Here is a 59,426-nt window from a genome sequence, read left to right on the forward strand (position 1 = left end):
TCTTTATCAGATTTAGTTTCCATCCCTCATATGTAAATCATTCACACTTTCTGGCTCTTAGCCACCAATATCATTCACCCAGTTCCTATACCTCGTCACAGTTTGGTTTCCCCTCCCATTTCTAAAGACAGTTATCGGGTTGTAACAATATTGGTGGTGAGCCCAACGTGATTATCGAAAGAATATTACATCACCCCTGGTACTTCTTAGTACTGTTCCTGCCCTTATCCTCTGGGTACCCCTTGGCTCTGCCCCTTTCATGCACCAACTTCTAGGTACCTTTTCGTACCACTCCCTCCATAAATCATTACTCCCTCTATACATCAACCTGTTTTCTTATGGAACATTTATAATTGTTTTTCATAACTCACTTTTGGCCTCTTTGTCCTGTCCTATATGGAATGTTTATAATTGGTTCTCAATTTCCCATGATCACTCTTGGCCTCTTTGCCCTGTCTTACTTGTTATGTTCTCTCTTTATTTGCTATAGAAATTTACCATACTTACATCTAGTTAGTTTATCCAGGGAGGCAGGAGAATGTGGAGAGAACAGCTAGTGATGACCATCAGATGCATTTGAAATTTAATTAACTTGCAACCAAAAAGCTATCAGAAACCACAAAGAGTGCACCCGCCTAAAGTTGAATGAAGTTCTTGAACATATAATAATGAAAGAATCCACGTTGTAGTCGTTTCTCACTTATGAAATCATTCCTAAGGATGAAATAAAATTAATGAATAATAGCCTAAAATAGAACCATCATTGGTCAACCTCAAACAGAAAGGAGTTCATCAAATGGCTACACATTATTGTAAAATGTTTGCAGGTAGGAATGTGTATTTGGTCCCAGATGGCAAATGAAATTGGCTTGAAAAATATGCTATGATTGTCACAATCAATAGTCTATCACATGAAATTATTAGATTAGAAGAAAATAAATAGATTTTTCTAATGAATAGATTATGATGAACTCAGTCATGATATCACATTTATTCACAAATTGACATCTTCATGATATAACGTAGGCTATTGCCCAGCAAGGCCATGAATGAGGACAATTCACCACTATGAAGTACAGTAGGCCAAAGTTATGGCCAACGGAGAACGCCACGTACATGTTTAATGTTGTTAATATTACAGTTTGTCTTGATTGCTTACACCATTTGTATGAAACATTTTCAGCAAATCAGTTAGTAAATTCTCATTGCTTTCACACAAAACAGTTAACTCTCTACGTAAAACGCAAACAACTATTGAGTAAGTGTTGACAAACAAAACTGAATTATTTCCTAACACATACAGTGGCCTGTGTAAGTAATGGAACAGTGAAGCGATTGAAACAGTGATTTTTTTTCTTCTTTCGGCTCTACACTCCAAATGTTTGGATTTTAAATCAAACAATTACTATGAGGTTAAAGTAGAGATTCTCAGTTTTTTTTTGTTGGTATTTGTGTACATATTGGTTTCACCATTCAGTTTAGTATTTGGTGGATAATCCTTTGCATGCAGTCACTGCCTGAAGTCTGTGACCCAAGACCAGACACCGGGTATCTTCTCTGGTGATGCTTTGCCAGGCCTGTACTGCAGCCATCTTCAGTTTGTTTGCCTAAAATCTTATCAGGAAATGAAATACATGTTCAATTAGATTTAAATCTGAAGATTGGCCGGTCAAGGCCTTTCCACTTTTTGGCCCTGAAAACTCCGTAGTTGCTATTGTTTTGGGTCATTGTCTTAATGTATGATGTACAGTAGCGCCATCCAATGAATTTGGAGGCATTTGCGCTCAAGCAGACAGGATGTTTCTGTACACTTCAGAATACATTCTGCTGCTGCCATCAGCAGTTACAATCATCAATTAAGACAAGTTAGCAAGTTCTACTGGCAGCTATACATACCCAACCTAACACCCTGCACCATGTTTCACAGATGAGGTGGTTGGCAGAATTTTAGAGCCGAGCCGCCGGTGTGATGATGTCACGACCGCTCATGATAGCACTGGTGAGATTTTCAGGTCATTCACCTTGTCAAAACAACCACCAGGAGGAATCATTAAGCAATTCTAATGCATATGCTTACAGTGTGTTATAGTGTGTTTACAAACATTGCTGCCTGATGAATTATGTGAAGTGAAGCTTATGAGTTGTTTCAATTTGGATATAATGTTTCTCAGTTGATTCCGCGCATTTCAGCAGTAGGCTGTGATATGGACACAGCGCGCTCACAAAGCAAAGAACACAGTACGTGTCATGAATTTTCTACTCTTATCCATGTTTAGACCAAAATTGAAATTTAGCCTACTGTTGATAGTTGTTCTCAACTGTAGCAAACAGACCTGTGTCATTACAACAGAGATCCGAGCTAAACAAATCTCACTTTTAGTGCGTCATTTGGAAAAAGACTATGGGCCAGGAGCATCGGTAACCTTTGATAAGCCTTTAAAACTTTGTTACAGTACTTGGTTTGAGGTTACTTTGATTAACATTGGCATGCAGTATAATGTGGGCATCATTGATTTCCATTGTTGTGACACTGAATGCCAGTGTCAGCCTGCGATGGCTGTAGCAAAGTAAAGAAGGCTTATTGTAGGTTGCAGTCACTCCTGGCCCATAGACTATTTCCAATATTAGACCAAGATGAAAAAATGACAACATTTGGGTGAACTATCCCTTTAATAGCTGCTTTATATTCCCACAGTTTTTCCTCTCCATGTTTTAGTTTTCTTTCGCTAGCATCTTCCTCATCTGCACATGTTTCATCAGTGTGGAGATCCATTTTCTTCTCATCCCCCTTTTTATCTTTTTTTCGTGTCATCTGTTTGGACACTCTTACTATCATCCCTCATGGTTTATGTCTCTCTGGTGGTCACCTCTCTTTTCTTCATTCCTGTCTTCTCATCCTTTTGGTGTATTTCCTCGCTCATATACTGAAATGTATGCTCTCACTACAATGTAAGTCGCTTTGGATAAAAGCGTCAGCTAAATGGCATATACACTCACCGGCCACTTTATTAGGTACACCTTGCTAGTACCAGGTTGGACCCCCTTTTGCCGTCAGAACTGCCTTAATTCTTTGTGGCATAGATTCAACAAGGTGCTGGAAACATTCCTCAGAGATTTTGGTCCATATTGACATGATAGCATCATGCAGTTGCTGCAGATTTGTCGGCTGCACATCCATGATGCAAATCTCCCGTTCCACCACATCCCAAAGGTGCTCTATTGGATTGAGATCTGGTGACTGTGGAGGCCATTGGAGTACAGTGAACTCATTGTCATGTTCAAGAAACCAGTTTGAGATGATTTGAGCTTTGTGACATGCCGCGTTATCCTGCTGGAAGTAGCCATCAGAAAATGGGTACACTGTGGTCATAAAGGGATGGACATGGTCAGCAACAATACTCAGGTAGACTGTGGCGTTTAAACGATGCTCAATTGGTAATTAGGGGCCCAAAGTGTGCCAAGAAAATATCCACCACACCATTACACCACCACCAGCTTGAACCGTTGATACAAGGCAGGATGGAGCCATGCTTTCATGTTGTTTATGCCAAATTCTGACCCTACCATCTGAATGTCGCAGCAGAAATCCAGACTCATCAGACCAGGCAACGTTTTTCCAATCTTCTATTGTCCAATTTTAAAGCCTGCGCGAGTTGTAGCCTCAGTTTCCTGTTATTAGCTGACAGGAGTGGCACCCGGTGTGGTCTTCTGCTGCTGTAGCCCATCTGCTTCAAGGTTTGATGTGTTGTGCGTTCAGAGATGGTCTTCTGCATACCTTGGTTGTAACGAGTGGTTATTTGAGTTACTGTTGCCTTTCTATCATCTCGAACCAGTCTGGCCATTCTCCTCTGACCTCTGGCATCAACAAGGCATTTTCGCCCAGAGAACTGCCACTCACTGGATATTTTCTCTTTTTTGGACCATTCTCTGTAAACCCTAGAGATGGTTGTGCGTGAAAATCCCAGTAGATCAGCAGTTTCTGAAATGCTCAGAAAAGCCCGCCTGGCACCAACAATCATGCCACGTTCAAAATCACTTAAATCACCTTTCTTCCCCATTCTGATGCTCCCATGTGCTGCCATGTGATTGGCTGATTAGATATTTGCGTTAACGCACAGTTGAACAGGTGTACCTAATAAAGTGGCCGGTGAGTGTATACAACCATGCACTAGGCTGGGCCTGCATAGGCCTTCCATAAAACCACCTACAGTACAATTCCCTCAATAATGCTGACATTTTAGTGGCAAACTAATTGATAGATCTTACCATAAGACAGCCCAAAACAAACAATTATCCCAACTTCAACTGTCTGTTCGCAAACACTTATCCAGCCTTCTCTTTATTCTACCAATGCATTAAAAAGCAAACAATATGTTCATGGTACACTCGGAAGTCTTTTTAGAGATATTTTTGGTAATCATGCTGTGGGGGGACATGCAGCGTTCGGCCTGTAGAGGGAGCTACAGGACCGTGGCCGGGGTTGTGTCGGCGAGACTTTTGTTGCACACCTGCTGCGAATTAAGTCTCGCCGGCGAATGTTTAAGATGTGTGTGCTTCTGCCATTTCAGTAGGAGAGGTGAGCTGGGAACGGAGAGAGAGAGAGAGAGAGAGAGAAAGAACACGAACGAACCTGGGGACGAGGCTGGAAAGCCCCGTAAGAGGTTCACTAAAGACTTTATGAATAAACGGGAGCAATCCCTACACTGCGTCTGCCTCTGTGTATCATCGGACATTGTTACATTGGCGCCCAACGTGGGGCACAGAAGAAGGCAAGATGGACGCGCTAACAGCGGCAATAGCAAGGATAACGCTCGTCCTCGAGCAACAGACGGCCCTGCAGCAGACCCAGCAGGTGACACTGGAGGAGCTGACGGCGGCGAGGGTCGCGGACAGGGCCCTCCGCCAGGACTTCCCCAGGGCCGGCGGGCCGGCGCCGGGGACCGGAGCGGCACCAGGTCCCCCCAAGGTCCAGCTGCAGAAGATGGGGGACCTGGACGACCCAGAGGCGTTCCTCGCGGTGTTCGAGGGGACGGCGAGGATCTCGGGGTGGCCGGACCGAGAGTGGGCCTACCATCTGCTGCCCCTCCTGTCAGGGGAGGCGCAGCTCGCGGCCCACAGTTTGCCGGCGGCCGCCCAACGGGATTACCAGTCCCTGGCCCGGGCGATTCGGGACCGCCTGGGCCTGACACCGGAGGAGCGCCGGTTCCGGGCCATGACCATGGAGGAGGGGTGCCGGCCCTTCGCCTTCGCCTTCGCCCAGCGGCTGGGGGACAGCGCATGGCGGTGGCTGGACCCCGAGAACAACTCGGCGGTGGAGGTCGGGAACCGGGTGGTAATGGAGCAGTTCCTCGCGGGGCTCCCGGCCCGCACCGCCGCCTGGGTCCAGTACCACCGCCCCCAGGACCTAAAGACCGCCGTGGGTCTGGCCGAGGACCATCTCTCCCTCCCACCGCGGGGGCCACAACGACCAACCCCGGCCCCGCGGCAAGGGGGGGGGGGCCAACGCCCAGGAGGAGCCGGGGGAGCAGAAGGAGGGAGGCTGGCGCCCGCCCCGAGAACGAGATGGCAGGAGCACGCCGATCCGGAACCAACCCCGGCCCCGCAGAGAGCACCTCGAGCGACAGGGGGGGGTGTGTTGGCGGTGCGGACGGCCGGGCCACGTGCAGGCCGAGTGTCGGGCGATGGACGTGGGGCAGGTCGTCCGCATCGGCGACATACCGGGCCCTCCCCCCGGACCAGGAGCGGCGTATCGTATTCCGGTAAGGATACAACGTGATACGCACCAGGCGTTCTTGGATTCGGGCTGTATGCAGTCTATGATCCAGGAGCGCCTGGTTCGGCCGGGGGCACTGTTGAAGGCATCGAGGGTGCGGGTGAGGTGTGTGCATGGGGACATTCACGAATATCCGCTGGTCGCTATCGAAATTCATTTTGAGGGGAAAAACCATAGTGTACAGGCGGCGGTTAGCCCACGCCTCACGCATCCCCTGATTCTAGGTGTGGATTGGGAGGGGTTTCCTCAAGCGGTAAAGAGGGCTACCGGGATGCGTGCACGACAGCTAGGGAGGTGTGTGGCGTGTAATGTGCTCTGTGCCGAGCGACACTGCCGGGGAGCCGGAGCCGGCGGGGGCGCCTCACCCCAAGACTTCCTCGCCGAACTATCCGCTGCTAGGCGACTTCCCCCTCGAGCAGTCTCGTGATGAGACCCTCAGATCAGCCTTTGACCAAGTGATAGCAATTGATGGTACTTTGATACGGCCAGACACAGTGCGCGCCCACCCCTATTTTGCGATTATCAGCGACAGGTTATATCGAGTAAGTCGTGACTCACATAGTCAGGAGGAAGTAACCCAGTTGCTGGTTCCCCGCGGCCGCCGCGAAATGGTCTTCCAGGCGGCTCATTTCAACCCCATGGCGGGCCATCTAGGGTATGACAAAACACTGCACCGTATAATGGCTCGATTTTATTGGCCGAGGGCAGAGGTGCGTAGGTGGTGCGCGTCCTGTCGGGAATGTCAGTTAGTAAATCCCCCGGCCATTCCACGGGCCCCCTTGCGGCCCTTACCATTGGTCGAGAACCCATTCCACCGCATTGCGATGGATATTATCGGGCCATTTGAGCGGAGCACACAGGGTTATCGATTTGTGTTGGTCTTGATAGATTACGCCACCCGATACCCCGAGGCAATACCTCTGCGCAATATCTCTGCCAGGAGTGTAGCGCAAGCATTGTTTCAAGTCATCTCCCGCGTGGGAATCCCGAAAGAGATTCTCACCGATCAGGGCACTAATTTTATGTCACGCACCCTCAAGGAACTGTATGGCTTGTTGAACATCAAGGCGATTCGAACCAGTGTTTACCACCCGGCCACTGACGGCCTTTGTGAGCGGTTCAATCGGACCTTGAAGTCAATGATCCGGAAGTTTGTCCACGAGGATAGTCGGAATTGGCATAAATGGCTAGATCCCCTGTTGTTTGCGGTGCGGGAAGTTCCCCAAGCTTCCACCGGGTTTTCCCCGTTTGAATTACTCTACGGGCGGAAGCCCCGGGGTGTCCTAGACCTGTTTAAAGAAAATTGGGAGGAAGGGTCTAGCGACAGTAAGAGTGAGATCCAGTACGTCCTCGACTTGCGCACAAAGCTCCACGCCCTAGGGGCTATCTCACGTGAGCATTTGCTGCAAGCCCAGGAGCGTCAGAAACGCCTGTATGACAGGGGGTCTACCCTACGAGAGTTTACACCGGGAGACAAGGTGCTCGTACTGTTACCCACCTCCAGCACGAAATTACTCGCGAAGTGGCAAGGGCCGTTTGTGGTCACACGTCGCATGGGGGACGTGGATTATGAGGTTATACGCTCGGACCGGGGGGATAGCTTGCAGGTGTATCACGTCAATCTCCTAAAAAAATGGAACGACGTGGTCACTGTTGCTCTGGCTACGATAGTTCCAGAGAGAGAGGAGTTCGGTCCGGAAGTCCCAAAATCGAAAGGTAGCACTCCGGTCGATATTGATAACCATCTCTCTGCTAGCCAGGCCGCGGACGTTGCAGATTTGCAGCTTAAGTTCGCCGACGTGTTCTCTCCCCTGCCCGGTCGGACTACGCTCATCGACCACCATATAGAAACGCAGCCGGGTTTAACGGTGCGCACGCGTCCCTATAGGTTGCCGGTGCACAAACGAGACGTTGTGTGCCGGGAGTTGGAAGCCATGCTGGAGCTGGGTGTGGTCGAGGAGTCCCGCAGTGATTGGTGTAGCCCCATCGTGCTTGTCAACAAGCCAGATGGGACTATACGGTTCTGCGTGGATTATAGACGGGTTAATGCGGTCTCCAAGTTCGATGCATATCCGATGCCCCGGGTCGACGAGCTCTTGGACCGGCTTGGTACGGCCAGGTACTTCACGACATTGGATTGCACGATGGGATACTGGCAGATTCCACTCTCGCCGGTGTCCCGGGAGAAAACGGCATTCTCCACTCCGCTCGGGTTATTCCAGTTCACCGTGCTCCCTTTCGGGTTGTTCGGAGCCCCAGCCACTTTTCAGCGCCTCATGGACCGTATTCTGCAGCCGCACGCCGCCTATGCTGCGGCCTACCTAGACGACATTGTCATCCACAGTGACACCTGGCCGCAGCATGTGCGGAGTGTGGCTGCTGTTCTGCGGTCCCTGAGGCAGGCGGGGCTAACGGCCAACCCGAAAAAGTGCGTGATCGGGCGGAGGGAGATCCGGTATCTGGGGTACCACTTGGGACGGGGGGAGGTGCGACCGCAGATTGAAAAGACTGCGGCCATCGCCGCCTCTCCCCGGCACAAGACAAAGAAGGAGGTGAGGGCCTTCCTGGGGCTGGCGGGATATTACCGCCAGTTCGTACCTGGGTTTTCAGAGCTGGCCAGTCCCTTGACGGACCTCACCCGGAAGGGTGCCCCGGATCCGGTCCAATGGTCGGGCCAGTGCCAGGGGTCGTTCGAGGCCCTTAAGGGGGCTCTTTGTGGAGAAACGGTCCTGTATGCGCCTGATTTTAACCTCCCTTTCTCCCTACAGACGGACGCGTCGGATAGAGGGCTGGGAGCAGTGCTGACCCAGCGCGTGGAGGGGGCCGACCGGCCGGTGCTGTACCTGAGCCGCAAGCTGTCGGAGAGGGAGGGCCGGTACAGCACCGTGGAGAAGGAGTGCCTGGCCATCAAGTGGGCGGTCGGCACCCTCCGCTACTACCTGCTGGGTCGCGCCTTCACCCTCTACTCCGACCATGCCCCCCTCCAGTGGCTCCACCGCATGAAGGACGTAAACGCGAGGATCACCCGGTGGTACCTCGCGTTGCAGCCCTTCAACTTTTCCGTCGTGCACAGACCGGGGGCGCAGATGGTCGTGGCAGACTTCCTCTCCCGTGCAGGGGGGGGGGAGTAGGTCGTCGGCCGTCGGGTCCCCGGCCTGTGTCGGGCGGTGGGGGTATGTGGGGGGACATGCAGCGTTCGGCCTGTAGAGGGAGCTACAGGTTGTGTCGGCGAGACTTTTGTTGCACACCTGCTGCGAATTAAGTCTCGCCGGCGAATGTTTAAGATGTGTGTGCTTCTGCCATTTCAGTAGGAGAGGTGAGCTGGGAACGGCGAGAGAGAGAGAGAGAGAGAGAGAGAGAGAGAGAGAGAGAGAAAGAAAGAAAGAGAAAGAACACGAACGAACCTGGGGACGAGGCTGGAAAGCCCCGTAAGAGGTTCACTAAAGACTTTATGAATAAACGGGAGCAATCCCTAATCCCTACACTGCGTCTGCCTCTGTGTATCATCGAACATTGTTACACATGCATAATACCAAACAAATTCCAGATTGCATCAAATCTAACATGAGAAATACATGTTGCTTACCAATGAATTGGTTCTTAAAATGTAAATTCACACCAATATTTTCTGTGCACAGAATTGACAATTTTGGTACAGAGAATTTACCAATGCTCAGTCTTTCTGACAGTCTACCTGACTCCCAGAATGTTCACATACCAAGACTCTATCCCCATGGCAATCCCTGTATGATGTCATCGTTTGCAACATCACATTGTGACATCACATCAAACTATACTTCTGCCTGTAAAGATTTTTGGACATCTCTAGGTACTGTAACTGTATTAATCCATTGAGTTTGGTGGAGCTCACATTGCAGTATTTACACACATTTTTCACGTTTCCAAATTAAATCAGAGAGTTGTTTGGAGTACTGTAGAAACCTTTTACCAATGCCATTAGACTCCCCTCACAGGTTGATGATTTCAGTTCTCATAATTTGTACAAGTGGTATATACACCAAGGAAATACACCACTCATAAAATATACCACTCTGATTTAGTTTCTCAAAATAAAATGTGTTAAACCTTTCTTTGCTTTTGACTGAATTGGTAGGATAGAGAAGGTTGGATAACACTAGTGCGTCTTTTTAAAAAATGTTGTTTTGTTTTCAAATTCATGCATATTTACCCTAACCTAAAAACACATAGATACAAATAAATCTAGTAATGCTAGTAATGATTTGTAATAACAATAGACCACAATAGCCATAGCGGTGGACAGTATATATAGCAATGAATCACAATGATTTGTCACAATGATTATGATGGATGCTGTGTTTGCACCTGCTTAATGCAACACATCCTTAATATCATATACATATACAGTACACTTCTGTACAACCATGTGATGATGCATACTTGCACTCCAATATTTCTACTCTGTCATATTCATGGATAACATTTACTCGTACAATAGGTCTCTTATCATAGAAATGAAGCCACCAAGTGCATTCCCAGCATCTGCTAAATAACTTAAATGTAAATGTAGAATGAGTGTTTCAGATATTGGCAGTTGCATGTGAGCAAGGACCCTAGGGGCATCGTCGAACTGGTTTGGATTTTATTGGACTCCAAGCTGCTTTACTGATTGGATTTATTGACAGTTGTTTTACTTTATCCATGACTCTGACATTGATTCCCACATACTCACATCTGGTATATTTTGGAGACAAGGAGTTAGGGTGCTACTTGCCTGTAGGGGATCACAGTTGGTGGACGTGTTGGGGTTAAAGGATTGTGATAAAGTATAAAAGGTCATAATATTGTTGCTGGAGCCTGTGTATTAAGTAACCCTGAGGTGGTCAAGTGAAGTGAGATAGTTGTTCATTGTGTCTTGTTTGTATTGTTTTTGTTCAGTGAGATCTCACCAAGGTTTGTTTCTTGACTTTTCCTGATGGATGAAATGGATTTCCACATGTACTGATCAAGGGCTTGGGTGATTGATTAGACCTGTTATTCTGATTTGGCTTGGCAAAATGTTCTGAAGTTCTGTTGAGTTAAACTGTGAAGGTCCATGTTCAGAAACATGCCACTAGAGGGAGAATAATTGAGGGTTAGGGGTGTGGTAGAGAGGTGTTCTGACAGTCAGGATGATATATGGGGAAAGGTGAGGTACTACGGTATCTCAGAGTGCTGAGGGAGAGTGCCAGAGAGAATGAGAAACAGGCAAGGGTGAGGCCAGCAGACAAACTCCCAAAGATAGGATCATGGGTGATAGTAAAGAAGCCAGTTAGAGAATCCTTAGAAGTGAGATGGCAGGTATATGTGTTGCTGACCACGGACACGGCAGTATTCGTCAAGGATGCAGTGGGGGAGCCACAATGGTGACATTGGTCTCGGGGCAAATTGGTCAAAGGACAAAGGGGGAAGAACGGTGATGATTCCTTCCTCGGTACAGAGGAGGGGCGTGAATAATAACTTTTGTTGTCTTGCAGGTACCGGACAATTCTACACAGTTTGAAATTACTTCTTATACATATTATGGTCTCTCTTGAGGGGTATTTTGAAAACACAGTATAAGTGGCATAATGTCACCATCATAGATGAAGGTATTTCAGGGAAATATTAAGACACAAATGGTCCTCACCTATGTTGCCACAGAACGTATTTTACCATGAGTTTTTGACGTTAGTATAACGTGATCATGCAATTGGATAAATGCCATGTAACAATGCATTGGTTGTGTTTAGTCAGGACTTGACTCATTAGAACCACATTTACACATTTTGTGTTTTAAAGGGCTTACATATTGAATTTACCATATTGATGGGCATAGTTTGCGTGACTGCACATAGAGTAGAAAAAATATCAAAATAAATATATACGCTTTTGGCAGGAGTGAACATATCCAATTAGAGGTGACCAAGCCAAGGGAAAAATGGGGGACTGAAGGGAAGTTCATTGTGTAACATGTAAAATGTGACACATCATTTTTCTTGTGTAAACATACAAAATAAATAAAAATCACTTTGACATTATGGGGTATTTTGTGTCAATCTTGTGTGACAAAAAATCTATTTTAAAGTCTGGTGCTAACACAAAAAAAATTGGAAAAAGTCCAGGGGGGTGAATATGTATTGCAGAGTCAAATCAACAAGCCATGACAAGATAAGTATTCCTGCAACAGTATTTTGCAGATAAGTATTGCTGCAACATTATTTTGTAGAAATATAATTTAATGTCTGAGAAATAAGCTAATTGATTGTACCCAAATTGGCCATTTCAATTTTCTAGGAATTCATATAATATCCAATAGAATTCAAACCCCAAATCTGATCATGCACAATGATTAAGGCATGAGGAATCCAAACAACCCTCATTTTATCTGCCAATATGCAATATCAGTTCTCTATGTCTGCAAAGTAATACTAATGTGACTGGGGGACTGCCCTGTCCAAATAAATTAGTAATTGAAGCTGTGTAATGTTCCATTATACAGTGCGATAGTATCCGATTATGTCCACTAGATGGCGCTGTCCCTGCTACAGGGTGAAACATTTTGAAAAGCTATTAATTGTTCTCAGTGTTAATTCACAACATTTTATTCATGTCACTCTTCAATGCAACATCTGAAAAATATACATAAAGGACTAGTAAATGAGTCATGGAACATGATTATCATAATTATTACAAAACACCATTTCCTTTGTAAAATTAGTCAAACATAAATGTAACATTTAACCCCCTGAATGTCCCGTGGAGGTGGTGAAACCCAAGGAGTACCACACACATGCTGAGGCCTTCATGTCATTGTTTCTCTGCTTCCTTTCTTCAGGGTGTTTTCTATTAACGTGATGTCGCTACCTCCCAAATAATACTGGCGACCAGCTGCAGTGGTTTGTGCATTGATGGTACAGATGATGCAAGTTTAAGGTATATAACAAGTGTCTCTTCTGGGACAAAAAAAAACTGTGCTGGATAATTTGGGTGCATACATTTGACCTTCACGTCAATGTTTTCAGCAACCACAGCATTAGTAAGTCCTATTCAAAGCTCACTGTCATAGCAGCAAACAAGGTAATCAGATGCATGACAATTAACCACTGTATGCTCAGCTGTGTTGACCCAGGACCAAGTCAAATGTGATGGCATATTCAGTGTCACTGGAAACTATCTTTGCACCTATGAGGCTTTCAGAGACTTGTGTTCGCATACAGTGGCTTCAGGAAGTATTCAGACCCCTTCACTTTTTCCACATTTTGTTTTGTTATAGACTCAATTTAAAAAGGATTAAAAAACGCCATCAATCCACACACAATACCCCATAATGACAAAGTGAAAACACGTTTTTAGAAATGTTTGCAAATTTATTAAAATTGAAATACATAAATACCTCATTTACATAAGTATTCAGACCCTTTGCTATGACACTCTTAAAATGTGGTGAAATGCAAAAATGTCTTCAACACGTCACTCAAGTTGAATTGAGTCCTTCTGAATGCAAAGATAATTGTTCATGTGATTTCGGAATGAATATCTTTTGTTTTTATAGTCTCTGGTTTGCATGTGAATCAATTAATCACAAACTTTTACAGTGATGGGACAGTGAAGCATTTTTTCTTCTTATGGCTCTACACTCTAAAAGTTCAGATTTTAAATCCAACAATTACTGAGATGTTTTCTCTAAAACCAAACTGTAGTAGGCACACAGTATTCAGCTTCCAAAGGAAAAAAAACACCCTCATTGATTTAACACTAGCGCCAGTGCGTGTGAAAGCCATGTCACCCTCCTTCCTTTACTCAATAATGTATTTTTTCCTTCACATTTTTGTGTTTTCACACTTGGAAAAAAATTACAGTTTTAACGCTTTGGCCGCCGTCCCGGTTTACCTAACCTCGTTATTGAAGTATAAGTTCATAAGTTACCAAACTTGTTCTCAGGGTTGATTAACTATTGAGGTTCCTCTGGTCTCCACCGAATTGGGTAAATTTGCTTTTAGTTTTGGTGCACCTCACTGCTGGAACAACAGTACATTACAGTTGGTTGTTCTGGTGCCGCTTGGGCAATTTAAAACTTTGATCAAGAACCTCTTTGTTGAAAAATGTGATTGTTTTTCCTGATTGTGTGTATGCACGGCTCCCTTGTAAAAGAGACCTTGGCCTCAATGGGACTCCCTACCCAAATAAAGGTTAAATAAATAAAATATAGCGTGATATGGCTCGCGTCTGCTCTTGTGTGTGTGCGTAAAGGCGCATAGCCTATTGGGAAGAAGCACAATATTGTGTGCAATAAAATCAACAAATGACTTGTGTGTATAGACTTGATTGTACAGTGCCTATAGAAAGTCATCATACCCCTTTGAAATAGTTACTATATTTGTCGTACAGCCTGAAATCAAAACCCATTAAAAAATGTTTGACTTTATGTACAAATTTAGCCATACAACATCAAACTAATGGAAAAGTCATCAGTCCCCTGATTTAATACTTTGTAGAGCCACCTTTTGCTGCAATTACAGCCATCAATCTGTTTGGATATGTCTCTACTAGCTTTGCTAGATTGGAGAATATTTGCCCATTCTTCCTTGCAGAATTGTTCGAGTTCAGTCAAATTCCGTGGTGAGCGGCGATGGACTGCTCTCTTCAAGTCCATCCACAGATTTCCTATCGGATTTAAGTCAGGGCTCTGACTTGGCCACTCAAGGACATTCACCTTCCTATCCTTAAGCCACTGCGTTGTTCTTTTGGCGGTATGTTTAGGATCGTTGTCGTGTTGGAAGGTGAATGACCTGCCCATCTTCAGCTGTCTAGCAGAGGGACGCAGGTTGTCCTCAAGAATTTGGGTGTACTTGGCAGCATCCATTTTCCCTTCAATCCTGACCAATTGCCCAGTCCCCGCTGAAGAGAAACATCCCCACAACATAACGTTGCAACCACCATGCTTCACAGTAGGTATTGTGTGTTTTGGGTGGTGTGCTGTGTTTGGTTTTCGCCAAACATAGCGCTTGGAGTTCAGTCCAAAAAGTTCAATCTTAGTCTCGTCTGACCATAAAACCTTTTTCCACGCAACAGAATCTTCCAGGTGCGTTTTTGCATAGCACAAACGAGACTGACTGTGGCACTTTTTCAGAAAAGGCTTCTTTCTTGCTACCCTGCCATACAGGCCAGCTTTGTGTAAAGCTTGTGAGATTGTTGTCACATGCACAGACAGACCAGTCCCAGCCATAAAGACTTGTAAGTCCTTCAAAGTTGCCTTTGGCCTCTTGGTAGCTTCTCTGATCAATGTCCTCCTGGCTCGGTCATCCAGTTTGGACGGACAGCCTGATCGAGGCATGGTGTTGGTGGTGCCATACGCCCTAATTACTTTTTTATAATTGTCCAGAATTTTAAAAATGTTTATTTTCACTTTGATGATGAGGGTTATAATGTGTACATACAGCTCAAAAAAGTTAGATTTGATTTATTTTAATTTTCAGGGTGTAATGTGACAAAAGGTAAAGATTTCACAGGGTATGATGACTTTCTATAGGCACTGTATATACTGTATTTACAATTCTATTCGATTACAAGTGTAATCGGTATGAGGTTAGGACCCGGAAGGCAGGTGCCAATCAGGGCAGATTGAGCCTCGGATGTGTTTTTGTCCAGCTCTGTTCAAAAATTGCATGTCCTGCGTGACCGGCAATACAAAACCAAAAGGTCTTGTAACGAACAATGGGGTAGAGTAGCTTGCCCGACGCGGGTATCGATTTCACGACCTTCCGCTTACAAACCAGCCGCACTAGCGACAGCACCAAGAGAATTAACTCCCTTGGTTGAGATGCTAACAGGGTCGTTACACTATCGCCTCCATGCAGTAGAGCGTACCCTCACTATACCAAGTCCCTCACGTAGACACGTCTCTTTGATAGCCTTTAGTTGCATCGCACCGCTAACACCAATGTAGCGAACGGCAGGGTAGAGTGGCTTGCCCTAAGCGGGTATCAAACGTATGGCCTTCCGCTTACAAATTGACCGCACTAGCCACAACACCGAACGGGCCTTAAACAGGGTCCTTACAGTATGTTTTCAAATCTCATAGTGATTGCAGTTAAAATGCTTATTGGTATTTAACTAAATGAATGTTTGCACTGTTACACTTACACTAAAACTGACGGTAAAATACGTTATTTGGTGGCATTGGTTCATGCAGAGGGCTTGACGCTGGTAGTGTTAATACAACATAGTTGAACTCACTAAAATGTCTCATAGTTAGTGTTAGGGTGGCTTTTTTTAATATGATTGTTCAGATGTGTGCGGCGTGTGTAAGTCTTTTTGCAGTGTGGACAAGAAAAGGGCTTCAGCCCTAAGTGAGTGGCCAGATGTTCCTTTAGGCATTGTTTCCGTACAAAACCCCTCCCACAGTCATTACATATGTGGGGCCGATCTCCCTTATGGGAACGCATATGGTCATGTAAATGGCTTGACGTAAAAAAGGATCTGTCACAAATTTTGCATTGGTAGGGTTTGTCCCCAGTGTGAAAGCGCTGGTGTACCTGCAGGTCCCCTCCTGAAGGAAAAGCCTTCCCACATGTTTGGCAGACGAAGGGTCTCTCCCCTGTGTGTTGCCTTGTGTGTACAGTGAGATTACCTTTAAGGGAGAAACATTTCCCACAATAGGTGCAGCAGAAGGGACGATGGTCTGTATGACAGACCATGTGTTGGTTGAGGCCACTGGATGAACTAAAGCCTTTCCCACATTGGTGGCAGAGGTGTGCTGTCTGAGCATGTGCAGCCTCAGCTGTGCAGGTGTGCCGCCGTGGCTTCGGTGCCGGTTTTAGCGCCTGCCTGTTATGCTCTTCGACGTGGTGCACAAGGCTGGGCAAGTCATTGAAGGACATGCCACATTTATGACAGTCAAGCGTTTGCTTGATTTGATGAGTTTTATGGTGGGAGTGTAACTCATCCGATCCATAAAAGCTCAATAAACAGTGACTACATTGGTATGAAGGTCCCTGATCACAAGTTTCCCTTTGATCTCTCAGTTGCTGTGATGTTTTGAATGCTTTTGCACTCTGTGGACAGTTGAACTGGGCTGGATTGTCATGTGAACACTGGTGTCTTAACTTTTCACGTAAGGATCCAAAATCTCTGCCACACTTCAGGCAGTTATACGCAGCGCTCACACAATGCGTCCTCCTATGATTTGACAGACTTGTGGAGAATTTGAAGCTCTTCCCACATTGGGAACACTTGAACTGAGTCTGCCCACGGTGCATTTGCTGGTGCATTACAAGTTGATACTGACACACAAAACACTTCCCACAATGAGAACACCTGTGGGCAACGCGGCCTTGAGTGTGTAATGTGCTGGAATGAGATGGGCCGCACTCTGTAAATCTGGCAGTCAGGCCAACCAACTCCTGAGGGGACACCACTGCAACTATGTCTGTGGGGTTGAAGGAAAACGGAATGAAAAAATATTGCAATCAAATGTATTTTCACATTTTCTAGCTAACATTTTCCATAAAGTATCATTGCTAGGGATTAGCACCCGTTTTAAGGTAATTTTGCTTATGTTAGCTCACTCTTTGACTTGGTCAAGTATTGCAGGTAGGCATTCTCAAGTTACTAATTCAATTTTGAATTTCTTCATGCAATGAAATTGTGTGTTGGATGTTCGATAAGAATTATGAAAGCCCAACAATGCATTCGCTGCTTCACCTGTATCACTGCCTTTTATGGTTTTGGCTGGAGAGGAACTTGTCAAACAACCAGACTCAACACTATGGACAGAACAAAGTTTATTATTCTATTAATTATCTATAAAAATGCAGATGTAACCTAATATGAAAGTTTCACACAAATTTAAGACATGCTTACATTTTCTGGGATGACTCGGGCAGAGAATTTGTGGGGTTTGACTGACTCCTTGCTGCTGACCCCTTCCATTGGCAATCTCTGCTGTCCCTCACAACCCCAGCACTGGTGTCCAAATGGATCGGGTTTAAACAGGGGTCAGGTAAGGGATCTGTTCCATTGTCAGATACAGCATGGAGAGGAAAAGCAGACTCATCTGCTGAAGAGGAAACTGCATAGACAGAGGAAAGAAGACAGGTGCTATTTCACCTATTTGGAAAATCTCTTCAACAGAATTCAACAGAGCAACTGCAGTTGACAATGGTGCAGACTGACATGTTCTATCCTATGTTTCCAAGGTACTTTTTGCACATTTTACAGAGCCATGTCAAAGCATTCCAAGCAGTGGCATTTTTTAACCCCTACATTTTTAACCCCTACATTTTGGTGGGGCCACTCTGTCAAAAACACTCAGGATTACCAGAGTATATTTTAAGATTAACAAGTAATTTGAACTTTCTTGTGGATGCAATCATGCATCAGAAAATAATGATTATACTTCTATTTATTGTACAGCTATTTATCGTTCCATGGTAAGGTACATACTGTATAATACATACACATATACAGTACATATAGACATATCATTTCCCATCACTGCCTCTATTGGATTTATAAGTGAATCGGATAATCAGGTAACACCTCTCCCAGTATACTACCATTTTACTATTTCCTTTTGCAATACATCCTTCTTTTACCTAAGAGTATATTTATATTTCCCAATGAATGGGTTTGGTTTTTCAGATCTCCTAACAATATATATTGCAGTGTATCTGCACACTTGACGACCATTCCTGGACCCCACTACAAAAGTGAGCCACCGATGGGCAGTACCAAAATAGTTCATCTATTGATTCTGTTTCCTTGTGGCAGAAGACTGGCTTGTTCAATGCTCCAAATATTGAGCATTCTTTTTGTAGAAAGAATTGTATATAAGAGTGTGCTGGATAAATTGACGTGCTTTTGTTTGTTAATTTGTTCGGCAGCAGGCCTGAGAACTCTCTGTGGTCAACAGACAAGGCTTTACCACTGTGCTGGCCCCACGTGTCATTCTTCTAGATTGGAAGGGGACAAAATCTCAGAAGGGTAAAAGAGGTTCATTTAAAATCAGAGAAGATTAAGTTCATTTTGAAAGGAACCAGTTTAAACAACCTTGGAAGCCCTTTGAACTGTATTACGACATCTTGACTAGGAATCCTAATCCCTTTTTGTGAGAGTGTGTAAAATGTATACATATTATGATGAGAGTATATACGATACATTTGCTGAGTTTTTTTGTTGTTGATATATTGATATACACTCACCGAACACTTTATTAGAAACACCTGTACACCTTCTCATGGTGGAGGTGGTGTAATGGTGTGGGGAATGTTTTCTTGGCACACTTTGGGCCCATTAATATCAACCAATCATCGCTTGAATGCCACAGCCTATTTGAGTATTGTTGCTGACCATGTGCATCTCTTCATGGCCACAATTTACCCATCTTCTAATGGCTACTTCCAGCATGATGCACCATGTTACAAAGCAAAAGTCATCTCAAACTGGTTTCATGAACATGACAATGACTTCAGTGTTCTTCAGTGGCCTTCCCAGTCACCGGATCTCAATCCAATCGAACACCTTTGGGATGTGGTAAAGATTCACAGCTTGGAAGTGCATCTGAAAAATCTGCAGGACCAGAATCTCAAAGGAATGTTTCCAACATCTTGTGGAATCAATGCCACAAAGAATTGAGGCTGTTTTGAGAGCAAAGGGAGGCCCTACCCAGGATTAGTATAGTGTTCCTAATAAAGTGTTCAGTGAGTGTATGTCTGTGAGATTATTGAAAAATGTAATAGAAAGAAAAAAACCCTGCAAAGTATGCCGTTTAAAAAAAATAGCAACATGATCACCACATTTTCTGCATTTGATGTCACAGCACTGTTCAATGCCTTACCGTTTGTATACAATTTTCTCCAATCATTGTGGCTTCGGAGCAGCAATGTCAGATCTTCTGAGTCAGAGACAGACTGCAGACAATCATCCAGGTCCGAGGGATCAGCACTCAGCAAAGACGCAGCCTACAGGACAGACACAAAACAAATAGAATGCCAAAAAAACATTCTTGGCCGGTCTCCCCGCCTCCACCATCAGGCCTCTGCAGCTCATCCAGAACGCTGCCGCCCGTCTGGTGTTCAATCTCCCCAAATTCTCCCATGTCACTCCCCTCCTCCGCACCCTTCACTGGCTCCCAGTAGCAGCTTGCATCAGATTGAAGACCCTGGTGCTTGCCTACCGGGCAGTAAAGGGAACAGCCCCTCCCTACTTGCAAGCAATGGTCAGCCCCCAAACCCCTGCCCGATCACTCCGCTCTTGCGCCTCGGCTGGCCACCTGGCACCGCCGCCTGTACGTGGATAGAGCAGACGCACTATTCGGTCGCGGCTTTTCACTGTCCTGGCACCCCGCTGGTGGAATGAGCTTCCCACTGCTGTCATGACTGCAGAGTCATTACCAATCTTCCGCCGTAGATTGAAGACCCATCTCTTCAGGCTACATCTTAACGGTCCCTCCTAAAGACCTCTTCACCCCCACTATCCCCCTGTACAAGTTTCTCTCCTGTTAATTAAAAAAACTGCCTATGGCCCCTGGTCTGAGCATTGATTACTTTATCTTATGATGACTGATGGATAGATGATTCACTTATTTAAACAAATGTATTTGTTGTAAGTCGCTTTCGACTTACAACAATGTAAATGAGATCATTGGTTGGTAGATTAAGCCAATGGCTATGCATCATCGCTAGCCAGCTTCTGTTTGCCAAAAATGTAGTCTTCTCAAATCACCTGTTTAAAGTCTGGTACTGGAAACAGCTTCTCTAGTCGAGAGATGAAGTCACCGACCAGTGCCTGCAGTGCTACATCAAAGTCAGGGCTGAATTCTGAAGGGAACACTTCCTGAGAAGAGGACGAAGAGTGAGAGACAGTGAAAGGAGAAGAAAGACACTGTGAACACATTGCAAATGGAGGCGATTGGTTGATTGAATCTGGCCAAAAACTCAAATCAGCTGATTTGGTGAAGTCAAACAAATAATATACTCAAATTTAGCATGCTCAATTCCTTCGTCACCTGAGCAACATCTCACCTGAAAGAAGCTCTCCCTCTCAACTGGGTCTGTTAGCAAGCTTTGGGTGAGGTTGTTGAAGTTAGTTTCAGGTGCTTTCATATCTGCATCACTGCACTGTAAAACAAGACAGACAATGATCTCTAGCCTAGTTCCCAAAACCAATGGTCAAAATCTTGAACCACATCTCTGAATTAGTGTCAATAGTGACAAAAAACGTTATACTATTTCAAAGAGTCTGGAGACCCCAGTTAATTATTTTGTAATTGTATCCCTTTAAATGCCATATTTTAAAGAAATTAACAGTTCCACAAATGACTAGCAATTGTTATGAGAATCAAGTGTGGAATATGGCAAAAGACATTTTCACTTTCCCTGTGTATTTCCAAATTTGTCTCAAATAGAATGCATCATTTCACATGGAAAGTCCCATTATAACATGGATTCACCAACCTCTGCCATTTGAGAGGACCTTATTTTCTGTAGGAAGGTTTGGAAGCTAATTGGATGTTGTGCAGAAAATCGATCCCATGTTATCTGTAATAAAAATGAGAGAATGAGTACATTATACCGTATGGCAATCTTGCACAATGGGCCTATTTTTCAAACCAGATCCTGGGGACTTGCAGGCTTTTGATCTAGCCCAGTACTAAAACTGTTTAGTTGCTTCAACTTGCTGATTAATTGAATTAGGTGATAGTTCTGAACACAACTGAATCAAAAGCCTGCACACCATGTGGGTCTCCAAGACCAGGATTGACAAACATTTTACGTTTCACTCTGTAAATCTTGAATAGTATAATAGCTATAATTTTCAATACTGACCCTTGCTCTCAGACCCAAAACTAGAAGAGTCCTTTGTCTGTCAGTCATAAGTTCTGGGATGGTTTGTGCTACCACAGACACAAAGTCTTGAAGTTTCCCATAGTGCTTTATGGATCTCTGTTGTGCTACCTGCCACATGAATGCTGACATCAGCCGCAAAGGTGGAACCAAAAGGCGCAGTGAGGAGAGAGGTAATGGGGAACCTATGGAATAAAAAGTAGAGTAAATACTATAATATATATATATATATGTATATAATATAATAAGATAGCTAGAATCAATTCAACCATTATCTGTATTCTGTATAATTGATACTTGTGACTGAGAAACGCTTATAACTACTAATAATTGCAATCAGGCTCATCTGACTTGTCTGACAAAACATTGTTAGAAAGAAATCAGGGCTAGAGTGTTGACATAATAACATTATCATCATAATGTGCGAATGTTCACATTTCAGCTTTACAAAGACAAAGACTGTTTATTGGCCATGCAATCAATTCTCACCAATTGTTGGAATGTGATCATTTTTGCACACACCCCCCCTGGCACACCTCAGCCATATTCCTGCACTCCTGGAGCAGTTAGGGGTTAAGTGCAAGCACAACGGCAGTGGTAGGCTCCTGGATATGATGCCAGTAACCCTCCAGTCACCAGCTCACATCCGGCTCCCTCCTGGAGCGGGGATCGAACCAGCAACCTTCCGATTGCTAGCCAGCCTCTCTAATCTCCAGGCTACCTGCCGCCCCACTTTATGGTCCCCATTAAAATTCCTATGCAAATCAGACACTATAAAAACAAAGATATTCATTCCGAAATCATCCTTATATCATTGGGTTGATGGACTCAATTCAATTTATTGAGTGACTTGTTGAAGACATTTTTGCATGTAGGCTAATTTTCATACCAAAGGGGTTGAATACTTATTGACTCAAGACATTTCAGCTTTTCATTTGTAATTAATTAGTAACAAATCCCCCCCCCCCCAAAATAAATAAATAAATAAAAAATCTCTTTGATATTATGGGTTATTTTGTGTAGATCAGTGACAACAATTATCATTTAAATCTATTTTAAAGTCAGGTTGTGACATCAACATGTGGAAAGAGTCCAGTGGGGTGAAACAGTGCCTTCAGTAAGTTGTTGTGTGTGTGAATGTCAGTGAATTAACATGATGAAGACTGTTTGAAGCGTCAAAACGTTTTATTGTTTAGTAAAGTATTAAAGCACTGAGGAGAGTTGGTCAGGCAGGCTTTTTCTTTCTCAAGCTTGTCAACTTTAAGAAAGAGTTTGGGATTTATTTTATTGAAATGCATGTTGTCACTCTTATAAAGAAAAATATTTTTAATGGCAAATTTACTTTGATGTTGTTCCATAAAATGTAGACAATTGATTCAGAGACGGGCTAAAACAAATACAAGCATATTATTTCTTTGACTAGGCCTAATAAAAAGTACCAGTGTCAGTAATACATAAAACAGCTAACCTACCTACACACAGCGCCAGTATATAAAAACGCACATAGCCTATATCAAGGTAATTGTTAGTGTATTACAATAATCTATTTAACTTTTGGTCTAGCCAAATATAAAACATAAATGGGGCTGAATTCATGAATAATCGCAAAACCTTTGTCTGTCATTGAGTCATATAGCATACATCAATCACCCACACTGACATAGGCAAAGTTGTCATCAGTGTAGGACTTCCAAAGGTAACGTGTTTGTGGGACCAATTGCTTCTATGGAGATGGGAACGGCTGCCTCCAAACCCTTACAAGAGCACATATGATCTTCAAGCATAGCGTAAAACAACAGGCTATCTACATAAAGTTGGTAAATGTACATGATTGTAGCCCTAGTACAGAACAACAGATTTAGTAGAATAAATACATATAGTTGCTTTTCCGGACCTGACCGTTCAGGTAGCTTTTTGCCGCACCTTCATGAAATCATCCGACACCTGCACACCATCTATGAATGCCCGGCGTGGGTCAACAAATAGCGCTCAGTGAGATTCAGGTGTGTGATTTGGCATTACAAGTTGTAATGCTGTTTGTGTTCGCACCAACCCTTACGCGACCACAACACTACGTTAACAAAGGGTAGTAATTAGATTACGTTGGCACTGTTGGGGTCCAGAAAAAGGAGACTAGACGATAGGCGTATCTAACTTTTTCAGAGCAGAACACAGTTTTATCGACTTTGTCCTTGGTGCAAACCATATGTTGTTTTGGGTGATAGGCAATGAATTTACAACAGGCTAGGTGTATGTTTAGACGAAACAAGACCATGTTTGGAGGCCATTTGGGGACTCAGTCATGACCCAGAGAAATGTTTATAGGAGACCCAAGGCACACTCAGAGCAGTTACAATTTATTCTTAACAGCACCAACAATGGCTAATTGCACCATTTACACCCTGTATCATGTGCATAAGATAAATAAACGTTGATTTGATTTGATTTTAGAATGCAGCTCATCTTTGAGGTCATTTGGTAGAAAAAAACTGGGTTTCGTGTTTAGCCAATGATAATGTAATGGGCAGGCTTAACATCATTGGCCCCGCACCATATTGTGATATTGAAATACGAAAGTAACATTGGTTTTCCCGTTCACCGTTATTTGATTCCACCAATAAGAAACAAAACACAGAAAACGAACCGTTTTCTCGTTGTCCGATATCCGATTCGCAAACTGCGGACGAGAAACTATGCGTTTTTCCTGTTCTCATAACTGTGTTAATGAGCCAATTATCAACTAACGGTATGTATACTGACCATTGCACCACTATCAAAAGTAGAAACTAGAAATAACACACATACCCATGTGGAAGTTAGCCATGTCAGAATAGTTTCCTGTGGACTGGACGAATGTTCTGTGAACCACAATTGTGGAACTCCGCCTACCTACCTCGGCTGTATGTAAATGAGGATTTCTTCAAAATAAAAGCGCCGACGATAACATTTGTTTAAGTATTTAGAAATACTAAATATGGATAAAGGAACCACACATTATATGTAACTATATCTGGAAATAAACACTTAATTCTCTCAATGCATTATGTGTTTTTAAGGGTTTGTAATTCTTCTAATATCATAATAACCCTGATGAAAAACTGTTGCACTGCATAGATGACACATCATGGACTGTACACAATTATATTATTTTCCAAGGCTAAACATGATGTTTACTACCACTCTATTCAGCAGCACTTCTAGAATATGAATTAAATGAGTTTCAACCATGAGGGGAGTCATACAGAGTGTTGTTGGCCCTTTACTGTGGCCCAACAGTTCAAAGTGCCTCATCTAGACTGCATAGGAGACACTTAATGGACTGTACACAAAATAATGTTCGATGGCTTAACATGCTTTTTACTACCACTCCACTCAGCAGCACTTCTAGTACACATCAAGTGAGTTTCATCCATAGGGGGTGTAATACAGAGTGTTGGTGGCCCTTTACCGTGGCCCTTGACAACAATTGTCAGAGGATAGAGGCTAAAGTAGGTACAGATCTGGGACCTAGCTACTACCAAAGATCTGGAAAGAGGGGATACAGTGACAAACATTGCTGTTCAAGAAAGATCAGAGTAAAAAGCACAGAACTTAAGATTACCTGAATGAAATCAACTCAGTAACCACAGAGTATTGTAACATTTAATTAGAGGAACAACAAAAACAGCCCCCTCTGCCACCCTCGAAATGCCTAAATCCTCCAATTTTTTCAGCTTGATTTTTTCAGCTTGATCAAATGAAATAAAATCACCTTTCATAGATGCAACGCAGTGCACTTCAGAAAATAAGAAATAAATTAAAGGCAATAACATTAAAAAGACAAGACAAAACATCAGAGGATGAAAATATAGCGCCCATGGAGGTTCAAACTGTAAAAAGTGTGGGTGCGTGGTAAACTAAGACTTCAAATGAGGAAAATGTACCAGGAAAACGTTAAATAAAATAGGAAAAAAATCCAAAGGATAAAATCCAAAGACTAAATGACTATATAACACCCTAAATAAATGCAAGGTTAAAAAGGCTCTCTTAAAAATGCCCCCAGTTTCAGGTTCTCTGGTAGGTTGTTCCAGAGGCTGGGGGCATGAAACCTGAAAACTGCCTCCATGTGACACTTGGTCCTGGGCTTTGGAACTGTTAAAAGGCCAGTGCCAGAGGACCTTAGGGATATACTGGGTATATACTGTATATACCTTTAAAACATGTCTAACATGTAGTGGGGTGCATGACCATAGTGATTTATAAACAAATAAAATAATCTTAAAAATTATACAAGGTAACCAGTGCAGAAACATTAAAACACACAAACACACACACACACACACACACACACACACATACACACACATATACACACACACACACACACACACACACACACACAACATTAACACTCAGCATTAACACTCAGCATTAACACTCAGCATTAACACTCAGCATTAACACTCAGCATTGGTGTTGAGCTCAGCAGTGACACATTTGACCTCATTTCCACTTACTTGGATTGTTGTAGACTCATACAGACACCCTTTTCGGTCATATTTCCATTCTTGAGCTTTCTTTGGCTAGCTCTGGATCTTGCATTTGGCCATACCAGTGTACATGAATGGGATCACCTGTCTGCTATACTTATAACTACTTAAAAACATCTCCACAAGTAATTCTACAGCCATCTCATATCATTGGGTTGAATTAGCTCGTCCATTCCATTCAAAGGCACAATGACAGATATATTTTTCAACGGAACCCCCAATAAGTAAACCATGTTTTACATTTTGTGGGGAGATGTTTTGAAAGCGTTTTTCTGTGCTTTTGATAGCATACAGGTGATAGTCAAAAATGTGTCACAGATAATCTTCCTGTGTCCTACTAACTACTATCTGAAAACAGCTATACAAATTAGGGTTTATGGCTTTAAGTCATTACATTCTTAGTCCAAGGGTACCAAACATACATTATCTAAATAACAAATCTACATTCCCAAATTTAAGCTTGTGGGCAGTGACAGGTATGCCATCTAACTAATGAGATTCTTTGCTCACTAACTAACGGCAGCTTGTACGCACGGCATAGGTCAAGCCATCTAGGATGGAATTAAATCGTTATTGACAGCCATGGTAAATAGATTTCACTCTAAGGGCTCCAGTTTGCTTGAGCTGAGCAGAGCAAACATACCTAACAACTCAGAATACTCTACAGCATGATTTTATTTACCCTTTCTTTAACATTGTTTTAGACAAAACATTGATTATTCAACTACCATTTTACTAAACAGTCTGAAACTGCTTTGCATATTATGTAAATTCTATTTTCACTATTCAAAACACCCATCGGAATGTCTCATTGCGTCAGTATTATGGTTAAGATAGTCTACTTTGCTCACATTTTTTGCACTTTTTTTGCTCATGCAAATTGGAACCTGTTACTCTTTCACTCACCATGGAGAACTGAAGCTTAATGGTTAACCCGAAATAAAAAAGCACTTGGATGTACAGTGCCTTCCGTAATTCTTCACCCCCCTGGACTTTTTCAACATTTTGTTGTGTATAGATTTGTTTTGTCACTGATCTACACACAATACCCCATAATGTCAAAGTGAAAATATTTCTTTTGAAATTTGTACGAATTAATAAAAAATGAAAAGCTGAAATGTCTTGAGTCAACGAGTATTCATCCTCTTTGCTATGACACTTCTAAAGTTATCTCAAATGCAAAAAATTCTTGAGCAAGTCAAAATAAAGTTGAATTGAGTCCATCTGAGTGCAAGGATAATAGTTAATGTGATTTTGGAATGCACAAATCTGAACAAATCTTGGAAAAATGACTAAACAGGGGGTGAGGAATGGGGATAAAGTGGAATTTGCAAATTTGGAAACAGCTGGACTACAGTATTATCTCCTCCTTGCATTGGGCCGAACCGCTGCATAGTTCTTGATGACCTGCGAGAAGCGGATGATTTTGACCTCGTTTGTTTTGGCCTTGAAGTCCTGCCAAAGGTACTCTGGCGAGAGAATCTTTGTAGGCTTGTTGTAGATCAGATATTTATTGAGGTGGCTTTCCTCCTGCCAAGCTGCCTCGATGGAGTTGGCGGCGTCTGCCTCCAGTTGCTTGCGGCAGAACTTGGCAAGCTTGTGCACATCCTCCACATACCCGGCGATAGTGGCGCCTCCATAGTAATAATCTCCCTCCCCATGGGGGATGTAGGCCTGTGAGGCCGGGCGACGCTCGTACGGGTAATGCTCGTGGGTCTGCTCATAGTAGCCTGGGTGAAGCACGGCCACCAGCCGACTGAGGGTCTCCGCACCCCAGCGGCCGTAGAACTTGGTGTCCACATCCAAGCAAAAGATGTAGTCGGCCTCCTTACGGATCTGCTGCTCGATGGTGATCTGGATCATCTCCATCCTCCGGGAGGAGATCTCCTGCCAGCGATTAGAGCTAGGAACGGGGATGATGGTAAGCTGTCTGCCAGGAGCGCGGGCCACCTCTGGGACGTCATCCTTGCGGTCGGTGAAGATGTAATAGTGCACATTGAAGTCTACCAGGAAGTGCTTCTCCGCTGTCTCCAGGAAGTCTTTCAGAAAAATCACATACCTAAAAGAGAGGAGAACCACAGCAATAGAGGATTGAAATACCCACTAAACCTGAAAAACAGATGTAGCAGGGACAAAGATGCACTTAGAGATGCCTAGCTGTAAAAAGAAGCTTTGTGGGGCAAAAATGCTCGTCTCGATACTCACAAAACAACTGTCATTGTTCTGTATGATAAAGAGCAGACATTTTTCAACTCTTTAGGTAGTAGCCTCCCTTAACAGATTGCTTGAAAAACAGATTTTCCTTACGTTGGTTAGGTTTGGCATAATTGAATAGGTCCATTCTGTATAGCTCCCTGCCTGAAGTTGAAACAGCATAACATACAAAATAACATGAGCAGTGAGCCCATAACTTTCAACCCCCCAAGGTAGGTGAATTCAGAGTGACCGAGCGGGTAGAGGCTGGGGGGGTTGGCAGGACACCAACAAGTGAACTCTCATGGCCAGTGGAGTTACACTGTGCTACAATGTATTTTCCTGAGTGACACTTGGAATTAGGTTTACCACAAGGGGTACCAGACCACAAGATCTCTGTTGATAACATGTCAGACTCACTGGCGCCAAGCCTAACTGAGATGAGCCTTAAGAGAATATAGTATTCACCTTCTGTCAAAAGGTGATGACGTCACATGAATTTAATCATCAAAAATAATACTTGAAAATTATAAGTAAGAGAGGAGAACCACAGCAATAGAGGATTGAAATACCCACTAAACCTAATGTGGTGGGTGTTGATGCTTGCACAATGAGACGTGGGTGAGAGGCCAAGGTGTTCTGCTGATTGTGAAATTAGATGTAGGAACTTGACAGTTTTATGGGGTGGGTGTTGTTGTTTGCCCAATGAGACGTTGGTGAGAGGCCAAGGTGTTCTGCTGATTGTGAAATTAGATGTAGGAACTTGACAGTTTTATGGGGTGGGTGTTGTTGTTTGCCCAATGAGATGTGGGTGTTGATGCTTGCACAATGAGACGTGGGTGAGAGGCCAAGGTGTTCTGCTGATTGTGAAATTAGATGTAGGAACTTGACAGTTTTATGGGGTGGGTGTTGTTGTTTGCCCAATGAGACGTTGGTGAGAGGCCAAGGTGTTCTGCTGATTGTGAAATTAGATGTAGGAACTTGACAGTTTTATGGGGTGGGTGTTGTTGTTTGCCCAATGAGATGTGGGTGTTGATGCTTGCACAATGAGACGTGGGTGAGAGGCCAAGGTGTTCTGCTGATTGTGAAATTAGATGTAGGAACTTGACAGTTTTATGGGGTGGGTGTTGTTGTTTGCCCAATGAGACGTTGGTGAGAGGCCAAGGTGTTCTGCTGATTGTGAAATTAGATGTAGGAACTTGACAGTTTTATGGGGTGGGTGTTGTTGTTTGCCCAATGAGATGTTGGTGAGAGGCCAAGGTGTTCTGCTGTTTGTGAAATTAGTTTTAGCAACTTGACAGTTTTTTGAGGATGTGGTCACCCCCCATAGGATATAGAACCGTGAGAATGGTTGGATTAGGGGGACCTTTTCTCTTTCTAGGAACCCAGGGGCCCTGAACTGTCTGAAGACCAACCGAGGTCCAGCTAAAGTTTGTCACTGATAAGGGCTGTGTGATGTGTTGTGATGACTTTATGCTGCATACATACATCTATGTCAAAATTGCATATGAGGCTTAAAATAAAAGCTCAATACTGAGGGTTAAAATGTGCAATTAAAAAAAGGCAATTAAAAAATGGTTAGGCTGCTACTCTAGTGGTAGTAATGTGTTCAATAATGAAGGGTTAGGGTTAATAAAATGGGGAATTAAAAAATGGTTAAATTTTTAAAAATGTTTAGTTTCAAACAAGGGTATGACCCATGTCGCGGGGGTGTCACTGATAAGATCATGTGTTTCCCTGGCAAAAAGGTGTATATATATGACTCTGAGAGCTGGTCACAACTGATCAAAGACTTGTGACAGCTGCATCAGATCGATCTCTCTCCACCATGGAGGTGCAATTGTGTGGAAATGGCTGTGTGTTCTACCTCTTGTTACCTGTTCAAGTGTTATGGTAACATCACACTGCTGGTCATTTCCTCATAATTACACGTGATATATCTATCTGATAGGCATCGCTTGAGTCTTGCATTGAGGTTCAACGTTTTTCAACGTTTGCCATGTGGGACAGTGAACCTGCATTCTGTAATCCTAGTTTTTGTAAGCTATCCTGAAGCATGTTCTAAATGTTTTTTCAAGAAAAAAGTGGCTTGAAAGTCTTGGGATCTTTAGCAATGAGCTGTAAGACCAAATTGTTAGGAAAGTATTTGTTGGTCGTACAAAGCTTTTGGCTTTTTCCTTTTTTTCTACATGCCAATGGAACAGCATTTTTAGCACCTTTTTTTTATTTGAGATGGATATGGGAAGTTTAGAAACCAATGCTGGATAACAATACAATCTGACTTAAAGAAGCATATTGCATATCTTTGAATATAGACATGTTGCATATGTAGGTATGTTCGCAAGTAACATGTCAGTAAAGAAAAGGGTAATGAAAGTCATAGCAGCTCACCACCAAAAATCTGAATTTGACTATGGGTATTGTCTCTTATTTTAACCCTTGGCTTGACATTTTAAATGTACAACATGTACCGCTATATTCCCATAGACACATATAGAGTTCATGAAAAGTATCACTAATTTGGATCGTTATCTCACAATTTGTTATTTAGGTCGATTTTTAGGATAGAACTTGAGTTGATGGTATTATTGTGGGAACTCAAATCAGTCACTCAGCTTTTTCTATAGGCTACCCTCATCAATGCAGAATATGTGCTTGTCCAATGAAATGTGAATGTTCTCGTTTCAGTACGCTGAACGCTTCATCTTTCACTCCACCGTTTCCTAAATCATTTTACCTCATATCCTTTGTTCATCCTAAATTTGTTTCTAATACTGCTTATTCATGTTTTAAGTTACCTATTTATACCAGCACCTTAGATTACCAGACCTGTACAACATTTGATAACAATGTTATTTTTGCACTAAAATAAAATGACTTTTGGAGCTATTGCTTGAGTTGAGTCTAGTGTGTTTCAGATGGTTGGACGTTCAGATTGTTCTGTTTTAGAGAGGAGAGGTGATGAGGGCAGGTGGATGTTCATCATGAAGCTTACTTTGTTTAATACCAGGCTAGTTTGTCGGGTGAGACCACACCAACTCATTGCATAGCTTGTTAACCAACTGGTCCCGGATACATGTACGTGCACTACTAATTCAGAAATTCATTTTTACACCCATTGGTCGAGAGGGATATTAACTAGCCAACTAGCATGCAGTGGGTGATATTACAGAGAATAATGCCTTTAATGTTTTATTACAGAAATAACTGCCAATAGGTTGTCATTGAATCTCCCCCCATAAAATGTTGCTGTTCATTAGTTATGATCTCAGTTTTGAGCTATGGTGAAGCGTAACAGTGCATATGCAAAACATTGTGAAACTGACATTTATTTTGACTTTTGTTGGACATTCAATATGTAGGCTAGGCTATATCTTACTGGTTGTTTGTAGTCTGTCTGTCTATCTCTAGTGTGTGGAAAGTATCCAGCAAATTGGTTCTTCGATGAATATGTGTAGGCCTAGTACTTGTTTCTGTGGTCACCGAAACTACAGCATTTATAGAGAAGTCAAGCTGCAAAAATGCATCATGGAATGTTGCCACTGGCCATGCAGGTAGAACTAGTTACATATCAGGATGTAGTTGAATTATCTGTCAACCTGTTGATCATTTAATTATCTGATTCAGGAAACATTTATCTTATCTCTTATACCTACTCTGGTATTTCCTCCCTAGCCTGGTACTATTACACTATAGCTATTTGTGTAAGCGTGTGTTGCAACATCTTTCTTGATGACCTGGCTTAACCTCTCCATGTATTAATCCAACGTACCACGGGACTAATGCTTGATTCATCTCTCATTTATCAACAGGCCATCACATTAGCAAATTTAGCACACTGGAGCAATGTATTTTTATTATAGCAAAAATAAACTGTTTATATAAAAATAATTTCTAACACTTCTTAATCAAGAGTTAATGATTATCAAAGATAAATGTTTCTTGAATCAGATAATTAAAAAACATTAATTCAATTGATTTGCACATGGAATATCAAATACAATTATCAACAACTTCTCAATCAAAAGTTAATGATTACCAAAGATAAATGTTTCCTGAATCAGATAATTAAAAAACATTAATTCAATTGATTTGCACATGGAATATCAAATACAATTATCAACAACTTCTCAATCAAAAGTTAATGATTACCAAAGATAAATGTTTCCTGAATCAGATAATTAAAAAACATTAATTCAATTGATTTGCACATGGAATATCAAATACAATTATCAACAACTTCTCAATAAAGAACTGAGTAGCTTTATTTATTTGTCTGTTATTGAGCATTATGATGCAACTGTTTTCATAAAAATAATTTCTAACACTATATGGCATTGGTTCGGTTTGGGGAAGCTCTACGAAGGTTCTCCGATTTCTTTTGCAACCGTACTTTCTCAGGATAGAGTCGCTGCGAGTCGATGGATGGATGGAGCCAAGCTCTGCGTGACGACGATCATAGTTCTCCAAATGAACGCAACCAAAAAAGACCCGATAAAATAAACTAAAATGTTGACTACTCAAAACAGAGTGAGATATGAGACCATCATACTGTAGCAGGGCCTGCAGAAGCCATCATACATATTTTTGGGGAATAAAAGAGCAACATCTAGACATAAGCTAAACAAACAAAAATACAAGAGAAGTCAACTCATAAACCATAACGGACAACGGTACGAGAAGCATCATTGTTATGGTGCCATTACGCGTATTAAAGGTTGTAGGGGGGTTTAACGATAACCTTAACATTTTCAGGCATTCCGCAAAAGGTGACAAACATTAATTGTTTCTGATGGTTACTTGAGGAAAAAACTGTCGTCTGATGGGAATATGAATAGTAAAAGCTGAAGCCAAAATTAAACATACAATAAGATCACACGCCACCGCAACTATGGTAACAGCTCCTCTATTACAGCACCTCAACAGGCAATACAAAGTGGGACCAATCTTCGCACCAGCTCAAATTCAAGATTTCTAGTAGATGCCTATTCAACGACTAACATGACTAATGTTCCATCAGTCTCATTCTTAGGGTCAATTTTTGCCAGAGAACAGACATCAGAAAACAAAGACAACTTCGACTTCTTACTATCCCAATTTGAGGGGTCAATAAGTTCAAGTTAATGAACATGCATAATACGCATATTACAGGTGGATACGTCATTTCTTAAAGTATATCAACACTCTGGCTTTCAGCACATTCAGTGTTACCTATTGTTACCTTTGAATTAAGAAAATAAGTTATACTCTACTATAAGGGGAGGTTAGCTCTTCAGGGGAAGATAGGAGAAAGGCAAAGAGAGGCATTACTGTGCCTATATATCTGACATTATACTTTTAGGAGATGTTTAGATGGTCAGCAGTAGGCTATAGGCCTACAATAGTGCAAACCCAGATTCACGTTTCATTTTGTTATTAACATTGTTTGCTTGAATGTCCTTCTGCAACACAGAGAAATATGGGTCATATGGAAAAGGCATCCATCTATACTATTCTTAGCCCCATTTTGAATGGAGATTGACAACTGAACTGAGACATCCATGTGGGGACCAGTTGAAGAAGTCATACAAACCAACAAAGGGTAAAGCCGAGCAATGACGACGTTAAACAATCTCTAAAACACTCCCAACAACTCGATTAAGCATGATGAAAAAAGATCAACAGACAATCCAATTGAATCCAATTCAATTGTTGCATTCAAGCAACAGAGGCACGTGAAATGTGCCTACTGGTGAGCTGAATTGGTCTATGATATCCATGATGATATGCCATTTAGTTAAACAAAACAGAACCCTCATAACCATACTCTTTCGCAATTAAATGTGCCTTTTCCCTAAAAACTGTCAAGATCTGATCAGAGGGCACCCTTAAGCCTAGTTTTTATGCAAGTACTAGACTAGAAATGGTGCATGTATGATTTAAATGTGATTTCATTATTTACATCCTGGGCTTGCTATTGTTCAGGTCACTCTCAAATTAAGCACTTATCCCTCATTGGAATGACAACACACACACCCATGAACATATCCATTCACTGGAAATAGATTAGCTTCAGATAAACTGTGTCCCCTAACGACGAAAAATCAACAGGTTGACAGATAATTCAACTACATCCTGATATGTAACTAGTTCTACCTGCATGGCCAGTGGCAACATTCCATGATGCATTTTTGCAGCTTGACTTCTCTATAAATGCTGTAGTTTCGGTGACCACAGAAACAAGTACTAGGCCTACACATATTCATCGAAGAACCAATTTGCTGGATACTTTCCACACACTAGAGATAGACAGACAGACTACAAACAACCAGTAAGATATAGCCTAGCCTACATATTGAATGTCCAACAAAAGTCAAAATAAATGTCAGTTTCACAATGTTTTGCATATGCACTGTTACGCTTCACCATAGCTCAAAACTGAGATCATAACTAATGAACAGCAACATTTTATGGGGGGAGATTCAATGACAACCTATTGGCAGTTATTTCTGTAATAAAACATTAAAGGCATTATTCTCTGTAATATCACCCACTGCATGCTAGTTGGCTAGTTAATATCCCTCTCGACCAATGGGTGTAAAAATGAATTTCTGAATTAGTAGTGCACGTACATGTATCCGGGACCAGTTGGTTAACAAGCTATGCAATGAGTTGGTGTGGTCTCACCCGACAAACTAGCCTGGTATTAAACAAAGTAAGCTTCATGATGAACATCCACCTGCCCTCATCACCTCTCCTCTCTAAAACAGAACAATCTGAACGTCCAACCATCTGAAACACACTAGACTCAACTCAAGCAATAGCTCCAAAAGTCATTTTATTTTAGTGCAAAAATAACATTGTTATCAAATGTTGTACAGGTCTGGTAATCTAAGGTGCTGGTATAAATAGGTAACTTAAAACATGAATAAGCAGTATTAGAAACAAATTTAGGATGAACAAAGGATATGAGGTAAAATGATTTAGGAAACGGTGGAGTGAAAGATGAAGCGTTCAGCGTACTGAAACGAGAACATTCACATTTCATTGGACAAGCACATATTCTGCATTGATGAGGGTAGCCTATAGAAAAAGCTGAGTGACTGATTTGAGTTCCCACAATAATACCATCAACTCAAGTTCTATCCTAAAAATCGACCTAAATAACAAATTGTGAGATAACGATCCAAATTAGTGATACTTTTCATGAACTCTATATGTGTCTATGGGAATATAGCGGTACATGTTGTACATTTAAAATGTCAAGCCAAGGGTTAAAATAAGAGACAATACCCATAGTCAAATTCAGATTTTTGGTGGTGAGCTGCTATGACTTTCATTACCCTTTTCTTTACTGACATGTTACTTGCGAACATACCTACATATGCAACATGTCTATATTCAAAGATATGCAATATGCTTCTTTAAGTCAGATTGTATTGTTATCCAGCATTGGTTTCTAAACTTCCCATATCCATCTCAAATAAAAAAAAGGTGCTAAAAATGCTGTTCCATTGGCATGTAGAAAAAAAGGAAAAAGCCAAAAGCTTTGTACGACCAACAAATACTTTCCTAACAATTTGGTCTTACAGCTCAATGCTAAAGATCCCAAGACTTTCAAGCCACTTTTTTCTTGAAAAAACATTTAGAACATGCTTCAGGATAGCTTACAAAAACTAGGATTACAGAATGCAGGTTCACTGTCCCACATGGCAAACGTTGAAAAACGTTGAACCTCAATGCAAGACTCAAGCGATGCCTATCAGATAGATATATCACGTGTAATTATGAGGAAATGACCAGCAGTGTGATGTTACCATAACACTTGAACAGGTAACAAGAGGTAGAACACACAGCCATTTCCACACAATTGCACCTCCATGGTGGAGAGAGATCGATCTGATGCAGCTGTCACAAGTCTTTGATCAGTTGTGACCAGCTCTCAGAGTCATATATATACACCTTTTTGCCAGGGAAACACATGATCTTATCAGTGACACCCCCGCGACATGGGTCATACCCTTGTTTGAAACTAAACATTTTTAAAAATTTAACCATTTTTTAATTCCCCATTTTATTAACCCTAACCCTTAATTATTGAACACATTACTACCACTAGAGTAGCAGCCTAACCATTTTTTAATTGCCTTTTTTTAATTGCACATTTTAACCCTCAGTATTGAGCTTTTATTTTAAGCCTCATATGCAATTTTGACATAGATGTATGTATGCAGCATAAAGTCATCACAACACATCACACAGCCCTTATCAGTGACAAACTTTAGCTGGACCTCGGTTGGTCTTCAGACAGTTCAGGGCCCCTGGGTTCCTAGAAAGAGAAAAGGTCCCCCTAATCCAACCATTCTCACGGTTCTATATCCTATGGGGGGTGACCACATCCTCAAAAAACTGTCAAGTTGCTAAAACTAATTTCACAAACAGCAGAACACCTTGGCCTCTCACCAACATCTCATTGGGCAAACAACAACACCCACCCCATAAAACTGTCAAGTTCCTACATCTAATTTCACAATCAGCAGAACACCTTGGCCTCTCACCAATGTCTCATTGGGCAAACAACAACACCCACCCCATAAAACTGTCAAGTTCCTACATCTAATTTCACAATCAGCAGAACACCTTGGCCTCTCACCCACGTCTCATTGTGCAAGCATCAACACCCACATCTCATTGGGCAAACAACAACACCCACCCCATAAAACTGTCAAGTTCCTACATCTAATTTCACAATCAGCAGAACACCTTGGCCTCTCACCAACGTCTCATTGGGCAAACAACAACACCCACCCCATAAAACTGTCAAGTTCCTACATCTAATTTCACAATCAGCAGAACACCTTGGCCTCTCACCCACGTCTCATTGTGCAAGCATCAACACCCACCACATCCGCCCCAAAGGGGCGGGACTTATAATTTTCAAGTATTATTTTTGATGATTAAATTCATGTGACGTCATCACCTTTTGACAGAAGGTGAATACTATATTCTCTGCCTTATGCCCTGGTTTCATGTTCATTACCTACTATAAAACTGACTGCAAACTTTGTAGTTGCCACTTCCCTGCTGACCATTCTCTTGGACAGTAGTTTGGTGTCCCAAGTCGACTTGACTAATAAATTGTCTTTATTCAACATTCAATTTGAGTATCTACCTTCTTCCACGAACCATTGGATATTTTTTTTCAATATCAGAAATATCATCATTACACGCTGTTTAACCATGGTGGCGGCTGTACTGTTCAACTTAAAGTGTCCCATCTGAACTCACGTAAACTTTGTTTGTCAAAGAGGCGCTCGGAGATGACTAGCTGTAAAAAAAACGTACCGAAAGTTTGTGGGGCAAAAATACTTGATGTGATGAATGCTCGATACTCACAATATCCATCCATGGCCATATTGTGCAGACAAATTCAGTATATCAAATACAGTGTGTATACCTGTGTAAGTAATGGGACAGTGAAGCATTTTTTCCGCTTTTGGCTCTACACTCCAAATGTTTGGATTTTAAATCAAACAATTACTATGATGTTGAAGTAGAGATTCTCAGCTTTTTGATGATATTCGAGTACATATTGGTTTCACCATTCAGAAATTACAATACGTTTTATACATCGTCCCCATATTTTAGGCTACCCAAAAGTAATGGGATCATTGGCTTGACACGTGTTTCTGGTAAGTCAAGTGTGTTCTATTACATCATTTGTGCAGGCATAAGAGAGCTGTCAATGTATAGTATTGATTCTAGACTTTGCATTTGCCTTTGAAGTTTGTTATTGGTGTCTGTGAACATGAGGACCAAAAAGGTGTCAATGAAAGTCAAGGAAGCCATTATGAGAAAGAAAAATCGATAAGAAAAATGGTCAGAGACAACCTTAGGCTTGCCAAAACAGTTTGGAACATCATAAAAAACTAAAAATAAAACACTGAGCTAAGCAACCGCAAACAAGCTGGTAGGCCAAGGAAGACTTCCACAGTGGATGACCGAAGAATGCTCACCATAATTTAGAAAAACGGCAAAACAACTTACCCACAAATCAGGAAAACTCTCCAGGTGGTAGGCGAGAATGTGTCAGACTACCATCTACAGAATACAAGTACCGTTTTTTTCCATGATCTTTATTGGTTGAATCTTTCCCTTATCAGCTGCATACCTAACCCTGATTTGGCTCTAGAACTTTTCTCATCTATATTTACAATGGCTTCAGAAAGTATTCGGACCCCTTCACCTTTTCCACATTTTGTTGTGTTATAGACTCCATTTAAAATGGATAAAATGTATTTTTCAATGCACACACACAATATCCCATAATGACAAGGTGAAAACACTTTTTGAAAACATATTTTTTAGAAATGTCTGCAAATTTATTACAATTGAAATTCAGAAATACCTAATTTACATAAGTATTCAGACCATTTGCTATGACACTCTTAAAATCAGCTCAAATGCAATTTCTCAATAAGTTGAATTGAGTCCATCTTCATGCAAGGATCATAGTTCATGTGATTTTGGAATTAATACATTTGTTTTTATATGGTCTCTGATTTGCATAGGAATCAATTACACACTGTGTGGATCAGGTTGTCATTACAAACTGAGCAAATGGAGAGGAACAAATCTGGCCAGGAATGCTACCCTGAGGCCTGGGGAGAATTACAAAAATTGCTGAATGGCAGAGAGGAAAAAGCAATGGGACAGTCAATGGGACAACATCAGCTGAGTCACTCTACAAAATTGGTCTATAACCAACTGAAATCAGATAAATTATTATTATTACATGAACATTTACTTATGTAAATTAGGTATTTCTGTATTTAAATTGTAATACATTTGCAAACATTTCTAAAAATGTATTTGTCATTATGGAGTATTGTGTGTGAATTGATGGCAAAAACATAAATGTAATCCATTTTAAATTGAATCTTTAACACAACAAAATGTGGAAAAAGTGAAGGGGTCTGAATACTTTCCAAAGCCACTGTATATTTCTGGCCCCCTTTAACCACCTTAGAATTAAGAATAGAACTTTTGAAGTTTTTGAAGGAATTGCTCCAGTGGAAGTTTCTGAGTGACAACCAACACATTTACTATACCTTCACTCCCCACTGTGAATCCTTCAGCTTCTTGTCAGAAAACAGACGCTGATTTTTACAGTAATGGTAAAAATGTCAAGTATTCATTTTAATATATTTAATGTTTCACATGTGTATGTATAATGTACACTCACTGAGCACTTTATTAGGAACACTATATTAAAACTGGGTAGGGCCTCCTTTTGTTCTCAAAACAGCCTCAATTCTTCAGCCTCAATTTATCATGCTGGAAGTAGCCATTAGAAGATGGGTAAATTGTGGCCATGAAGGGATGCACACGGTCAGCAACAATACTCAAATAGGCTGTGGCATTCAAGCGATGATTGATTGGTATTAACTGGCCCAAAGTGTGCCAAGAAAACATTCCCCACACCATTACACCACCTCCACCATGAGAAGGTGTACAGGTATTCCTAATAAAGTGTTTGGTGAGTGTATATGATGTATTGATTTCTGTATTTAACTGTGTTGTATTTGTATTTTGGATGTGTTGTTTTGTAATTGTATAGATATTGTGGACAGAGTGCTCCTGCAAAAGAGGTCTCAGTGTTTTCCCCTCTATAAATAAAGTTTAGAGAAAAAAGGATCTGCCCAAGATTTACAGCATACCACCTCATCTCATAGTGCAGGTAGTGCTAGGTTTGGGCATGTATAGCTGCCACTAGAACTTGCTAACTTGTCTTAACCCTTGTGTGGTCTTCGGGTCAAATTGACCCGTTTTAAATTTTTACTTGAAGAAAAAATATACAAGGAAACATTTTTTCAACCTGAAACTCCATGGCCTTGGCTTATTTACTGTGAAGAACATGTCAAAGAAAAAAAATCATTGAGTGCACATGCTATACACCCCCTACACATTTATGTCCTTCACAAGGTCTTCGGGTCAATTTGACCCGCATATACACAGAGACACACAGACTCACAGAAACATGCACACAAACACTCACTCACACACATACAAACACACACACAAACACAGAATCTGCACAATGTTGTTACAAAACATTCTGGGAAGCCAGAGGGAGGAGACCCTGAGAGACACCAGGGGACACGGGTGGTACTGGATATGTCACAGGGCCTCAGTGGCCACAACATCACTTGGGATAATTTTTTCACATCGTACAGCCCGGGACAGGAACTTCTCAAAAGAAAGCTGACAATGGGTGGAACAGTCAGAAAAAATAAGACAGAGCTCCCACCTCAGCTTCTAACTGTAACGAACAGGCCAGTCCATTCCTCCCACTTTGTGTTTACGGCCAACATGGCCCTGGTATCCTACATACCCAAAAAGGGCAAAAATGTGATGCTTATGAGCACTGGTGACACCGCACATACAGAGGAGACAACATGTGCCCAGGAACCCAGCTTCTCTAGCCATAGTGAGGAGGGTGGAGGAGGCTCCTGCTGTCCCACCTGCACGACCCACACAACCACAACCTCCAGTGCCTGAAGTAAGTGTCCTGTTGTTGTTGTTGTTTATGTGTGCGTGTGTGTGTGTGTGTGTGTATGTTTCTGAGTATCTCTGTATGTATGTGGGTCAAATTGAAATTGACTATTAGAAGATGTGGTGGGAAAAAAATCCTGAACTAATAAAGTATTTTCATTATTCTAGATTGCAGCTGGTGGCAACAAGAGGAAGCACAGCGAGGTGTGTGAACCCTCAAAGGACTCAAAGACACAAACCACATGCAGAAACTGCTAAAAGTACATCTGTAGGACACATACTCTCAAATTGTATGTATCCAATATTATTTCAGAATTGTTTGAAAGATGTATTTTTCAGTGTACTGTATTTCATTGACAGTGAATAAAGCAGTGTACATTTCGTTCATGTTTTGTGTTTCTATTTATTGTAAATCATCTCAAATTATTTTTGAGACATTTTTGAGAGATGTATTTCATATCCAGTGACTAAATCGATCTAAGTTTGGTTCTTGTGTTTCTATTGTCGTTCATCACCTGTATTTGCTTTTCACAGCTTTGATTATAATAAGATAAAGATGAAAATCAAATGAGAATATCTCCTCAAAAATAATAAACATCAATGAAAACATTGTTTCATTTCAACTTTTCAGAGATAAGCATTCCACCCAAGTCCTTATTATAGCAGATTTTTTACATCAATTATAACTTTATCACAAAAAACGAATTACACTTCCACTGTTAAATATGATCTAGCAGAGATTAATTGCAAATATTAATCATACATGTTATCTATATTGTTTGGAATTGAGATAAAGACAATATATGTTAAAGAGTTTTGAATGGAAATTTGTATTTTTGTATTGCTTTTAAAGCCCCAATAATGTCCCGGGTCAATTTGACCCGAAGACTTCCAAAGGGTCCAAAAAGTGAAGACAATACGAGGGTTAATTGATGAATATAACTGCTGACGGCAGCTGAAGAATGTATTCTGAAGTGTACAGAAACATCTTGTCTGCTTGAGTGCAAGAAAATGCCTCCAAATTCATTGGATGGCGCTTCATCATACAGTAAGACAATGACCCCAAAACATACTGAAAGGTCTTGACTGGCCAACTCAATCTTCAGATTTAAATCCAATTGAACATGCATTTCATTTTAGGCAAAAAGACCTCAAAACAAACACCAACTGAAGATGGCTGCAGTACAAGCCTCACCAGAGAAGATACCCAGCGCCTGGTGGGGTCAATGTGTCGCAGGTTTCAGGCAGTTGTTGCATGAAAGGATTGTCAATCAAATACTAAACATGAGTGCTTAATTTGGACATAAATCTGTCCCATTACTTTTGGGTACCCTGAAATAGGGTGCATAAAAAGTGTTGTAATTTCTTAATGGTGAAACTTGTCGCAGAGGGCGAGATTAGTATGGCCTTTTCCCGGCCTAAACACCATTCCCAACGTTACCCAGTTAAGCACAGCAGGATTGGCCCGAGATTTGAGAGCAACCTTGGTGAATCACCATGACACTGCTAGAAAGAGAAAAAGCTTAGCAGCTGGGGGCCCAACCTGACGAGTGACACCGCGGCTGCGGATGTTCCTGAAACACATTTTATCTTTGGTCTATCCTTCAAATAGGTGCAACTGCATAACTGCTTATGAATGATAAGTTGATTCGAATGTGTGTAACTGATTAATGATAAGTTGATTCGAATGTGTGTAACTGATTAATGATAAGTTGATTCAAATGTGTGTAACTGGTAAATGAGTTCAAATATGTGCAAAAGGCAAAACTGAATAAGAGAAATTATAAAGGTAGTGTATTACTCCGGGTCAACATATCTGGTTGGACCTCGTAGTGATAATGGTTTAACTGATACTGAAGTAGGCAACCAAATGCATTAATGTTTGACTGTATAATTCTTACTCAGAAATGATTTCTGAGGTAGGCCACCATATTAATGTTTGACTGTATAATTCCTACTCAGAGATGATTGCTGAAGTAGGCCACCATACTAATGTTTTACTGTATAATTCATGTGTGCTAAAGATAATTGTATACCATAGGTACTAAATGTTAACTTTGAGAAAGGCCTAGATTATTATGTTACGAAAATAGAATAGAATTGCAGAAGTCCACAATAAGAAGTGGCCTTGAGTCCAGTTTGAGCAGGAGAGTGATAAGTATGTCTAGTAGACATAACAACAGGTGCCCTTAGGCCCATGACTAAGCATGAATGCGAACTCAGGGTGATGTAATGAATTAGATAGAATTCTATGCTTGACTGAGAACTAGATCGAATTCAATGCCTGACGTAATGAATTAGATAAGAAAGGGTAAAGGAAAGCCCCATTGCAAACTATAAAAAGAGCTCCCTGGAGCAGTACAACAGACTTTCCCCGCTGCAGAGCGTAACACCTGAAGGACCGGAGCAGGAGTGAGTGTGTTGAAGATTACCCCTGAGTGGAAACTGGAGATTTTCATACTCTAGCAACCGAGCAGGTTGCTAGAGTATTATTATTATTTATTTTTTTATATTTTTAGTCATTCCATCCCTCATAAGCCTTTTACCTCCTCCTGGTAACATAAAATATTATAGATTGCTATGCATAATACATCTTAGGATCTGAAGGGTTATATCTGACCTCTTATTACCTCCTTTGGGTAAATTATCCTTACCGATAAACCCTTTATCCGCAACCACACCAACTGGCACTCATATCAGATTAGAGCGGTCGTTAACCATAGAGACTACCCACTTCGGTGTACAGTTTTTAGGTTTGGGGAGATTTTTCAGTTCAGCTGAGGTGGGTAGAGGAAGATATGGGAGGAACTATGGGATGTAGACCGTTAACAGCGGAGTGAATCTAATCGACGCCAACCTACATAGGACCAGTCAGCATCTGACAGGGTAAGACCCCTCAGGCTGAGGATCCATAACAAGATCTGAGGTTGGTCGGGGGTTCTGTACTGAGCCTAAATTCCCGGGAGACAAACTATGTACACAAATACCATCAAATAAAAGGTGAGAATCTCTACTTTATACCTCATAGTACTTTATACCTCATAGTACTAAATCCAAGTTCACTTTTGGAGTGAAGAACCAAAAGAAAAAATTATTCACTGTCCCATTACTTAGGCAGGGCTCTGTATATTGCAAAAACTCATTATATTACTCATTGCTACTTCTTCATGCCACCTCTGGTGAGAATACGCTACAGGTTCTGTATGTTTATGAGGAGGGAGGACATTAGGTATGTCTGTATCCATTTGAACTAGAAAATGTGTTTCCTTCTTATTAACTTATTAACTAAACTGGTGCAAACACGTAGTAAATCTGCCCCGAGCAAGGTATACCAAAGTAAGTTTTGTTTCGCTAAACTTAGTGTTTCCAATTCCTTACATTAAGACCCATACATTGACCATCTGTTAATATTTAACATTTACACAGGTCAACAGTATTACACCCTTTTTCATCATGCTTGCAATGTTTATGTTTGGTGATAACAACTGGCAGAAAGGTGCGGCAGTCCATTGTGTTGAATCAACAATCCACAGTTTGTTTACCTGTATTCATGAGATGTCACTGAAAGTAACTTACTTGCCAACTGCGAAAACGGTTGTGGCGATGTTGAGGTTCATTGGCTTGTAAATGGCATCAATAACTAAGGGATCGAAAGTGCCTTCCCACACAATGGGTGCTAGCCAAGGGGTGACTGCTACCACATCTGTGCGGCTGAAACAGAGAAAAGGGCAACAAGGTTTGTGAACACTCAGACATGCACTGTGTAGACTCCTCCACAGCAACAATATTTGGTGACATGGTTTTGTGAATCTCTTCCATTGTGTCACCATGGAGCTTACATATGCACCTACATCTAATTACAATAATCATGTTAATAACAATGATGGCAACTTACCCCTTTAACACGCTGGGCTGCTTATACTGGAGGCTGAAAAGAGTGTTATCAATTACATTGCAGCACACTGCTTTCATAATGGGTGCAGTTCGTAAATATTAGCAAAAGGTGAGATACTAGAGTAGTTTCAAGTTCATTCTCACCCTTGTGGTTGCAGCATGTCACGGGTCCTACAACTACAGTTCCCCAGCCCAGAACTGACATTCACCTGTTGACACAACCTTCAGAGGGGAAGACACATTTATCCTTTATTTATACAGAGGAGATCTTACTGAGACCTGAGTCTCTTTTACAGAAGAGTCCTGTAAGCAATGGCATTTTTAACCCCAACATTTTGGTGGGGCCACTGTCAAAAACGTTCAGATACACGCCAGTGGAACCACAGTCAAATAAAACACATCACCCCTCATGAACACAGTTGGAAATAGCGTCCAGGTATTTTGTCTTTCTCTGACTGTAAAAATAAGAATCATTGTCCAGTCTCTATGTCATTCTCTTACCAAAAACCTACATATATTGCCTTGAGTAAATATTCACCCTCCTGGACTTCCCCACAAGTCCCCTGTACAAGTTCTCTCCTGTTAATAAATAATAAAAAAAAAAAAAAATCCTTCTGGCACTACGACTGCCAATGGCCCCTGGTATTTGTTGTAAGTCACTTTGGATAAAGGCGTCTGCTAAATGACACTCCTAAAATGTGCTCAAATGCAAAAATGTCTTCCACAAGTCACTCAATAAGTTGAATGGAGTCCATCTGAGTGTAAGGATAATAGTTCATGTGATTTAGAAATTAATATATTTGTGTTTATAGTGTCTCTGATTTGCATAAGAATCAATTACACACTGTGTGGATTAGGCTGTCACTACCAACTCAGCAAATTTCAGAATTTTCTCTTGATCCTGACAAACTCCCCAGTCCCTGCCAGTACCCATAAGCGTGCATGTGTTGGATATGCACTAAACGTAATGCTTTGTAGTAAAAACGAATAAACACATTTGCAGCCACTTTCTTTGCTATATCACTTGAATTCATTGTAAACACAGTTGTGGATGTGTATAGATTTTCTTGATGGGTTCACTCGGTTGTATTGACCAATTTTGTAGAGTGTCTGGGATTATGTTTTTCCCAATGTAAATCTGTCCAGGCCTCAGGGTAGCATTCCTGTGCAGTTTTGTTCCTCTCCATTTGACCCAACAAAAAAACAAAGATATTCATTACGAGGCCTACTCGTATTTCATTTTTTGCTCCCAAAAGTATTGAAACTGTTGTTGAAGAGACAATGATACACCGGCCACAGCAGTTGCACGGCAAGTATGTCCCACCTAAAAAGAGTGGCTCGCACTGTTGTTTGCTGCCTCCGTTTTTTTGCTTCTGTTGCAGCATACTAAAAACAATGCTCACAGAAGCAATACAGTATACTTCCAGTGTATGTCTAGGGATCCAGGCTGGGATGTCTAGGGATGTCTAGGCTGTAGTCTCGGGGTAAGGGGATCTACAAAAAGATGCTTAACATTCTCTATTATTTCACTTTAATGTCTACAATACTTGGTATGAAGTATGCAAATGTGAATTTACTTTTATGTATGACACACTACAATGCAATACCTTCTTAACATACAGTCTTGGAATGCAATAATACAGCTGTTGCTCTCATGATACATACTGTGCAGTACTCTAATGTATATTTTTTACATACTTATTTGTCGAGTGTCTCCAAGTGATTTCACTCATAGCTTTTCAAAGCATACAGTATCCATAATTCAAGACCAAAGTAAAGCAAATAGGATCTTCTTACCCCAACATATTGTAACTCCTGTACTGGTCATATTTCCTCTCACTGCTGGAGGTAAAGGGGAAAACATTTGGTATTTTACTTCACGAATGTCAAATAAAACAGAAAACAAGTGCCTTATATGTATCTCTTCAAATGTGTTGTTCTAAATTATCCTTTATACCTTAAGAAATTGTTTACAGATATGGAGTTACCCTCTACAACAATCAGAACAATTCAAAGTACATCATGAAATTGGAATGAGCTCATTCAGCTATAAAGGTCCCACCGATTTGAACAATTTATGCTGCAATCACAAGGAGCATTAAAGGAGTAGAGTGTAACTTTGTTGGAAATCTGCCACGTCTAGCCACCGCAGCGAAATTTAGTTGTCTCAGAAAATTTACTCTGGCATTTTTACTCTCTCATATCTTATGAGCATTTTGCATCCATTGAATTTCAGAAACTCACTCACTTTTGACCATGTACAAGACTCTTTCAGGGGAGGAGAATTTCTGTGTTTATAGACTTGTGATTTCCGTAATTTTTCAGGGAATGGTGCTAAAAAACTGTTGCTAATGGTGCTAAAGTGTTTATTAGGATCTATTGTTCAAGACAATACTTTCCTTTTGTGAATTGATCGCATACAGACATTTTACCAGGTGTTTAAAGACTGTTGCCTATCAGGTGTTGCCCATTTGTGGAGGTGTTTTGTAAATACTTATACATGTGCTTTGTTATGTTGTTACTGTTACTGGAGTGCCTACTGAAGTGGCTGAATTTAGCTAAGTAACATTAGCTCTTTGGACTGCAGTCAATTAGCACGGTTTCTAACTAAAAGGATGTTGGCTGAACAAGATAGTTATTCGGCATAAGGAGTTACACAGTAAGATATTATTTACCAATCATTTATTTCACTAGTTAACATGGCTAGCTTGTAACGTTCTAGCTAATGTTCTAGCTAACTTTTGTCACAAGCTCGGGTGTGTAGTTTGGGTGTGTAATTCCAATCAAGCATATGAGTATGGACTGCAAGACGCAGGTTTGTTTACTCTTGTGAAGAGAACGGACGTTACCACTTTGATCAAGTTCATCTTGGGCTGGTGGAGGGCTGGAGTCAGTGGTTGACAACCAGAGGGGTATTCTAACAGTATGTTTTAAGAACGCTCTTCACAGTGCATTTTTGTATGTTTTTGTAAATGAAATATAACAGCGTATAACAACAAAAATATAGTGGATGATCAAACTGTGTCACAACAAGTTAGATTGAACAGCAAATCACTGATATAAATATGGAGTGCACTGAACATGTGAATGTCTTATTTAGTACAAATAATTGTGCATGTGAAATAAATGTTGCTCTATTTATCAGTGGAGATAATTTCAGGTCATTATTGATATAGATGTTTGCCTAATTAGCATTAAGAGCATATTTTCCCATTGTTTTCTTATGAAAATGCTAAAAAGGAATTCAGTACAAATAGATATCTGTGAATTTCGCACATAAATCAATTAAGAAATCGGCATTGGTATCAGAACCAAAAATTCATTATCAGTCAGGATCTAATCATCTTCCCCCAAAACAGTACAAATCTGGCAATCTTAATTTGTCCACTCACTGGTAGAGGTAAAAGGGGACATTTTAGGAATTCACAAATCTGAAAAAAAACTTGGTTGGTTTGTCAGATGTGGTTATTTCCTCATTTGCTATACCTGTTTATACAGGACATCACAACCAAGAGCAATTGTAATATCACCTGTAAGATGGCATGGTGTCCTTGTGACTTTATATAGAGTTGAGATTATTGTATCTTCAAAATTACAAAAAGATACTGAACACAGAAAAACAACAACTTCTTACCTAAGTGGTGAGTATCGCAGATAGAAACACAAGGCCCTAAAGAAAAAAAGGCAATATGCAATATTATAACAGTATTAGGGCAGTGTTTTTTCCTGGCTAGGTCATGTAGTCTGGTGAGTGAGGGAGAGACCTCTGCCGCCTGTTTGAAAATACATCCTGTAATGATTTGATGGTTTAAGGTCCAAGGCCTGTTTATGGTCTTTAAAGGGGTAGGAGAAGGAAGGAAGGATGGTAGCCAGAGTGTGAATTAAAGTGCCAGAGAAGCAGCACAACTTTTGGTCCAAGCACTTGTAATCTCTCGCCTTGACTACTGTAATGCACTCTTGGCCGGACTCCCCGCCTCCTCCATCAGGCCTCTGCAGCTCATCCAGAACGCTGCCGCTCGTCTGGTGTTCAATCTCCCCAAATTCTCCCATGTCACGCCCCTCCTCCGCACCCTCCACTGGCTCCCGGTACCAGCTCGCATCAAATTCAAGACCCTGGTGCTTGCCTACCGGGCAGCAAAGGGAACAGCCCCTCCCTACTTGCAAGCAATGGTTAGCCCCCAAACCCCTGCAAGATCACTCCGCTCCTCCACCTCGGCTGCCCGCCTGGCACTGCTGCCTCTACATGGATGCAGTGGCCGCGCTACTTGGTCACGGCTTTTCACTGTCCTGGCGCCCCGCTGGTGGAATGAGCTTCCCACAACGGTCAGGACTGCAGAGTCACTTCCAATCTTCCGCCATAGATTGAAAACCCATCTCTTCAAGCTACATCTTAACAGTCCCTCCTAAAGACCGCTTCACCCTCACTACCCCCCCTATACTAACCCTAACCCCAAGAGCTCTTCTCCCCTGCTACCCCCCTGTACATGTTCTCTCCTGCTAATAAAATATATATATATAAAAAAGGAAAAATAAAAAATAAAATAAAAAAAACGACTTTGTCTTATGATGACTGTTGGATAGATGATTCACTTACTTAAACAAATGTATTTGTTGTACGTTGCTTTGGATAAAGGCGTCTGCTAAATGCCATAAATGTAATGTAAAATGGGTGGGCCCACATTGGAAGCTAGTACCGCCCTTCACAAATAGCAAATACAAAAACAGAATAAAGTCTATTTCAAATTTCAGAAAGTCTTTCTATTACAGTTATTTGATTTTCCAAAACTGAACAAAATAAAGAAAAACAAGCCATTCTTCGTTTTCAGATTGAAAACATGAAAACTACCTGTGTTTCTCTTTTTGTCCACAACTGTTATTTGATTTCCCAATATAGGCAGAAATCGGAAAATGAGCCAATTCTCGTTTTCTGTTTTCTAGCTCCACAAACGAAAAACCATTTCCGCTTTAAACACGCAAATCGAATTGCCGTGAGGTACACGGACCTAAAGTACATGGAACTAAACAGCAACATTTGACAAAGTAAATTAAATATGAAAGGAAGTGAATGAGAACAGCAGAAAACGTTCTCCCATGTAAAAAAAGAAAGAAAAAAGAATACACCTGTGTTAATCATGTCTTCATCTACATGTTCTACACCAGAGCATGTTCTTAGAGATTTACAAACCAGGAAATAACGGTGCGCACATTTAACCAGCATCTACACTATAAAGTAATTAATCAAAAAACAGCATCGAAACTAGTCATGCAGCCCCGATTGCCCTAAACGTTCATCACGCGCCACATGATGTTAAAACTCTTTGTTTTACTTAGGAATAACGTTTCTCTTACTGTTTCTCATTTGATATGTTTGATATTGATAAAAACAACGTACCCGATAAGTGAGACTCCAACTGCAAGCAGACAGACATGAGATCGAATCACGGCAAGGCGCATCTTTGCTCCCACCGAAATCCACAGTCATCCAACTGTAATGAACAACACTGCATTCAATAATATTCTGACTCGAACGCAGGACTTCGACCTCACTGTATGCGCGATTTACAGTACAAATGTGTCTCAAACATCAACGTGGGTGTGACCATATCTGTAAGCTTAGGCGGGTCCGTGTACTTCGCGGCTATCCGATTCGATAGAAACAAGGATCATTTTCATATTTTCAATCTGCCCCAAAAAAAACAAAAACGTTTTTTTTGTTGTTCAGATTGCAAAATCAAATAACAGTAATAGAAAGACAATAAAATAGACTTTATTCTGTTCGTATTTCCTATTTCTATGCTTGTGAAGGGCACTTTCATTGGCCAAATGCAAAGCTAGCTTGTCCAACCCTCCCTTTTCCGCAAGCTTCAATCAAGTGCAAGCCATGCTGTCACGTAGCCTACAGTTACGAAAGTATTAAGTCAATGTGCCTGTGTGCCTGATTGCAGTGAATAAGTTATAGCCTACAGACATGAGATTGTGGCACCTAATGATTGCAGTGGTTGAGCACCATTGGCCTACACAGAGCGTATAGCGATATCGCACTTTAGATTAGTGATCATTACAATTACGCACAGGTTCTTCATTACCACTACCTGCTTTCACACGTTGTGACAATGTCCGTGTAGGATGGGGTATAAACCTACCTAGCCTAATGTTGCCTATTATTGAATACAAGTGTTACATTTCATGTTCCGCCTGATTCTGTTTTATCTTTATATGCTTGTACAGATACAATGAATCAAGACACATACAATGCAACAATGTGTAGGTGAGAGATCTGACTACTTAGATACAAACTTTTAGAAATATCAGAACTGGCATTTTTAATCTTGATATTAATTTTTGAGTCTCTAAAATGAATCTTTGTCTTGTCTATTTAAAAGTTATTATAGACATGGGCTATCTATCATACAGTATAATCCTCGAAGAGCAAGGGGAGTGCAAGAGGCAGCTTATCTCCCACAGTTCTGGATTTAGGCTCAAACTAACCGGACTGCCTGTGAGCATTGAATCGTCTACGTTAGAATTTACTCTGTTACTTAGTTGTGTTTATTTAGAGATAAACATAGGATAGGATAGGCTACAGTCCAGGGGTCTCAAACTCAATTTACCTACGCTGGAGGTAGAGTCTGGGTGAGGCTGGGCCGCATCAAGTTAATAAAAAAACTACTATCAATGCTTTGGCTTTTGCCTACCATACACTTTTACAGCGCTTTGGGCACCCTTAAGGCGGGCTTTCCATTGTGATATGATTGTGATTACATGTTTTTATCCCAATACCTGAGTATTTGGGATCTTATTTAGTATGCTCTTTCTATATATTCTGAGAGGGATTTGAAAACTTTATCATTGTTCATAGCTTCTTTGAGCACTTCATTTTTCTTATCATTATTAAATGTATTAATCGTGTTCTCTCTCAGGTGTTTATACCTTTCACATTCATAAATAAAGTGATCTAGATTTTCTTCTTTTTGTTTACATCCTACACATCCTTCTGCTCTACCAAATCTCTCTGGATACCATTGAGCTAACTCTGGTGTCCATGTTACTCCACCTGTCTTAATTCTTAAGAATCAAGTGCATTGTCTCATGTTTTATGTCTTTTAATTTCTTGCTTTTTTTTATTAAGTTGTTCTTGGTAAATTCGTTTTCTTTTGCGATCGCACATATCTGTCCTTTTCCCTTTTCTTTATTTCTCTTGTAATAATAATCTATAACTTCTTCTTTATAATATTCAGGTTCTAACCACCATTTAGCTTTTGTTCATGCCGCCCATCTCATGCTATTTGCTATCCATGTAATTCTTTTCCCTTTCCTATTGCAACACTCCGCTGATTACTCTTGTCGAGTCCGCCCACTTCCTAAGTCCTCTGTACCTTGCACTGGGTGACAGGATATATTTTCCTTCCACTTGGTGTCACTCCGGAATCACTTTTCAACCAAGTGACTAACGTTGCTAATTCGCGTTGGCTAACTTGTCAACAAACACCACCGGAAGCTGTCACGAGCCTGAGCTATGGTAGCCCATAAGTGATAAAAAGTTATAAAACGCCCAGGGCAACGACTCGGCAAAAAGGTGCGTGTGAGAAAAACGCGCGGGCCGCACTAACACTAAACTTTGATGTCAAGTTAGGGGGCCACAAAATATCGTCCCGCGGGCCGCGAGTTTGAGACCCCTGGGCTACACCAACAGCACCTTCTTATGTATTGGGAAAATACATTTGGCTGACAAAAAATAAAACTCTTCTGGGTCTTTCTTTTCTATATCTACAAATGCTTTATCAAAGGGGGATTATTTCACTAAAAGGGCAATTTTACAATGACATTCAAAGTCAAAGTCAAAGTGGCTTTATTGTCAATTCTTCACATGTCAAGACATACAAAGGAATCGAGAGGACGTTTCTCACTCTCCCACAGTGAGACAGATAAAGTGCCCAGGCACAACAGATAAGACATACTAAAAGTAAAACATTCAATAAAAATAATTTAAACAGTACAAAAAGAACAGTCAGTAAAGACAGTAAATAGCAGCCAAATACTGTGTATTCTGTGTACAAATAATAGTGCAATAGTAGATTATAACAATAGAATAGTGGATTGTCCAGAGTCCATAGTGTTTTTTTTTTGGGGGGGGGGGGGGGGGGGGGCTGAAGGGTTGGGAGGGGGGAGGGGTGGTTTCAGCTTCCTGGCAGCTTGGAGGAAGTGGCTGGGGGAAGTGAAGGGAGAGAATTTAGCTTCCTGACAGCTTGGGGTATGAAGCTTTTCGTGAGTCTGGTGGTGTGGGCACGGAGGCTCCTATACCTTCTTCCAGAAGGCAGGAGGCTGAACAGACTGTGTGCGGGGTGGCTTGCGTCGCTCACAATCGAGGTAGCTTTGCGGGTGAGGCGGGTGGAGTAAGTCTCTTGCACGGAAGGGAGTGGGGCACCAATGATCTTAGCAGCTGTGTTCACTATGCGTTGCAGTGCTTTCCTGCTGTGTTCGGTGCAGCTACCGCCCCACACAGTGATGCAGCTGGACAGGATGCTTTCAATGGTGCCTCGGTAGAATGTTGTCAGGATTGGTGTGGGAGCTTTCGCTCGCTTCAGCTTGCGGAGGAAGTAGAGGCGCCGCTGGGCTGTCTTCGCCAGTGATGCAGTGTTGGTGGTCCAGGAGAGGTCCTCGCTGATGTGCACCCCCAGGAATTTGGTGCTGCTCACTCTCTCCACAGCAGCACCATCGATGGTCAGTGGTGGGTGTTCGGTGTGGCCTCTCCGGAAGTCGACCACAATCTCCTTTGTTTTGCTGACATTCAGCAGGAGGTTGTTGTCTCTGCACCACGTGGTCAGAAGGTTGACCTCCTTCCTGTAGTGGGTCTCGTCGTTCTTGGAGATGAGACCCACCAGAGTTGTGTCGTCCGCAAACTTCACCATGTGATTGGTGCTGTAGGTTGGTGTGCAGTCGTGAGTCAGCAGGGTGAAGAGCAGGGGACTGAATCATTTGGGCTGAGCATTGTAAACAGTGGTAGTGGTAATGAACAGGCAGTGGCAATGAACAACCTGTTCGTAATTGTAATTATCATGAATCCAAAGTGTGCTATCGCTATACGCTCTGTGTAGGCCTATTGTGCTCAACCACTGTAATCAGGTGCCAAAATGTCACATCTGCATTTATTTATTTATTGCATTCATAAATAAATAAATTCATTTATTCACTGCAATTTATTTTCAGATAGCTTCCCTTTATGAATATAAATAACGGTACACTCTCGTTTAGATGTTGGTGTTTCGGTGTTCGACTCTGGTTTAGACTCTGGAATGAAACATTGGATAGGTTTAAGCACAATGTGTCTACACTTTGCTACCAGATAGGAGGGAATACAATTTTTCATTCACGTAGTCTATGGGGTATGGTCCATCCACTGACCTTGTTAATTATGGTTTGTTGTGTACAGTATATAACTTTCTGAATCATTTGGGCTTAGAGATGTGCGATGCTTAATCTATTATGAAGTGAAATATTTGCTCTATAAGATGTATTACTAATATAACTAACTACTATATAACTAATTAAACTGTAACTAATTAAACTAATTAACTTTAACTCATTAAATTAATTAAACCAAGCTCAAACAATTCTGAAATGCATAAGATAAGTGTCTTTCCAGAGTCCAACTCTGAAACACCTGAACGGGAGAGTACTGTTATAGCTCAGAGTACTGTTATAGCTATACAGTGCTGCACCAAGAGCAAGACAAGATGCGCTGCCACAAACAAAAGGGAAGCTATCTAAAAATAAGTTGCAGTGAGATGTGAGCCTAGAGATGTGACATTTTGGCAATAACTTAACTAACTGCAATCAGGCACATAGGAAGGGGGGCTACGGTGGTGTTTAAAAAAAAAAAAAAAAAAAAAAGATTATTAATTAACAAAGATTTCAAGCTAAATATTTCAATATTGTTTCAGAATGTAGGCTGAATCAACATTCCACCATGTAAAAAAAATAGTTTTTGAGTTACAAAAATGAAATTAATAATTTAAGAAGTATAATGACTTCGAAAAATATAAATGTAAGCTGCTCAAGTAAGACCTCTCTGCACGTTTTAAAGTTGGATTGGTGTGAATAGCTTAAAAGCTGTAGGAGGAGTAACATGCTGAAAAATCGGAAGAATTTGAATAATAAGAACTTCTAATAGATAGATAGACAGACAGACAGACAGACAGACAGACAGACAGACAGACAGATAGATAGATACTTTATTGGGATCAATAAAGGTAATTAAGGTGTTCAGCAGAGTCTTGCACATGCCAAAGGACCTGAGCCTCCTCAGGAAATAAAGCCGGCTCTGGCCCCTCTTGTACAGGACATCTGTGTTACCAGTCCAGTCCAGTTTATTGTCCAGGTGCACCCCCAGGTACTTGTAACTCTGGACCACCTCCACGTCCTCTCCCTGGAGGGAAACAGGAGACAGGGGGACCACCACCATCTCCTTTGTCTTGCTAATGTTGAGTAGTAGGTGGTTCTGCTCATACCACTCAACAAAACTGTCCACCAGTCCTCTGTACTCGGTCTCCTGGCCTCCACTGACACATCCCACAATAGCAGAATTGTCCGAGAACTACCTGCAGATGGCAGGTATTGAGGGTGAAGAGGAAGGGAGCCAGAACTGTCCCCTGGGGGGCGCCAGTGCTGCTCACCACCCAGTCCGACACACATCCCTGCAGCCGTACAAACTGTGGCCTGTTGGTCATGTGGTTCGTAATCAAGGAAACAATGGGGGAGTCCACCTGCATCCTCAGCAGCTTATCCGCAAGTAGTAAGAGCTGTATGGAGTTAAATGCACTGGAGAAGTCAAAGAACATATGACCCTCACAGTGCTGCCAGCCTTCTCAAAATTGGAGTGAGCTCTGTGTAGTAGGTAGATGATGGCATCATCCACACCAATGTCTACCTGGTAGGCAAACTGCAGGGGGTCCAAGGATGTCTTCACCAGGGGCCTCATGTGTGCTAGCACCAGTCTTTCCATGGTCCTCATGATGTGGGATGTCAAGGCTACCGGTCTATAGTCATTTAAAACACTGGGGTTCCTTTTCTTTGGTACTGGTACCATCCACATTGATGGGACCTTTCCAGACTGAGGCTCAGGTTAAAGAGGTACTGGAGTACTCTACACAGCTGGTCCACGCAGACTCAGGCTCACACCGTCAGGGCCCGCAGCCTTCCAGTACCATAGTCCCCACCAGACTGGCTGAAAAGATGATTGATTTAGGACTGAACACTCCCCTGTGTGCCTGGATCCTGGACTTCCTGATGGCCAGGCCACAGGTGGTCAGGGTGGGTAGACACACCTCCAGCATACTCATCCTGAGCACAGGGTCCCCCCAGGGCTGCGTCCTTAGCCCCCTCCTCTACTCCTGTACACCCACGACTGTGTGGCTAAGTCCAGCGACAACTCCATCATCAAGTTTGCGGACGACACAGTTGTGGTGAGGCTGATCTCAGATAACAATGAGGAAGCCTACCTGGACGAGGTGGCGGACCTGTCACTCTGGTGTCAGGAGAATAGCCTCATCCTGAATGGACAAAGGAGCTGATTGTGGACTTCAGGAGAGCACAACATCCAAGGACCTACACGCTGCTGGACATGGTGGGACTGCTGTGGACAGGGTGAGCAGTTTTAAATACCTGGGAGTCCACATCACAGAAGACCTGACCTGGACTACCCACATCAGTACACTGGTGGGAAAGGCAAGGCAATGCCTGTTCCATCACAGGCAGCTGAGGAAATTCAAAGTCTCCCGGAGGATCCTTCAGTCTTTCTACTCTGGAGCTGTGGAGAGCATCCTGGCTGGCAACATCACCGTCTGGTATGGTAACAGCACGGCCCAGGACAGGCGAGCTCTGCAAAGGGTGGTACGCCTGACAGAAAAGACCATGGGAGCTCCAACCCCCCCTCTCCATGTCCTATACACCAGGAGGTGTAGGACCAGAGCCTACAGGATAATGAAGGACCCTCACCACCCAAAAAACGGACTGTTCCAGCTGCTGCGGTCAGGCAGCAAGAACGGAGAGACTAAGACTGAGTTTCTTCCCCCATGCCATCAGGATCATCAACGATGACCCCACCAGTGCCCCCCTCAAGTCACTCACACACTCATTTACATCATAACACATATGCACACACATAATCATCCATTGCAGACTCATCCTCCACTGTAATTATCTGTAATGTCAACCTGTCATTGCCATTGTATATTGCCATTCCATTGCGTACATTGCTTCACCGCTGTTTATACTGCTTATACTGTTTATACTGTTTATATTGTTTATACTGTTTATACTGTTCATACTGTTTATATTTTTTAGTACTTCTATTTTATTTTATTTTATTCTATTTTAAAACTTATTGTTGCACTACTCTGTGGCACTGTCACTTTTGCATTTCACTGTATACTTTGCACGTGACAAATAAAGAATCTTGAATCTTGAATCTTTAGGGTTAGGTAGGCGAGAGGTGTGAATGGGTCCAGACAGGGCAGGGGGAGGGAAGGGGGGCTGTTCGGTAGCTGAGCAGGGCTGGAGGAGCTGGGGGGAGGGGAAGGAGCTGAGGGGAGGAAGACAATGAGCTGAGGGGAGGGAGACAATGAGCCCCCGAGTCAAACCTGTTGAAGACCTGGTTCAACTCTTTGGCCCTGTCCAGATCTCCAGCCACTTGTGGGCCGTTAGCCTGCTTGTAGCCAGTGATCTTCCTCACGCTGCTCCACACCTCTCTTGTGTTGTTGTCCTGCAGGCTGTTCTCCATCTTCCGCTTGTAGGTGTCCCTGCTCTCCTTCAGCTTCTCCTTGAGTTTCTTCTGCACCCGCTTCAGATCTTCCTTGTCACCAGACCTGAAGGTTCTCTTCTTGTCATTGAGGAGGGCCTTTAGGTCACTTGTAATCCAAGGCTTGTTGTTGGGAAAATACTACACCCTCCTAGTAGTTATGGTGTTCTCCGCACAGAAGTTAATGTAGTCCAAGATGCAATGTGAAAGACCATCAATGTCCTCCCCATGTGACTAACAGAGAACTTCCCAGTCTGTTGTCTCAAAACAGTCCTGCAGAGCCTCATCAGCCTCCTGTGTCCATCTCCTCACAGTCCTAGTGGTCACAGATGCTGCTGGACTAGATGCTCATACATGGGCTTGAGGTGGACTAGGTTGTGGTCCGATCTGCCCAAGGGAGGGGGGGGGGGAGTGCTGTAGAGATGTAGGCATCCTTCACATTAGCATATAACACATCCAGTGTTTTGTTCTCCCTAGTGGGGCACTTCACAAACTGGGAGTGAAGAACAATAGGTGGACTTGCTGAAGCAACCCCACTAATAAGAATAAGTTTCAGCAATAACACTAGTTTGACTTGCTGAAGCATGCCCACTAATAATAAGAATTAGAATAAGTATGAGCAATAACAATAGTTGGACTTGCTGAAGCATGCCCACTAATAAGAATAAATATGAGCAATAACAATAGTTGGACTTGCTGAAGTAAGACCACTAATAAGAATAAGTATGAGCAATAACAAGTTGGACTACCTCTCATAGTTAGAGAACCACTCAATATTTAGTTGCTAAAACAACACAGCACAAATCCAAAATGCATGTAGGTGATTAGCTAGTTCAAGCTAAAGCTAACAATGTTACATTGCTACTAATATAATATTCATGCCATTGCACAGGTACATTTGTTGACTATGTGTCTACTGTAATACGTAATTAAACATCACATACCCTCTTCGAAGTCGCTGTCTCTTAAACAGAAGCAAAAAATAAAACACAAACAACAACCTGTCGTAGAAACGGCAGTCCGCAGTCCACGCACTCTCGCAGCCAATCCTGAAAAACACCGAGCCATTTTTCAGTACCTTTCATTGCTAATGCTAATGGCTTAGTAATGCTTGCTCTCAGAACATCAGCTGGGTGTTGTCAATGTAAACATAATTCAGGGTGATTCAGGGTCTAAACAGAGCCGTAAACACAAACAGAGGCCAGCTAACTCTGTTTGATGTTAGAATGTTCATGGGTGCCATGTTGGCATCAGAACTTACATGACCATTGTATTCTGATTAGAATGCTCATTGGAATGTTACTGTCATGGGACATGTGGAGACAAGATGGAAGACAGTTTGTATGTGCAGTATAGGCCTCTGCTTTGACCCTCCTCTACACAGGGAGAGATTACAGCAGGGGAGGCTGGTGGAGGTAGAAATCTATGGTATGGACACGTGTTTGATAACATTCCTCATTCCATCCATGTAAGGCTTAAGACTATGGGACCATATGGTTCTCTCTTTGCCTCCCCAAAATGTTATCAGAGATTGCTATAGATTTATACCACCTGTTTTTCAAGGTCGTCTACCAATGTATGCCATGTGAAAACCCCGCCTTATGATCGGACCATCTGAGAGAGTATAAATTGTATGCTGTAACTTGTATGGGGGCTCTCTGTTCGTACGGTGCAGATTGCTATGCTTGCAACCATTATTAAAACCTACTAAACAGATACTGTGTTTGTGCATTTTTGCAAAGTCTCATCGAAATCGTTATTGTGGTAAAAGAGAGAGAGAAACAGGCATATAAAGTTGTTCCACAACCAGTGGAATGAATAAAAGCTTTTTATAAGAAGTCTATTTATGTAGAAAGTAAAAT

At 41.9% G+C, this 59,426-nt stretch overlaps 2 protein-coding genes across 2 annotated transcripts; both read right to left on the bottom strand.

The window, feature by feature from the left end:
• Positions 1 to 13,138: 13,138 nt before the first annotated feature.
• On the bottom strand, positions 13,139 to 24,462 carry LOC310820682 (uncharacterized protein). Its single transcript, XM_083692434.1, has 9 exons — positions 24,424 to 24,462; positions 21,601 to 21,803; positions 21,229 to 21,312; positions 20,797 to 20,892; positions 20,498 to 20,608; positions 19,611 to 19,734; positions 17,636 to 17,843; positions 17,477 to 17,538; positions 13,139 to 17,201 (listed from the first exon to the last, which is right to left on the bottom strand). The coding sequence occupies exons 1-9, from the start codon at positions 24,440 to 24,442 to the stop codon at positions 16,009 to 16,011; spliced, it is 2,100 nt and encodes a 699-aa protein (XP_083548560.1). The 5' UTR covers positions 24,443 to 24,462; the 3' UTR covers positions 13,139 to 16,008.
• A 780-nt stretch (positions 24,463 to 25,242) lies between these two features.
• Positions 25,243 to 50,314, bottom strand: LOC310820684 (globoside alpha-1,3-N-acetylgalactosaminyltransferase 1-like). Its single transcript, XM_083692438.1, has 7 exons — positions 50,161 to 50,314; positions 48,403 to 48,438; positions 46,566 to 46,610; positions 44,913 to 44,990; positions 44,770 to 44,802; positions 44,451 to 44,585; positions 25,243 to 28,206 (listed from the first exon to the last, which is right to left on the bottom strand). Exons 1-7 carry the CDS (start codon positions 50,220 to 50,222, stop codon positions 27,507 to 27,509), a joined length of 1,089 nt encoding a protein of 362 aa, XP_083548564.1. The 5' UTR covers positions 50,223 to 50,314; the 3' UTR covers positions 25,243 to 27,506.
• Between the last annotated feature and the right edge of the window lie 9,112 nt (positions 50,315 to 59,426).

This window comes from Argentina silus (assembly GCF_951799395.1).
Source record: "Argentina silus genome assembly, chromosome: 20".
In the NCBI taxonomy this organism is placed as follows: domain Eukaryota; kingdom Metazoa; phylum Chordata; class Actinopteri; order Argentiniformes; family Argentinidae; genus Argentina; species Argentina silus.

What these genes read in the sequence shown, in the direction of transcription:
- LOC310820682 (XM_083692434.1), bottom strand. An exon ending in CAGTACCAGACTTTAAACAG is followed by an intron (nt 19,735 to 20,497) that starts GTGATTTGAGAA and finishes TCTGTCCTGTAG; the next exon opens with GCTGCGTCTTTGCTGAGTGC. An exon ending in GAGAAAATTGTATACAAACG is followed by an intron (nt 17,844 to 19,610) that starts GTAAGGCATTGA and finishes CTGTCTATGCAG; the next exon opens with TTTCCTCTTCAGCAGATGAG.
- LOC310820684 (XM_083692438.1), bottom strand. Translation starts at nt 50,222, where the DNA reads ATGCGCCTTGCCGTGATTCGATCTCATGTCTGTCTGCTTGCAGTTGGA. An exon ending in AGGAGTTACAATATGTTGGG is followed by an intron (nt 44,991 to 46,565) that starts GTAAGAAGATCC and finishes TCCCCTCTGAAG; the next exon opens with GTTGTGTCAACAGGTGAATG. An exon ending in ACCGTTTTCGCAGTTGGCAA is followed by an intron (nt 28,207 to 44,450) that starts GTAAGTTACTTT and finishes CCTCTCTTTTAG; the next exon opens with GTATGTGATTTTTCTGAAAG.